Below are 72,089 nucleotides of genomic sequence, written 5' to 3' on the forward strand. Positions count from 1 at the left end.
GCATGGATTACAAAATGAGTTTGAATCCAGCCTGTGAAACTTAGTAAGAACCTGACTCCAAATGAAAAGTGAAAAAGACAGTTCAATGGTAGTGTTTTCTCAGTATGTGTGAAATTCTAGGATCAGTTCCTCAGTGTCAATAAATAACACATGCACAAGCACATACCAATCCATCACATATTCTTAAAATGCTTTCGTTTCTCAAAGATTAGCTAAAATAGGAAAACAGTCTGTTGTCCTTAGCTAAATATGTCACACATTTATTTGCACCAGCATGGGAATAGAAGTTACCAGGGAAGTGATTATTAATTTATATATTAATTACATACTCTTCAAAATATTATTTTTTTAAATCCAGCATAGCGACATCACTTCAGGAACAAAATAGAGCAGGCCGTGTGGTATGAGGCAAGGTTGGCAGATGTGGAGTCATTAACAGTCCTTCCCTGGCTTGCAAAATTCTGCTTCTAAGTAGAATTAAGAGAACACACTTTACACCAAGAATGTAGCCCAGTTAATAGAAAGCTTGCCTAGATGCACGAAGTCTTGGTTTCATCCCCACTGCCACATGAAACAGGCACAGTGACACATATTTGTAATCCTGGCTCTCAGGACATGGAAGCATGAGGAGCAATAGTTCATGGTCATCCTCGGTTACACAGCCAGCTTGAGGCTGGCTGCACTAAATGAGGACGTGCCTAGGAAGAAGGAAGGAAGGAAGGAAGGAAGGAAGGAAGGAAGGGAGGGAGGGAGGGAGGGAGGGAGGGAGGGAGGGAGGGAGGGAGGAAGGAAGGAAGGAAGGAATTTCTTTCTCCCAGTGTAGTCCCTCTACAGTCCTTCACCCCATTCTATGTCTTTAGCCCAAAGAAAGACATCCCAACAATGATAGCATAAAGCCACCTTCTACTGTGCCTTGTGTTGGGCTTATCAATAGGATGTCTAGTAGCTACCAGCTTGAGATATTAGTTGTGAAAAAGCCAACTGTCTCTAGCATTCTTCAGTCATTCATCTTTCCCATAATTCTGTAAACACATGGCTGTGCTACCTAAAAGACTGAAAGACATGCTGCAGGGAGGAAAATGACATAAAACATCAAGTCTTTGGGCATTCTGTATAAATTCTCTATTTTATAGTGAGAAAAACTAAGAGCAGAAAGATGGTGAGACTATTTTCTGGGAACTTTCTGTTGGCAAGTGTCAAAGTGAAGACTAGAACCAGTGTTTTCACTTACCACACTCTGATTTCTCTATAGTATCAAGTGTGTGTGTGTGTGTGTGTGTGTGTGTGTGTGTGTGCATGTGTCTATAACCAGGATTCTCCTAAGCAAGTAGGCTCTGGTTATGGGTCAAATACACAGGGGATTATTGCTGAGGCTAGTATTTTTAAAACTTGAGATATTTAATTTTCAGACGAGAGTGAAGTTCTGGGAATGGAGAACTGAAATATTGGGAAGGACACGAGCATGTCTCTTTGCAAGAAGCTTTGGGAAGGCAAGGTCTAGCCTTAGGAAACAATCTATCCCTAGACACCAGGCCAAATGACACTTGGACTCCTGCATTTAGCTCACTGCAAGGTTTCCAATATATGAAACCAGCTTACAAGAAATGAGTTTGTGACTGTCAGGAAAATTTAATAACAGCCTTTCCTTTCCACTGCTCTCTTACTGGGCTTTCATGAAGATTTGTTCTGGTGAAGGGAGGATGATATTCTGCCCTCCTATTGAGAACCAGACCAGGAAGACAGTGTAGAAATGAGGAGAAGAGTGCCAATTAGTGAAATGGTCTTGAATGTAGACATTGCAATTAATCCCTTTGTTTTGCTTCCTTAGGCCTTGGCAATTGATTCTCGGCGAATATTTCCTTAAATTGACAGAGACAATTCCACTAATCAGAAAAAATACACATTCAACTTACTTCTTCCTCTACACACACACAGAGAGAGAGAGAGAGAGAGAGAGAGAGAGAGAGAGAGAGAGACGAGAGAGAGAGAGAGAGAGAGAGAGAGAGAGAGAGAGAGAGAGAGAGAGAGAGAGAGAGACGGAGAGGGAGAGGGAGAGGGAGAGGGAGAGTTTGAAACTGAAGGTGCAAGTGGACACAGGAGGTTCTCTCAGTGACATACAGGGACTTGTCTACTTCTCCTGCTTTGTACAGGCTCCTCCACATCTACTTAAGGATTCATTTCATCACGAGTTCGAGTTTAACTTTATAGAGAAATCTTCCCTGGAACTTTTCTTTCTGTGTTCTTTTGTTGAACATTGGTTGGCTTTTTCTTTAAGACAGACAAACTATAAAGTGATTGTTAGGGCACAAGTAAAGTCACATATCAAAGATAGTTTCAGTGTGAATGAAGAGCCAACACTGCCCCAGAAGCCCCACTACCTGGACATCTTTGAATTCAGATGTTTGATGGAAACGTCATCCTCCATTTCTCTAATAGAAATGGAGATTCCACTGAGGCTCCTGCCTAGGTTCCCAGGTAGAGGAGAGAGATGCCTAGGACTTTTATACTCCATCCTTTAATCCCCCAAACATGCAGCCAGGTGACTGGTGCAGGGGTGGGGTGGAGGAGGTAGCTCTGCTGCTTAGACTGCTGTGTGCAATTGCAGTATGACTACAGCACCTTTTAGCACTCACTAAGCAGGTGTCAAAGGTTGAGGGAATGCTCTGGGTACACTTACTGAACGCAGGAAGCTTAGCTCTAATCCACAGATCATTTTATTCCCATTAACTCACAGAAGCAGATGAAACTTCCTATTGCTGCTTCCTGCCCAGAGCCCAGTCAGGACCTTCAGCCTTACTCATTCTGTTTTTGTACCATTTTTAGTTCAGCAAGATGTGTTCTTACTGACAGGCCAGACAATCTGTTCAGGTTTTCCTCTTTTTTCCATCATTAAATTGTATTTGTTTTTGCAATCAGAAAGAGCACACCCACGTCTATACCACTTTCCCATAATTCTGAAGCTTGTTTCTGTCTCTCGCTGTGGACTATATCTTGAAGCAATGAGTGTTTCTCTTATTACCTTACTCTCTAACACCAGACATAGAGGAACAGTGTTCACAGATGAGTGTCTGAAAGTGTGGGGAGCCACTGATGAGGAAAAAAATGGGCCAGATCCCAAGTAAGGAGAGCAAGTTCAATCTGGTCCATGTCACTGAGGTGATGAAGCTTCATCTCAATGGACAAGAAGGATTTGTATAGGCTATTGTGGGTATGAACCCAGAGGTGGACTAAGGAGCTAGAAGAGGATGATGTAGGAACCAATGGAATACTAGCCATCTCAGTCAGGGTATCTGTTGCTGTGAAGAGACACCATGGCCATGCCAACTCTTATAAAACAAAACACTTAATTGTGCTGGCTTGAGCACAGGTCAGTGGGTTAGTCCATTGTCATCACGGCAGGAAGGAAGGCAATGTGCAGGCAGACATGGTGCTAAGAAGGACCTGAGAGTTCTTACATCTTGACTTACAGGCAAGAGGAAGTGGTCTGAGACACTGGGTGAGGCTTGATCATATATATGTGAGACCTCAAAGCCCACCTCCACAGTGATACACTTCCTCCCACAAGTACACCCACTCCAACAAAGCCACACCTCTAATACTGCCACTCCCTTTGGGGGCCATCTTCTTTCAAACCACCACATTATCCAGTTTTTAAAGATAAGGAAACCCCAACACCCATTGCCACATCCATGCAACTTTAGGATGCTAGACTGTAACAAGTAGGTTAGTCGCCAAAGGGCAGATACCACATGATTCCTCTTATATGAAGTAGGTGGAATAATCAAATTCACAGGGACCATAAGTAAAACGTGGTTGTCCAGAGTTGGGAGAAGAGAAATGAGGAGTTGCTCTTTGACATATTTGGAATTTCTGTTTGGGATATTGAAACTTTCTGTTTGGGAGGATGCAAGAGTTATGGAAGTGGGTGATGGTGACGGGCACACGGCAATATGGATATTCTAAATGTCACTGAAATGCAGTTTTCAAGATAGTTAAAAATCATGTCAGTGTTTGTTTTATCATAATAAAAAGATAAAAGAAGAAAGGATACAGGAGAGGAAAGGAAGGAGAAAAGAAGGGAAGGGAAGAAAAAGGCCTGACATGTAGTAAAAACTTATACTTCTTTCCCTTCCCCCAGGAAAACTTGCTTCTAACACACCCAGTCTTTTATTTATTTATGTATTTATTTATTTATTCTCACAATTTTACACACATGCACACACACACACACACACACACACACACACACACACACTGGTTTGAAAAAGAGATGTCCCTCCTAGGCTCATGTACTTGATTGCTTGGTCCTTTGTGGGTGTCACTGCTTGAGGAAGTCGTGGGACATCTTGGACATGGAACTGTGTTGAAGGCAGTATGTCACTGAGGAAAGGCTTGGAGGGTTTGTAGCCTAGCCTCACTTAAAGTTCCCTCTCTCTGTTCCATGCATACTAATAGAGATGTGATATCTCAGCTTCTGACTCCAGCTGCCTGATGCCTCCCAGCCACTATGGATGCTCTATCTGCAAACATAAGTCAAAATAAACTTTCTCTTCTATAAGTTGTTTTGGGTCATGATTTTGTCACAGCAATGAAAAGGTTACTAATACACTATGTGTATATATTTCATATGAAAGATACTTGGAGTATATTCACCTTCTAGTATCCTCTCTTGTTTATCTCCTCTTCCTCCCATCAAACCTCTTCTTCTTTCCAACAAGAAGTCCAGTCCCCCTCCTACTTTAATTGTCTGTCTCTGTCTCTGTCTGTCATGTGTGTGTGTGTGTGTGTGTACGTGCATGTGTGTGTGTGTGTGTGTACGCACACGCCTGTTCTCTTTTAATAAAAGCTGCCTACATGAACATGGGTATTGGGTTATTTACTTAAATAAGAGCAAATTAGCAGTGGTTACACCACTCAAGAATTTAGTTCTCTCTCGCTCAATAACCAACAACTGCTCATGACTCCTTAGGGAAGAGCAGGATCTCATCAGCCCTTCCTCCAGTTTTAATCTCTTAAGGAGGGGAGCAATGGAAAAGTAAGAAATGGATATGGCATATTTGATCCTGAAGAAACACTTATTTGTTCTTCCTTTTGAAATTTTATCCTAGTGCCTACACTCCTTTCAAGATATCTTCCAGAAGCTGGAAGTCCATAACATCCTATTCCAAGATGAGCTCCACTACAGAACAAAGTAGCACAAGACTAGAAGTAAATGCGCTGCCATCTGTAAATTGTTCTTTATTGATCTGCACCCCCTACGTTTTATCTGGAGAGAAGCTTAATCAGCCGAGCTGCTTTCCTCTTGGGCACTAGTGATAGATTACACTGGGCAGAAGGCAAATGACTAAAAGCAAGAGGTGGAGAAGCAAATGCTTATTGATCAAAGCATTAAAACTCACAGATGATTCCCTGCTAACAGGAGTGAACATTCCTTATGGTTTAGTGTGTGCCCCCTGATACTCTCTGTACAGTTTCACATTTAACAACCAGGACAGCTCCGCCTAGAGGAACAATTTCCATACCCTTTGCACAGACAAGGGAAGACTGGAAAATAAGAAGCATGCCGAAGTCAGCAGCTAACAGACAAAGATCTGGCTAGAGTGTGGACCTCGCAATCTGCAGGGTGGTCTGACTGCTTCTGAAAAGTTTAGTTTATGCTTTGACCCATGTTCACCATGTAAATGATTTTAAAATGTGTTAAATGGTAATGCACAGGTTAGTAGATTTTCAAAAGGATTTGCAAGTTATGAGCATCATATTATCCTTGGTTTTTAGACTTGGGTATGCAGATACATATAAAGAATTGAGCGTCATGATGAAACCTGAACCAGGGATCTTTATCCCTTGGAGACATATCTAACAGTGCTGTGAAGTTTAACTCACATCTCTAGAGCATGACAATTTCCATTTGGCTCTTTCTTAGCACTTCCTATGAAGGTCGTACTACACAGTTTGTTAGGACCTATGTGAAAAATGGTAGCCATCCTTTAGCTCATGGTTAAGGACTTTTTCTACCAGCATCATGCCCAAGCCTTGGAATTGCATAAGAGTTCTTCCTTTTCTTCTTCTCTATATCCCCATACATTCTGAGTTAAAACACAAAGGGTGTGGCCTGGAAAGATGACTCAGCTCTTCCAGAGGTTCAATTTCCAGCAACTACTGGTGGATCACAACCATCTATAATTCAAATCTCAAGGGATCCAATTTCCCATTTTGGCCTCTGAAGGCAACAGGCACACACATGGTACAGAGACATACATGTAGGTGAACATCCATACACACCAAACTTTAAAAGGTGGGAGTGGGGCAGTAAGCAAGATAACAAGCCCTAATTCTTGTTTTATCTGCCAGTACCTATGCTTTATACAAATCCAGAGGGAAGTCTTGTCTCTCCAGTATCTCATTTCCCACTCTGAGAACTCGAATTTTAGCATAAACTGCATTAATTCAGCATCTAACCAACTGGAAAATTCATTAGCAGAATGTTATTTTTATAACAGGAATGAGGAAGAGCAATTGGTCATAAGAAGACCAATGTTTGGTGTTGAAAAAAATCATGTTTTCCTGTTTCTATACTGTGTAATACTAAACAAAGCAAGCACTGCTTTCTTCATCAGGACCAGTATAGAGCCATGAAGTTTATGTGATATTGAAGGAAAAAAAGAAGGAAGGGAGGAAGAAAGAAATGAAGGGAGAAAGTCTCAAGGAAAATGTAAGTACTAACAGAAGAAAGTCAAAGATACTGGTCTATAGAAGAATATGAAAGAATGTGGAATAGGAATGAAGAAACTACAGATATAAGAATCAATAATGATAATTATAATACAAATGTTCGATAGGCAAACACGGGCTTGATAATATATTATGACAGAAACATCCCATTCTATGAACAATGACAAATAAAGACAGCTTAAATGGGATCATTGATTCTGAATGAACCAAAATAGCTGTGTACATTTGCTAAGGTGGACCTAGGACAACTCTGATGATGCTATATCTCTGATTCCAGGATCAAGACCAGAAGGTTCCTTGCTGGGCTGTCATTTCAATGTGGCCATTGATGATAAAATGTGTTTGATATTACAGAATAGGACTTGAGCCCAATCCCATCTCTTCTCAGCTGTGTGATCTTGGACAAGCCATTTAACTTCAGGTCAGAGACTTTACTTTTTGAATAGACATAACAATGCTTACTTTGTTGGAATTGAGAACACCAAATTAAACAAAATATATGGAAAAATATTACACCAAGGGCCCTCGGAGAATGTCAACTCCATCAGGATAATGACTTCCATGTGCCTAAATTAGGTGCTGCCCTACAGTGTTCAATACACATGGCCTTTAGTTAATGTCCCTGGTCTTTGACATAGCAAAAGATTTGCACTAGCGAGGCCACTGCCTGCTTTTCCATGTGTGCTCTAAGCGGCACCATATTTTATAACTGTAACAAGTGTATTGCATGTAAGATCCATCCCGTGACGAAAATATTTAGACTAGGAACTGCAGAGAAAGCTTGTGAAGTTTTTAGCAATGTAATTGGAAAACATGGCCCAATTCCAAAGCAATTTGAAATGCAGATTAAAAGCAGTATGTTTTGACGATACTGAAATCCAGGCAAAGAATTCTACACGAATGTGATGCTTTCTCTTCATGCTGCAGACTTCATAAACTAAAACTGTCAGGGTGTGAAAGGGTGAGTGCCCTGGAACTCTGCAGTAACCATGAACTTGGTACTTGCAAAAGTCAAGTGAACTGCAAATAGCTACGTGAAAATTTACATGAAGTAGAGTGCTGGGATGATCAGTATTGAATGCTTTTTCCACCCCACTATCTGGTATCAATCTGTATCACTGGTTCTGTCTCTGTACTTAAATATTACTAAAATTATAAGATTTTAGGATTATAGAAAATATAGCAGGGAAGTTGTTTGCCAATATTTTTGCTTCTCCTGGCTTAGCACAGAACAGGTGATTTTAAATATTTTTAAATCAGAAAAGGAAAACAGAAATAATTTTGCATTATTTTGCTCAATGTGCATGCCAGTAAAGAGGCAGAACACTGCTGCCTTTAAGAAAGGATTTATTTCGATCATCAGGTAAACAGGCCGGCTTCCCTGCCTGTGTTCCAGAGACTGCAGATCGCCTGGGAACTGCACAGAGCTCCCAATCCCGGCGGGAGCATCAGGTAAACAGGCCAGCTTCCCGGCCTGTGTTCCAGAGCCTGCAGATCACCTGGGAACTGCACAGAGCTCCCAATCCCGGCTGGAACCAAGCACCCCAGACTCCAGATCTTCTCTCCCACCAACGAGACCAGAAAACGAGAGGAGGCTGGGAATACAGGGAAGCAGCTGTTCCTGCAGCAGCATCAGGTAAACAGGCCAGCTTCCCGGCCTGTGTTCCAGAGCCTGCAGATCAACTGGGAACTGCACAGAGCTCCCAATCCCGGCGGGAGCCAAGCACCCCAGACTCCAGATCTTCTCTCCCACCAAAGAGACCAGGAAACTACAGGAGCCAGGGAGACCAGGGGAGTAGCTGTTCCGGATCAGGTACAACAGGACCCAGCATAGGGTCCAGGGGACCAGGTAGGAGGCTAAGCGCCCCAGATTCCTGTTCTTCTTCTCCACCCACGGACCAGCATTTGGACAAGGTATAGAAGAACCACCAGATTACTGGACTTACTAGCACCCACCAAAAGGGAACTCTGGTCCCCAGACCAGGAAGGGCTCTTTCTGCACCCACTAGAAGAAGAGATGGGAAAGAGACAATACAAAAACACAGTCAGCAACAGAAAAACAAATATGACACCGCCAGATTCTAGAGACTCCACACCAGCAAGACCCCAATATTCTAACGCGAAGGAAGCAGAAGAGAATGACCTTAAAAGCACTTTCATGAAAATGATAGAGGCCCTAAAAGAGGATATTGGAAAATCCCTCAAAGAAATGGAAGAAAAAACAAACCAAAAAATGCAAGAAATGGAAGAAAAAACAAACCAAAAAATGCAAGAATTGGAAGAAAAAACAAACCAAAAAAGGCACGAAATGGAAGAAGAAATGAAGCAAAAAATGCAAGAATTAGAAGAAGAAACATACCAAAAAAGGCAGGAAATGGAAGAAGAAACAAAGCAAAAAATGCAAGAAATGGTAGAAAAAACAAAGCAAAAAATGAAAAAAATGGAGGAAGAAACAAACCAAAAAAGGCAGGAAATGGAAGAAGAAACAAAGCACAAAATCCAAGAAATGGAACAAAAAGCAAACCAAAAAATGCAAGAAATGGAAGAAAGAACAAACCAAAAAATTCATAAAAGGCAACAAACGGATGAACAGATAAACAGAAAATTGCAAGAAGCAATGCAAACGCTGCAAGGGTTGAAAACTGAAATAGAGACACTAAAAAAAACACAATCTGAAGAAAGGCAGAAAATAGAAAAGCTGGACAAACAGTCAGGCACTACCAATACAAGCATTACCAACAGAATAGAAGAGATGGAAGAGAGAATCTCAAGTGTTGAAGATACATTAGGAGAAATGGATTTATCAACCAAAGAAAACCTTAAATCCAACAAATCCTTAACACAAAACATCCAGGAATTATGGGACACCATGAAAAGACCAAACCTAAGAATAATAGGTATAGAAGAAGGAGAAGAAATCCAGCTCAAAGGGGCAGAAGGCATATTCAACAAAATCATAGAAGAAAACTTTCCCAACCTTAAGAAAGACATGCCAATGAAGGTACAAGAAGCCTACAGAACACCAAATAGAGTGGACCACAAAAAAAAATCCCCTTGCCACATAATAATCAAGACCCCAAACATACAGAATAAAGAAAGAATATTAAGAGCAGCTAAGGAGAAAGGTCAAGTAACATATAAAGGCAGACCTATCAGAATTACACCTGATTTCTCCATGGAAACTCTGAAAGCCAGAAGGTCCTGGATAGATATTCTACCTACACTAAGAGACCATGGATGCCAGCCCAGACTACTATACCCGGCAAAGCTCTCAATCACTATAGACGGAGAAAACAAGATATTCCATGACAAAACTAGATTCAACCAATATGTGTCCACTAACCCAGCCCTACAGAAAATTTTGGAAGGAAAACTCCAACCCAAGGAAGATAACTACAACCAGAAAAACATAAGCATTAGAGAATCCCTCTCTACCAACAGCCAAAAGAACAAAGGGGTGAAATTCCACCCATAATTCCACCAACAACAACCATTGCAAATCGAAGAAGGATGAGCAATCAATGGTCATTAATATCCCTCAATATTAACGGCCTTAACTCACCCATAAAAAGACACAGACTAGCAGAATGGATTCGAAGACAGAACCCTTCCTTCTGCTGCATACAAGAAACACACCTCACCCTCAAAGACAGACATTACTTGAGAGTTAAAGGTTGGGAAAAAATTTTTCAATCAAATGGACCCAAGAAACAAGCAGGGGTAGCAATCCTAATATCTAACAAACTAGACTTTAAAATAAAATCAATCAAAAGAGATGAAGGAGGTCATTACATACTCATCACAGGTGAAACCCACCAAGATGAAGTGTCTATCCTGAACATCTATGCCCCCAATACAAAGGCATCCACATTCGTTAAAGAAACATTATTAGAACTTAAATCTCATCTAAAGCCCCACACAGTTATAGTGGGAGATTTCAACACACCACTCTCACCACTAGACAAGAATACCAGACAGAAACTCAACAAAGAAGCAAAGGGTCTAATAGAAGTAATGACCCAACTGGGATTAACAGATATCTATAGAACATTTCATCCACATAAAAAAGAATATACCTTCTTCTCACCACCACATGGAACCTTCTCAAAAATCGACCACATACTTGGCAACATATCAAACCTCAGCAGCTACAAAAACATTGGAATAACTCCATGCATCTTATCAGACCACCATGCCTTAAAATTAGAATTCAACAACAACACAAATTGCAGAAAACCTACAAACTCATGGAAATTGAATAATGCTCAACTGCACCATCCCTGGGTCATAGAGGAAATAAAAAAAGAAATTAAAGACTTCCTCGAATTCAATGAGAATGAAGACACAACATACCCAAACCTATGGGACACTTTGAAAGCAGTGCTACGGGGAAGTTCATAGCACTAAGTGCTCACATGAAGAAACAGGAAAACAGTTATACCAGAGAATTAACATCACAGCTAAAAGCTCTAGAACACAAAGAAGCAAACTCCCCAGGAGGAGTAGACGCCAGGAAATAATCAAATTGAGGCCTGAAATCAACAAAGTAGAAACCAGGAAAACAATACAAAGAATCAATGCAACGAAGAGTTGGTTCTTTGAGAAAATCAACAAGATAGACAAACCTTTGTCCAAACTTACCAAACAGCAGAGAGTGAACACGCAAATTAACAAAATCAGAAATGAAAAGGGGGACATAACAACAGACTCTGAGGAAATCCAGAGAATCATTAGGTCATACTTTGAAAACCTGTACTCCACAAAATTCGAAAATTTAAAGGAAATGGATGACTTCCTGGACAGCTATCATTTGCCAAAACTAAATCAAGAACAGATAAGCAATTTAAATAGACCTATAACCCCTATGGAAATAGAAGCTGTCATCAAAAGTCTCCCAACCAAAAAAAGTCCAGGTCCAGATGGCCTCAGTGCAGAATTCTACCACAAATTCAAAGAACAGCTTATACCAATTCTTCTCAAAGTGTTCCACACAATAGAAGCAGAAGGGTCTTTGCCAAACTCTTTTTATGAGGCTTTAATAACCTTGATCCCCAAGCCACACAAAGATACAACCAAGAAAGAGAACTTCAGACCAATATCCCTCATGAACATTGATGCAAAAATACTCAATAAAATACTGGCAAATCGGATCCAAGAACACATCAAAACAATCATTCACCACGATCAAGTAGGTTTCATCCCAGGGATGCAGGGATGGTTTAACATACGAAAATCCATCAACGTAATCCACCATATAAACAAGCTGAAAAACAAAAATCACATGATCATCTCACTAGATGCTGAAAAAGCCTTTGACAAAATCCAACACCCCTTCATGATAAAGGTCTTGGAGAGATCTGGGATAACAGGGACATACTTAAACATAATAAAAGCCATATACAGTAAACCAACAGCCAGCATCAAACTAAATGGACAGAAACTCAACGCAATTCCTCTAAAATCAGGAACAAAACAAGGCTGTCCACTCTCTCCATACCTTTTCAACATGGTACTTGAAGTTCTAGCTATTGCCATACGACAACAAAGGGGGATCAAGGGGATACAAATTGGGAAGGAAGAAGTCAAACTTTCACTGTTTGCAGACGATATGATAGTTTACATCAATGACCCAAAGAACTCTACCAGGGAACTCTTACAGCTGATTAACACCTTCAGCAAAGTGGCAGGTTACAAGATCAACTCAAGAAAATCAGTAGCCCTACTATATACAGATGATAAAAGGGCTGAAAGAGAAATCAGAGAAACATCACCCTTTACAATTGCCACAAACAACATAAAATACCTTGGGGTAACGCTAACCAAACAAGTGAAAGACCTGTATCGTAAGAACTTTGAATCTTTAAAGAAAGAAATTAAAGAAGCCCTCAGAAAATGGAAAGATCTCCCATGCTCTTGGATAGGTAGGATCAATGTAGTAAAAATGGCAATCCTGCCAAAAGCAATCTACAGATTCAATGCTATCCCCATTAAAATCCCAGCACAATTCTTCACAGACCTTGAAAGAACAATAATCTATTTTGTATGGAAAAACAAAAGACCCAGGATAGCCAAAACAACCCTGTTCAACAAGGCAACGTCCGGAGGCATCACTATCCCTGACCTCAAGCTCTATTATAGAGCTATAGTCCTGAAAACAGCTTGGTATTGGCACAAAAATAGACAGGCAGACCAATGGAATCGAATTGAAAATCCGGGTATTAACCCACACACGTACGAACATCTGATCTTTGACAAAGAAGCTAAAAATATACAATGGAATAAAGAAAGCATCTTCAACAAATGGTGCTGGCATAATTGGAGACTGGCATGTAGAAGAATGCGGATCGATCCATGTTTATTGCCATGCACAAAACTTAAGTCCAAATGGATCAAAGACCTCAACATAAATCCAGCCACACTGAACCTCTTAGAAGAGAAAGTGGGTGGTACCCTTGAACGAATTGGTACAGGAGACAGCTTCCTGAACATAACACCAGTAGCACAGACAGTGAGATCAACAATTAATAAATGGGACCTACTGAAACTGAGAAGCTTCTGTAAGGCAAAGGACACAGTCAGCAAGACAAAAAGGCAGCCCACAGAATGGGAAAAAATATTCACTAATCCCACATCTGACAGAGGGTTGATCTCCAAAATTTACAAAGAACTCAAGAAGCAAGTCTCCAAAACAGCAAAGGACCCAATTAAGAAGTGGGCTGCAGAACTAAATAGAGAGTTTTCAATAGAGGAGTCTAAAATGGCTGAGAGGCACTTGAGAAAGTGCTCAACATCCTTAGCCATCCGGGAAATGCAAATCAAAGCAACTCTGAGATACCATCTCACTCCTGTCAGAATGGCTAAAATCAAAAACGCCAATGACAATTTATGCTGGAGAGGATGTGGTGAAAGGGGGACACTCCTCCATTGCTGGTGGGAGTGCCAACTGGTTCAGCCACTTTGGAAAGCAGTATGGAGATTCCTCAGAAAAATGGGAATAAACCTACCACAAGACCCAGCAACTCCACTCTTAGGCATATATCCAAAAGATGCCCATTCATATAACAAAGATGTCTGTTCCACTATGTTCATAGCAGCTTTATTTGTAATAGCCAGAACTTGGAAGCAACCTAGATGTCCCTCGCCCGAAGAGTGGATAGAGAAAATGTGGTACATCTACACAATGGAGTACTATTCAGCAGAAAAAATAATGGAATCATGAGATTCACAGGCAAATGGATGACACTAGAAGAAACCATCCTGAGTGAGGTAACCCAGTCACAAAAAGAGAAACATGGCATGTACTCTCTCATATATGGATTTTAGACATAGATCTGGGGAGTGCCAGCCTTCAATCCTATGGCCAGAGAGTCTGGGAAACAGAAACTTCATTTAGTGGCTGGTTAAGTAGTGAGCTGAACTCAAGAAAGCCAGTATCAGAGAGGGAGGACTGATAATCAAAGGGATTAAGACTGGGCTGGTTTAACCCCCAGAAACAGCTGACCAGACAAAGGTTAACTCTTGAATCCCAGGCATCAGCCTGGGAATCCAGCATGGGACTGATCAAGACCCCCTGAATCTGGGTGTCAGTGAGGAGGCCTAGGTAATCTATTGAGCCTTGGGCAGCAGATCAGTACCCATCCCAAGTATACACACAGACTCTGGACTCCCATAGAACAATGTGAGGTGCACTCTCACCCTGAACTCTTGGGGAAGGGTCTAGGCCCTGCCCTATATGAAATGACAGACTATGGACACCCCCATGGAGGGCCTCACCCTGGGGGAATGAGGGGATAACGGGGGGGATGGGGGAGGGCACGGGAGGAGGGGAGGGAAAGGGAGAGGGACCTCGAACTGACTTGTGAAGCAACCTTGTTTCTTATCTAAATTTAAAATGGAAAATAAAAAAAATAATAAAAAAAGAAAGGATTTATTTCTACTTTTGATTTGTGTGTGTGTGTGTGTGTGTTGCAGGGGGTGTGCATGCACACTCGTACATGCACTCGCATATGCTTGCTTAAGGGTGCTCACTAGGAACCACTGCAGTGAGTTTTTTAACATGCTTGCTGGCGATCTAAGACAGCCCCTCAGGCACGTATGGCACTTTACAAATCCAGCCATCTCTCCAGCCCCAAGGGATAGGACTTTTAATTGACCGAATTCCAAGAACCTTTGTTTCCTTTTTTCTGAGCAATCAACACAATTACAAGGTAATTTCCTATTGCAACATACCATCTTGAAAATTCATTGCATTCACGCTACACTAAGCAAGGCTAAGGTAGGTGATGCTATGAGCTTTATCCAAGACATGTTTCCTTGGGATGCTCACTTGCCAGCCTAGATGAAACTAACTCTCACAGCCTTCACCAGAATTATGATGCCTAATTCACATGTAGACCATTTTCCATGTGGAAAATATATTGCTTTGAAAATGTAGTGTGATATGGACTTCACTAAATGGTGCCAGGTGGCCCTTGGAGTAGACTAAGAAATATGTTTTTATAATTGAACTTCATGATTCAGAGATAAGCTTATTCTCCTGACTTGGCGATACATTCTCATTAGACATGGGAATTTATAATGAAAACATCAAAAAGGAAATTCCTTTCGTTATTTATCATTTGCGCTTATTAAACAATGGGGAAATAGACACTGAACTTAACAAACCTTTGAGACAATTATGATTTCTAATTATGAGAGCTTTGAGTTTGGAACTTGTAGCATTAGAATGTTTAAGAACTATTCCTGTTTAGAACCAGGATTATTGTATTGGTTGTATTCTTTTCATATTGAATTGATTGTTTTAGATTGGGTTAGCCTATTTTGTTTTTATTTTGTTTTGAGACAGTGTATTATGTAATCCAGGATAGTCTAAAACTCACTATGTCACCCAGACTGGTATCCCAAGTGTGGGGATGATAGGCATAGGCCAAAAGATACCTGACTTTGTATTTGTTTATAAGCTACACTGAGGGATTCCTGGAAAGTTTTTACATGCACATCTCTTTGTTTCCTTGTTAGTACTCCAAGGTGTCTTGTTTGACCCCCTATCACCATTTACTCTCCCCTTGTCTGTATTACTGGTTCTAAAAGACACGGATTCTCTCCTTATATGAAGATTATCTGAATAGAGTGGAAGAAATACTAGCAATGTATCTCATGCAGGCAAAGGTCATGATTAACTTAAGACCGAAAGCTAAGTGAGCAATTGAAGCCAATGGAAGAAAGCACTGTGGCTAAACCAAGCTAAACCAAATTAGTTGCAGAGCCTTAGTGTGAATTAATTCTAGGGACAAACTGTCAATATTCTTACAGAAACTTCTTACACATTCCATGAAGCATCCATCAGACTGAACTGTGCTTTTTAAGGAGACAGGTTAGCACACAGTTCTATCAGGATTCCGGATCTTCTGTGCAGCCAGGTTAATGTGTTCCATCAACAATGAAGAAATAGATTGAGCCTTTGACATTGACCTAGACTCTTATGCTGTAACATACGTTGTTTCATTTCTGGGAGCTTTGGCTTGCTAATCGTAGTTCTGGAAGACGGTACAGCAGAGTAGAGCCAGAACAGGATCTTATTTGTATGCCTCTCATACTGCTCACTATTCAAGCTCTATCTTCTCCATCTAAAAGGACAGTGGCCTCCCTTGGTCCTGCACAGACCTCACACCTCTAGTATGAAAAGGAACTATCCCTTATTGCCTCCAGCCTGGGCCTGGAGACCAGCACAATACAAAGGCAGAGAGGGGCAGAGGGATGCACAGGCCCTGCTGTTTGGCTTCACTTCAGCAAATTCTTCCTAGAATAGCTCATGTTCAAACAAAAGAAGGTGAAGTGGGGACATTTTAAGACATAACTAAAGATATGAAAGCATTATTAGACTTGAAAGCTAGATGTCTGATTTGGTGAGCGGGATTAGGGAAAAATTATAATTAAAAACAGTGGTGTTGGAGCTAAACATGAGAGGAGGAAAGACTATCTAATGCAAAATATTTCTGCCTATGGACTAAAAATCACTAAGGATCAATGACATGCATGACCTGGGAAGTAAGATTTAGAAATCATTTGGGAAAATTAGCATTAGCCTGATCCCTACTGAGGTAGTTTGGAAGTCAGGGTTGGTGAGTCTCACCCTTGGGGTTTTCCTTAATCAGTGCCCTTAGAGTATCTTGACCCCACCCCCTCTACCACCCAGGACTCTGGGACCACAGGAGGTTATTTATGTAGCTGAACAAAGGTGCTGACTCCAGGACCCAGGACCTTAGAACACAGGTTAAGCGGCTGTACTGCTGACAGGTTTATGGACCACAGTAAATGCCAAGGGCCCCCACCTCCTTTCTCTGTGCCGTTTGTATGTTAGGGTCTTACACGATGAGAAGCAGCTGTTCTATGAACTGCCAGATGAGGATTGCTGAAGGAGCTGCCCAAATGAATTAAAATGGCCTGGAAAGCAATTGCTACCATGCATTTGAAAACGTCAGGGTCACTTTCACACCAACAGAAAAGGATCATGTTCAAATAAAGGCTGGAGAATAGAGTAGTGTTTCTGGAACAGTTTTCTTCCCCCTCAAATGTCATTGACCAAAAAAGATAAAGGAAAGAAAGGAAAAAATGAAGTGATCCAATTGTGCAATAATGGGAACATAGATGAAGGTGCTATGTAGAATTTTGGAAAGAAAGAAATAATTCTTGCTTTTGCTCACATTCTAGTTAAAATAAATGCAGGTGTGTATGTATACATGCATTTATAGATACATCTATGACCTGAAAAATCCTATCATCACATGAAAATCACTGATCATGTGGAAATCCATTCTACTGCTTAGGCACACACAAGTCACCTGTGTCATATTGAATTTGCAAAATCTAAGACTGCAGAATCCATCAGTACATACGTGTCTATCTTGAAGCAGTCAGGACTTGATAGGTACGGAGGCCTGCAGGGCACTTTGCTAGGCATGGAGTTGCCAGCACAAGAGAGAAGAGAATCCAATCTGTGCCAGGTGTGGCACTAAGCACCAAGTCAGCACTATCCCCCTGCATCAGCGTGCAGAAGGCCATCCATATGCTTCTGTGCATAGGCACTTTTATTTTCTTTTGCAATGAAGACTGCAAAGACAGTTTTCATCATGCTAATGCTAATAAGCCACAGAAGTCAACTTGACCTCATACTGTGGCACTCAGACGTTATGGGGATCTGTTAGCTACTGCCACAAAAATACCACATGGAGAAATGCCCCAACACACTGGTTTGAATCAAGCATGATTTACTGCCACATATATGTGAGTTGGCTGGGCTCAGATGGTCACAGCTGAACACAGTTGGAAGTGGCTCTGCTCCATGTCGTGCTCTGTGACATCCATCTTTTTCTTAGGACTAGCAAACTGGCAGAGTGAGTTCTCCTGATTATAATGGCAGATGTGCAAATCTGTGTGGGGAAACACATACGGCCTTGCTCTTTCAGTCTCAGAACAGGCACAACGTGGCTACCTCCTCATTCCACTAAGTTATAAAAATAGCAGGCAGAAATGAGAAGTGCCCTTTTGCCCCTTTGATACAAGGAACAACAAAGTCATTAGGGCCATGGCATAGATAGGTAAGGGTGAAGGACTGAGGTGCATACATAATGAACCTCCTTCATACTCAATCCAGGCAGTGTAACCTAGAATTATTCCTGGAAGTTTGAGCACTTCTGCAAGCTTTAGGATTTGTTCTAGTGAGTACAAATCAATGTGAGGAGAAGCATCAGCTAGGAACAGTGTATCAGACAACCACATTCGCAAATCCCACTGCCATCCATATAAGAACAGGATCTTGCAATGGGGCAATGTTGGCAGGGCAATCAGCCCAGCTGACAACCAGGCCCACGACCAGGCCTGTGAGTTTGCCCACCCCAACATTCACCTCATCTACGAACTATTACAGCATGAGAAGGGAACCAGCCTACAGATCCAAAACTGTAGGATATTCATGACACAGGACAACAGCAGGAAGTCAAGAGGGGGCCACGTGAAAGGCCATGGTTGATGGTATGACAGAGGACAGAGGCCTCAAATCAGACCAAAACTAAATCAATCACTCATGGCAATGAACACTTGCAAATGAAGATGACAGGACTGAAGGGTGAAATGTGTATGTGACTCACCCAGGCCACACAACAGCTTCTACAGCCACCTCCTCCTCCTCCTCCTCCTCCTCCTCCTCCTCCTCCTCCTCCTCCTCCTCCTCCTCCTTCTTCTTCTTCTTCTTCTTCTTCTTCTTCTTCTTCTCCTCCTCCTCCTTCTTCTTCTTCTCCTTCTCCTCCTCCTCCTCCTCCTCCTCCTCCTCCTCCTCCTCCTCCTCCTTCTTCTTCTTCTTCTTCTTCTTCTTCTTCTTCTTCTTCTTCTTCTTCTTCTCCTTCTTCTTCTCCTCCTCCTCCTCCTTCTCATCCTTCTTCTCCTTCTTCTTTTTGTCCTGCTTTGTTTGTTTAGTTTGTTTTTTATTTTTCTTTTAAATTTTGTTTTGCTTTGGCAAGGAGGTTGCAAGGGTGGATAGGGGTGGGGGAAAGGGGAGATAGGCGGGATTGGAAAGCATGATGTGAAAACCACAAAGAATCAATAAAGGTTAACAATTTTTTAAAAAATATGTAAATTTCTTTTTTAAAAAAATGGCTGTATGATACCCCAGAGAAGTGGAATGAGGCAAGATCTCCTGAGCACATTGGGAACATCGGGGGAGGGGAGAGGGAACCAAGAAAAAGAGAGGGGGAGAAGAGGAGGAGAGAAGAAGGCATGAGGGAGCAGGAAGGTTGAGTTGAGGTAAAAAAATGGGGTCCTGGCAAATTAATTTCTGAAACCTTGTATTCTATATTCTAAGTACTATGTGTTTAGCATCACAAAGTCATTGTTTGATTTTTGTTGTTGCTTTGTTTTGTTGCCACCATAAGCCTTACAACTCATTAGGAGGCCAATTTCACAGACTCCGTAACAGCTCTCCAGGCTATGTCATGGGGCCTTAGTGTCTGAAAGGCGGAGCTAACCATGAACTGCCTGTTTGGCAGAATACTTGCTTACCCTTATTCCCACTACTATACAGAGGTAATAACCACTTGGTACTACTGCCTCCTCTGATTGCAAAGCATCACAGTGAAGTGTGCTTCCATCCTTGAAGATGTGGGCCTGTTTCTGCATGTCAATATACTAGGTGGATCCCCAAGACACACTGTGTCCATTGTGGACACCTGAGCTGGACCCAGGCCATTTTGCTCCGCAGACATACCATTGTTAGCTGTCTGGGAGAGTCAGATAAAGAAAGAACAGTTGAGCTGACCAATTCTTCATTAGTCTTTTGTTGTTTTTTAAGCTGTATTTATTTATTGTACGTGTGTGCGCATATGTACATCCATGTGTCTACACGTTTGCCACAGCACATGTAAATGATAGAGAACAGCTTCAGGAATCGGTTCATTCCTTGCAGCATGTGGCTTCCAAGGATTAAACTCTGTTAATTCAGCTTGACAAACAGCACCTTTAACCCCTGAACCATGTCATCGACCAATTAGTCTTATTGCAATAAAACTCTAATCTAGAACCTAGAACTGGCAACAGAAGACCTGGGTTCCATCCAAGCTCTACTGTTAATGATGTAACAAAGAAAAAAGTGTGAATAGTATTCATGCTTCAATTTGCTCATCAGTGAAATGCAGAAAGCCCTGGGTAAGTCATCCTCCCTGCTCTTAGGCTCCCCTTTAGAGGAAGTGCCAGTGATAGGGTGTATCAAGTGACTGGGGAGTCCTGGAGGTTGGCTTCCCTCTCCCATGCTGGTGTGCATATTAGTCATTTCTGCTGAATGTCTGAAGTGTTCTCTTATGATAGTATAGCCCATCTGTGAAAATTGGACTGACTGCCACTAGAGGGCCACCTTGTACCTACACTTTTGACTTCTCTGTATTTGGGAGGTATACAATAATTATTAATGGTTCAAATAAAGGGGAAAACACATCTATAAACTAATAATAAGTGGCTGCATTTTGAAAAGCTTATTTATGTGACTCACAGATTGAACCTAGAGCATGTTAGACTCTGCCACTGGTCTACCAGCCATAGCCCTTGACTAAATTTTGGTGATGGTGAATGGCAGAGGGTGGGTGTTCGTTTGTCTGTTTTTCAAGACATGGTTTCTCTGTGTAGACCTGGCTTTCCTGGAACTCACTCTACAGACCAGGCTGGCCTTGAGCCCAGAGATCTGCCTGCCTCTGCGTGCCACCACTGCCCAGCTTCATGACTGCATTTTTAGTAGGAAATGGTGTGATGGCTAATGTTCATTTTCATCATGGTTAGATTTAGACTCGCCTAGGACACTCCTCTGGACATAACTGTGACAGCATTTCCAGAGATATTTAACTAAGAATGGAAGGCCTCCTCTGGATGTGAGGAGCACCAGTCCATGGGACAGGGGCTTGCATAGAATAACAGAAGGAGGAAGTAATGCTAGCACTATCATCCCTCTCTCTGCTTTCAAACTCTAGATGGAATATGGCAAGCTGCCTCACACTCCCTCAGCATTCCTTCCCTGACAGAAAGAATTGTATCCAGTCAGAATGGGAGCCGAAAGAAACCCTCCCTCATTTAGTTGCTTCTTATCGGCTGTTTGGCCACAACAAACAAGTAACCACCACAGACGGTAAGGACAGCATGTGTTCAGTTCTGGGAACTAAAGCACAGAGGCAGCTTGGATGAGCTGGTGGAATGGGATGCACTGTTGTTCGCAGATCTTCATTCTAAACCCAGGCCTTCATCAACAACTCAGAATGCTAGGATTCTTGGGTGAGTCCCATGGTAATTTTGACTTTTAATAAAGGACAGGATCCTAAATTCTGTCATTTGTAATAGCACAGATGAACCTAAAGAACACTCTGCTGAACAAGGCACCAAGGACAAATGCTGCCCGGTCTTACCTGTATGTAAGATCTAAAAGTGTGTGAAGTCACAAAAACATGGAGCGTAGTGGTAAGAGCAAAGACAAGGGAAGGGGACTGTGATGAAGAGATCCTGGTCAGAGGCGGCAAAGCTCAACACAAGAAGGGCAATCTCCTGTGGTACCTCATGGTGATCAGAGTTCATTAAAAAATCTGTAATTTAATATTGCTAAAAGAGCCAATTTTAAATGGTAGCACTCCAAAAGGCAGAGAGATGTGCTAAATCATGCGGTGGATGCGTTGTTATAATTGCATCATACCATAGTCCACAAACATAAACAAGTGTCTGTCAATGGGAAGAGGAAAGAGCACAAAATCCTGGGCAGGCCACTGCTTATAGCAGTTAAGGGCTATCTTATCAAAGTCCTGCCTCTAAGGCCTCCCTGCTCCACTTGGATGGAGCCAGAGATGGGATCAATGAGGTGTCAGAAGTCTTAGTGACAGCCCTCCCCCAAACAGATACCCAGGCTCTCAGGGGCAAGATGTCATTGTTCGCTGTTGTCTGAGAGAGAAAGCAAACCTTTACCAACATCTGAGGATGAGTGATTCCCAACACATAAGCTGTTATCATGAGTTGCCCTTGTATGTCCGGCTGAGATGGAATAATCTAAAACCACCCACTCTGACTGAGTCACACCCAGTGCTGTTCTTCCCTTCTTTTGCTCATTGCTACATCTTTCAAAATCTCAGCTTAGTCTTTGTCCTGCCCAGCCTCATCTCCACAGATTTATGCAGATACGTGACCCTAGTCACCTAGCAATATTCAACCTATAGCAATGATTTGATTCCTTAGTCCCTCCTCAAATGAAACAACCAAAGCCCACACCCCACATAAGGTTCTTGTAGCATCTTCTTATCTCCAAACTCCTCAGAGTCCCCGTGATCTACACACTCTCATTTCACTAACAATAAATTCAATATGCCCTGACTCCAGAGGTGTCCTAGTGACCTTTGGTTACTGGCTAAGTCCTCACTAAGAGCTGAGTACATTCTGGAAGTGTGTTGACTCTGTTTTGCTTGCTGTCTACCACCCGCTGCTGTCTTTATCAGGAAACCTGGCATGTCTCTGTCCATACGCCGCTGAAAAGACTATATTCTTTGCACATCCAATTGATTCTATGTCCTGTCATTCACCAGCAGTAAAAGCAATCTGTATGACACTGGTCAGGAATCCCAAACTATGTAGTATATATTTACTGAATGTGGTGGTTTGAAAGAAAATGCCCCCCATTGGCTTATAGGGAACATACTACTGGAGGGTATGACCTTGTTGGAATAGATGTGGAATTGTTGGAGGAAGTGTGTCTCTGTTCGGACAGGCTTTATGATCTCATATGCTCAAGCTACACCCATGGTGACCCGCAGTCTCCTCCTGCTGCATGTGGATAAAGATGTAGGACTCTCAGCTCATTCTCCAGCACCATGTCTGCCTAAATGCCACCATGAGCCAGCCTCAATTAAATTTTTTCCTTGATAAGAGTTGCCATGGTCATGGTGTCTTTCGTAGCAATGGAAATCATAACTAAGACATTGAGCATCTACAAGGAATACACCGGTCTCAAGCTTATAGGGAAATAATTTCCCTATGTACATATTGATCAACCTTCAAGAATTTTATTTGATATGGACACAGATCGCTCTTCATGAGGCCCCTGAAAGCTCCCATCTGTAAAGGAATAGGAAGCAAGTACATTCTAATAAATCTAAAGTTAAAAAACAACCCTGCCATCTACCAGCTCATTCTTATCTGGACATTGGCAAGAGGCATTAACAAAATGGTAATTTTTTCTTAATGGTTACTCAAAACCTGGGCTTTTTCCACAAGATTTTAAAATGCACAGGGTCATTGTTTTCAAACAATGTGCAGACTTTGATAGATTCACTATCCTTTCATGTTGGCAAAGGCATAAATGCAGGGATGCTAAATAACTATAGAAACTATTCCATTCCACTATTCCACCCTGGTACAGCCTTCAAACATCTCAGAATAATCAACCACCAAGGGAAACATCAAGGGGATAGAAAACCATCTGGTCTCTATGGCTAGAACACTTAAACAGCTTGTAAAGGGGAAAAGCTAAACCTCTCAACAAAACCTGGCAGGTGATAAACACAAGATTTATAAGATGTATCAACCAATTGCTGCAGACCAACAAGATCAAGATCAAGCCACAAGAAGACACTGATGGAACCCAGAGCCCCAGGCTGGAACAAAAAGACAAGCAGGAAAAAATCCTGCAAAGTAATAAAACTAATTACAGCTCTACTACCATAAATGCTACTCAAAAGAAATCTATTTATTCTCTTTACAAAGGATAGGAAATCCGAATAGAATAAAATTACACAGAATGTTGCCCACATAAAGCATTTGTTGAGCATTCCAACTCAGTTGTGAGAAGATTTTAAAGATAGCCCCATGAGAAAGGTCTATTCTATAATTATCTAAGTCAGTTATTTTTGGAGATCAGAAGGTACCGTCCAATCCAAAGAAGACTTCAACCTAAGTCCTGTGAGGCAATAAGCAGTTTCCAAACAACCCAGGTCTTCCAGCATATGTCTCTTTGAAATATTTCTGCTTGCTCTGCCTCTTCCTTTCCTCTTTGGTAGCCTCATGCGTTTCTTAGCTCATGGATTCATTCAACAAAAGTAACTTTCTGAGCCAAACAAGACACAAGTCTCATTTGTGTGTGAGTCACTCCATGCTTGATCACCCAGGCCACTGGAAACCTCTGAGAACTGAGTTTGACTCTTCAGGAAGGACTTGCTCACTGTGCTATCAAAGCATTGCTTCATGTCATTTCCATCTGTCTTTCTAAAGCCACCACCAGGAGGGTACAAAACTTCAAACTGAGAACTGCCCGAGGACAGTTCCCATTGTTCAAACCCTCTAATGTCCTCTTGATTTGGGGTGTGGTTTCCTCACCAAAATGGCATCGTCATATAAACAGAGCTGCTCCCTCCGCTAACATTTGCCTTCTAATCCCAGCATGCAACAGTGATCACTGCTGTCATTTTGTATGAGCCTTTTTGTACTCATCACATGGAAAAATAATTTTTAAAACAAAATTGGATCGTATCATCCACCATTTCCTGAAACTTGCTTTACAGTTATCATTAAATCTTTGTAGTTCGTTTTTGCAGATATACTTTCTTCTTATTGCAGGTCTTCTAGAATTCTACTGACAGGGGTGGGGTCCTTCTGAGGGGAGGAAAGTGTCCTTCTGAGGAGAAAGGCACTCTTCTGTACTGTTTATCCATCATGCCCTTCCCATGGCAATCACAATAAATGTATTTAAGTGTCAGAAAATAAGATATAATGACCTACCAAGCTTGTAACTTTTTTATTTATCCTCAAGACATTGAGAAAGATGTGAATGACTTCTTTTTTCCATATTTTTATTTAACTTTTTACACATGTCACTTTCAGCTCCCTCCCTCCCCTCCTCCCCCAACCCCCAATCCTCCCAACCCCTCACCCCCATTCTATCCTCCATCCACTCCCCAGGGAGGACAAGGGCCTCCATGAGGGATTTCCAGAGTCTGTCACATCATCCCGGGAATGGCCGAGGTTCTTTCCCATGTGTCCAGGCTGAGAGAGCATCCCTCTACGTGGCATGGGCTACCAGAGTCCCTCTGTATGCCAGGAATAAATACTGCTCCACTCTCCAAGGTCCCACAGATTGCCAAGGCCTCCTCTCTGTCACCCAGGTTCGGTCAGAGGATGTCTGGATCAGTCCCATGCTGGCCCCCCAATCATCAGTCTGGGGTCCATGTGATGCCCCTTGTTTAGGTCAGCTGCCCCTGTGGGCCTCGCCAGCCGGATCCCCTGTTGGTCATCACTCCTGTTTGCAAGTGGGTTCCAGGAGTTAAATTCAGTTCACAGCTGTGGGTGTCTGGATGTGGATAACTTCTAAACCTTCTGACTTCTTCCAAATGTAACTTCATGAGCACCCTTCAATTAACAGGCTGACCCTAACTTTTGGAACACACCACCATGATCCTTCAAACTGCAATAAAAAACTGAAAGACATTTAAAATTCCCTTCCTCAACTTACCCTCCACCGTCAGTTAAGTGCCAACTTCTATCATTTCTTGCTGTACTGGTTCCCATTCTTGCTGCTGTGACCCATTACCTGATGAGGAACAACTTTACAAATGAAGACCTTATTTTGGTTTACAGTTCAGAGGAATTCAGTGCACCATGAAGGAAATCATGTGATGGGAGTAGTTTCTGGCAGAGCATCAACCAGGGAGCAGAGAAAAGTGAATGCTAGTAGTCAACTGTCTTTCTCCCTTTGCTACTTTTATTTAACTTGGGACTCAGCCTATGAGATGGCACCACCAACATTCAAGGCAGGCCTTCCCTTCACAGTTCATCATCTTTGGAAAAGCTTGTTGTGCCTTGTGTGCTCACATTGACAAAGGCCAGTCTTGGAAAACATTCTCCATGTCACATTCAGGTCCCAAAGATACACAATTCTTACAGAAGGAATAACAGACTGTATTATCCTCACAGATATAAGCTAACACCTGTCTAGCCTATCTCCTAGGAAACATCTCTGATTACTTGAATAGCACGTTTCATTCTTCTTGGTGTGGTTGTTTGTAATGCTACTGTTCAATGAATGTGGACAAGTTAGAACTGCATAAAGCAGTGAATGACTGTCAAGTTGCAGTTTGTTTGATAAGTGGTAGCAATCTGTACCAGAGAGTCACCCAAGTGGCCCTATTGCAATGACACCATCATCCAGCAATCCAAGCCAGTTCTGAAGTACGGACTAGTTGAACCGAAACTAAGTATGATACATAAAACATGGTACAAGTCTGCATGTGGAGTGGTCAACCTGGTCAGAAGGAAACTATGACAAGATTCATAGGCTGCTGAATGTTTTCAGGCTGAAGTCTGCAACTCAGTGACCTCAGCTAAACATCATACAGTTGTGATGGCCTCAGCAGAAACAAAAATCTATCTATAATTCAACAGTCTCTCTGCCTTGCATGTCATAAGTCTCTATCATCTTGCAAAGTGTACCTATGTCAGGTTATTGGAAATTTATGATGAGATAAAGGAATAATTGAATAAAAATGAGGGACCATGAAAATTGTCCAGGGAACAGTTGCTCCCCTGACCTTTTATCGTACATGACAGAATAGCTGTGCATCATGGTAAAGTTCTTGGAATCCTGTGTAATGTTCCAGAAAGGGGGGAGGGGCAGCGGACAACAGTATGCAATGGAAAGAAACAGAGCAGTGATCGGCAGAAGTGACACTAAGGGTCTCCCCTGGGCTTTGGGAGGTACATGTCACCCTGATTCAATAAAACAGCTATGGGAATGGATATCTCTAAGCTTCATGGTGAGAAAAACAAATGAGGAAAATCACATCCTGCTGGTTGTCATCCAGATGTAAAGACACTCTGTTTTTGGATGACTGGTTAAGATGAGAGAGCTATGTTGTTAGCCAGATGTTCTCATATTTAGTTCAGATCTATATTCCCATTTGCACCCTAAGGCAATAATGCCTCATATTTTAGGAAGCACAGTCATGGCTGCCAGCTCTGTCTCCGGATTTGGGAGACCTTAGCAGACCCAAGTTGCTGTCAAGTGTCCTTTCTTACACTTTCTGGGGAAGCTAGAAAGAGACAACTAAATAGAGTTGGATCTGTGTTTCCTGTGTTATGATTTACAGAGCATCAGTGCCTTGAGGTACTCCAGGAAAATAATGGTCCCTTGATCAGATGACTAAGGAAATGCTGAGCATCCTGCGTCTCTCTTTGGAAAGAAATCATGTGCATTAAAAACTCATTAACCCCTTTACAAGAAAGGAAGTTGTATAACACACAGTACCACATGGGTGAACTTGGGAGAACCGCATGCTAAGTTAACTAAACCAAAGGAAGACAAATACAGTGTGATCTCACTTGCATGAGATCCCCACAATAGCCAAATTCCCAGAGAATGGAAGTAGAACAGTGGTTGTCAGGGGCTGGTGGGGAGGTGTTAAGAGTTACTCTCTAATGGGAACAGACTGTCAACTTAGAATGATGCCAAAGTTTGCAGATGAGCGTACAACCATGTAGCTGTCCTTCATGCTACTGAGCTATATGTACAACTGAAAAAGTTAAGATGGTAAAACTTATGCTGTGCCTTTCTACCACAACTGAAAACTGTATTTATGCCATGTTAAGAGCCATTCTAAATTTTCATTCATGGGACATTTGAAATGGAATTCAGAGCTTATGCTCTGAAGATGAGAAGGATGAACATAGAGACCAATGACCATAACCAGCCTCCTTCAGGCTATTTGGAATCAAGGCAAGACTAAACACTAGTACTGGAGTGCCTTCTACAGCCCACATACAATAGCTTGGGTGGTCTCTCTAAAACTCATGGTAGAATTTAATTCACATTGTGAGTTACGAAGAGGTGAGAGCTTTAAAAAGTGATTAGGTCACAGAAACTCACAGGTGATTGGTATCCCTCAAGAATGGGTCATTTTTGTACACATGCACACAGGACACACACACACACACACACACACACACACACACACACACACACACACACACTTATATCTATATAAAATGGAAGCCCCAAATAGGAAGCACACATATAATCGTCTTGTTAATTCTTTTTTCCTCAATTTATTTTATTTATTATTTATTTCAGATTTTTTAATTTAAATTAGAAACAAGCTTGTCAACCCCAGTTCCTTCTCCCTCCCCTGCTCCCAACTAACCCCGTATCCCTCCCCTTTATCCTGCCCAGAAGATGTGGGCATCTTCAAAGTCTGTCACATCATTTGGAGCAGGGCCTAGGCCCTCTACTATGTGTCTAGGCTAGAGAGTATCCTTTTATGTGGAATGAGTTCCCAAAGTCCAGTCATATACTAGAATAAATACTGATTCACTGCCAGAAGCCCCATAGATTTCTCAGGCCTCCTAATTAACACCCACTATCATGGGGTCTGGGTCAAACCTATGATGATTTCCCAGATATCAATCTGGGGTCCATGAGCTCCTCCTTGTTCAGCTGTTTCTGTGGGTTTCACCAGACTGGTCTTGACTACTTTGCTCATCACTGCTCCCTCTCTGCAACTGGATTCCAGATCAGTTCAGTGTTTAGCTGTGAGTGTCTGTTTCTGCTTCCCACAGCTACTGGATAAAGGTTCTAGGATGGCATATAAGGTAATCATCACTCTCATTATCAGGAAGGGTATTTAAGGTAGCCTCTCTACTATTGCTTAGATTGTTAGTTGGGGTCATCCTTGTAGATCTCTGGACATTTCCCTAGTACCAGATTTCTCTTTAAACCTATAATGGCTCCCTCGATTATGATATCTCTTTTCTTTCTCTCCTCTATTTTTCCCCTGACTCAAACTTCCTGCTCCCTCATGTCCTCCTCTCCCCTCCTATTTTCCCCTTCTCTATCTCCTTAACTCCCTCTCCCCTCCCCCCACACTCAAAATTTGCTCAGGAGTTCTTGTCCCTTTCCCCTTCTCCGGGGGGACCATGTATGTCTATCTATTTTAGGGTCCTCCTTGTTTCCTAACTTCTCTATGGACTGTAGGCTGGTAATCCTTTGCTCTCTATACAAAATTCATATATGAGTGAGTACATACCATGTTTGTCTTTTTGTGACTGAGTTACTTTGCTCAGGATGGTTTCTTCTAGTTCCATCCATTTACCTTCGAATTTCAAGATTCCATTTTTTTTTCTGCTGAGAAGTACTCCTTTGTGTAAATGTACCACATTTTCTCTATCCATTGTTCAGTTGAGTGACACCTAGGCTTCTTTCATGTTCTGACTATTACAAATAATGCTGTTATGAACATAGTGGAACAGATGTCTTTGCAGTATAGATATATGCCTAATAGCACAATTGTTGGATCTTGTGGTAGTCTGATTTTCATTTTCCTGAAGAATCTTCATGCTGATTTCCAAAGCCATTGTACGAGTTGGCACTCCCACCAGTACTGGAGTAGTCTTCTCCTTTCTCCACATGTCCAGCATAAACTGTCATTAGTGTTTTTGATTTTAGCTATTCTGACAGGAGTGAGATGGTATCTCAGAGTTGTTTTGATTTTCATTTCCCTAATGGCTAAGAATGTTGAGCACTTCCTTAACTGTCTCTCAGCCATTTTAGACTCCTCTACTGAGAATTCTCTATTTAGTTCTGTACCCCACTTTTTAATTGGATTACTTGGTGTTTTGGTGACTAGCTTCTTGACATCTTTGTAATTTTGGAGATTAGCCCTCTGTCAGATGAGGAGTTGGTAATATCTTTTCCCAATCTGTGGGCTGCCATTTTGTCATGTTGACTGTGTCCTTTGTCTTACAAAGGCTTCTCAGTTTCAGGAAGTCCCATGTATTAATTGTTGAACTCAGTGCTATGCTACTGGTGTTATGTACAGGAAGTAGTCTCCTGTACCAATTTGTTCAAGGGTACCTCCCACTTTCTCTTCTAAGAGGTTCAGTGTGGTTAGATTTATGTTGAGGCCTTTACTCCATTTGGACTTAAGTTTTGTGCATGGTGATAGATGTGGATCTATCTCCAGTCTTCTACATGACAGCATCCAGTTATACCAGCACCATTTGTTGAAGATGCTTTCTTTTCTCCATTGTATAATTTTGGCTTTGTCAAAAAGCAGGTGTTCGTAGGTGTGTGGGTTAGCATCAGGGTTTTCAATTCGATTACATTGGTCTTCCTGTCTATTATTGTGCCAATACCAAGTTGTTTTCAGGACTGTAGCCCTATAATAGAGCTTGAAGTCAGGGATGGTGATGCCTCCAGAAGTTCATTTATTGTACATGGTTGTTTTGGCCATCCTGGGTCTTTTGTTTTTCCACATAAAATTGATTGTTCTTTCAAGGTCTTCGAAGAATTGTGCCTGTATTTTGATGGGGATTGCATTGAATCTGTAGATTGCTTTTGGCAAGATTGCCATTTTTACTATGTTGATTCTACCTATCCAAGAGCATTGGAGATCTTTCCATTTTCTAGTATCTTCTTTAATTTCTTTCTTTAAAGACTCAAAGTTCTTGCTATACAGTCCTTTCACTTGCTTGTTTAGCATTACCCTGAGATATTTTATGTTGTTTGTGACTATTGTAAAGGGTGATGTTTCTCTGATTTCTTTCTCAGCCCATTTATTTTCTGTATATAAAAGGACTACTGATTTTTTTAGTTAATTTTGCATCCTGCCACTTTTCTGAAAGTGTTTATCAGCTGCAGGAGTTCCCTGGTAATTTTTTAGGTCACTTATGTAAACTATCATATCATCTGCAAATAGTGACCATCCTGAACGGACCTAGTCTCGTCTGATCTTGGAAGCTAAGCAGGGTCAGGCCTGGTTAGTACTTGGATGGAAGAATGGGTCATTTGTGAAAGCTGCCAACTGCAACATTTGGAGGCATCACCATCCCTGAGTTCAAACTCTATTATAGAGCTATAGTCCTGAAAACAGTTTGGTATTGGCACAACAATAGACAGGAAGACCAATGGAATCAAATTGAATACCCTGATATTAACCCATACATGTATGAACATCTGATTTTCGACAAAAAAGCTAAAAATATACAATGGAAAAAAGAAAGCATCTTAAACAAATGGTGCTGGCATGTAGAAGAATGAGCATAGATCCCTGTCTATGTAGAAGAATGAGCATAGATCCCTGTCTATCGCCATGCACAAAACTTATGTCCAAATGGATCAAAGACCTCAACATCAATCCAGCCACACTGAACCTCTTAGAAGAGAAAGTGGGAGTTACCCTGGAATGAATTGGTACAGGAGACAGCTTCCTGAACATAATTCCAGTAGCACAGACACTGAGATCAGCAATTAATAAATGGGACCTCCTGAAACTGAGAAGTTTCTGTAAGGCAAAGGACACAGTCAGCAAGACAAAAAGGGAAAAGATATTCACTAACCCCACATCTGACAGAGGGCTGATCTCCAAAATTTACAAAGACTCAAGAAACAAGTCTCCAAAACACCAAAGGATCCAATCAAAAAATGGGGTACAGAACTAAATAGAGAATTCTCAATAGAGGAGTCTAAAATGACTGAGAGACACTTGAGAAAATGCTCAACATCCCTAGCCATCTGGGAAATGCAAATCAAAACAACTCTGAGATACCATCTTACTCATGTCAGAATGGCTAAAATCAAAAGCACCAATGACAGTTTATGCTGGAGAAGATGTGGAGAAAGGGGAACACTCCTCCACTGCTGGTGGGAGTGCTAACTGGTACAGCCACTTTGGAAATCAGTATGTAGATTACTCAGGAAAATGGGCATCAGTCTACCACAAGATCCAGCAATTCCACTCTCAGGCATATACCCAAATGATGCACATTCATACAACAAAGATGTCTGTTACACTATGTTCATAGCAGGATTATTGGTAACAGCCAGAACCTTGAAGCAAACTAGATGCCCCACAACTGAAGAGTGGATAGAGAAAATGTGGTACATTTACACAATGGAGTACTATTCAGTGGAAAAAAACAATGGAATCTTGAAATTTGCAGGCAAATGGATGGCACTAGAAGAAACCATACTGAGTGAGGTAACCCAGTCACAAAAGAGAAACATGGTATGTACTCACTCATTTATGGATTTTAGACATGAATCAGGGGAGTGCCAGCATACAATCACACTGCCAGAGAGTCTAGGAAACAGAACCTCCACCCAGCGACTGATGAAAGCAGAGGCAGATACCCACAGACAAACACTAAACTGAACTAGAATCCAGTGTCAGAAAGAAAGAACTGATGGGCAAAGGAGATAAGAGTGGGCTGCTTTAACCCACAGAAACAGTTGACCTGAACAAGGGGGGAGCTCTTGGATTCCACATTGATGGCTGTGTGGAAAGCATGGGACTGACCCAGATCCCCTGAATGTGGGTGTCAGTGAGGAGATCTAGGTAATCTATGGGGCCTTGGGTAGTATTTACCCCTGGCGTACAAATAGACTTTGAGTGCCCATGCCACAGTATGGGAGGCTCTCTCAGCTAGGACTCTTGGGGGAGGGCCTAAGCCCTGCCCTGGATGAAATGACAGTTACTGGAGATCCACCATGGAGTGCCTCACCTTCCTTGGTGATCAGAGTGGAGATTGGGTGGGGGACTGGAGGACCTGGTGGGGAGGGCAGGGGAGGAGGGGAGGGAGAGGGAGCTGGGACTGACATGTGAAACAAGATTGTTTCTAACCTAAATAAGAAAAAATAATGGAAAGAAATAGGTAAAAAAGAAAAAAAAAGCTGCCAACTGTGGTTCTTTCTCTTGCGCATGCCCCTCTCACCATGCAATGCCCTTGGCATCCTCCGGACTTGTTTTAGTTACTTTTCTTCTTGCTTTGACAAAGCACTTGAGGAAAGCAACTTGAATAAGGAAGGGCTTACTTGGGCTCCCAGTTTGGAAGTGTAGTCCGGCGTAGCAGAAAAGGTGTGGTGCCAGGAGGCTGAAGCAGCTTGTCACAGTTGATCTGCTGTCAGGAAGCAGAGGCTCATGAGTATTGGTGCTCTCTCAATTCCTTGATCTTAGTCAGCCATGGAATCCTAGCCTAGGGAATGGCACCACCCACACTGGAAGCACGTTATCTTACTTCTAATCATGATGTATAGAAAACCCCTCACAGACACGCCCAGAATTTTGTGTACTAGGTGTTTCTAGATCCAGCTAAATTGACAGTCAATATCATCAGTCATAAGGCTCTTGAGAGTGTCCTGCCAGAAAGAGATCCTGTACCAGATGGGACTCCTCAACCCTGAGTCTCCCAGGCTCCAGAAATCTAAGGGAACCCCTTGATTCTTCATAAATGATTCAGTATAGCAACAACAACAAATGAAATAAGACACTGGACTTGCCCTGGTTTAAGAGGTCCACAGGGTAGCAGCTGCCTGAACACAACAAAAAGGGTCTGTGACTATGCTGAGAGCCCCAGAGGCTCAATACCAGGCAGCTCTGGGGTTTCTGCTTTCCGTTTTATCCTCTCACCTGATTCCCACCTCAGGGAGGAAAAGATTGTTCTGTTTGTTCTTTATTACTGTGTCATTGATCAAGTTGTCTTGCTTAAAGAGCTCATAAAGAATAAGCAAAACAACCCACTACTGCATCCAGACTAATTGCTTTGAACATTATGAATTTGTTAATTTGATCACTGGTCTACAGAAATAGCATTTCAAATAGTTTCACCTAAATGCTTGTTTGATTGAGGAAACTCCACCCTGCAGAACATTGTTTCTTTCAGTTTAGATGTCCTCTCTAGCCTCTTTCCGTATTTCCATACCCTTCACTGCTAGTCCCATCTACTACTCACAGAGATCATTCAGAATTTAAATGAAGTGCAGGACAGTCAAGTGCAGGTTCCCTAATGGCCCTTGTCCAAGTATATCATGCATACTTTCTCATGGGAGCTGAGTCTATAGTGATAACTAGTCTCTGGTCTCAAAGGAATATATATATATGTATATATATATAATGATATTTATATATGTAAGTTAGAAACAATCTTATTTTACATATCAATCCCAGTTCCCTCTCCCTCCATCCTCCCATACCCCCCCAATGATCCTCTCTTCCACTCCCTAGGGAGAGTGAGGCCTTCCATAAGGGATCATACAATCTGTCAAGTCATTTGGGACAGGGCCTACCCCCCCCCCATGTATCTAGGCTAAGAGAGTAGCCCTCCATGGGAAATGTGCTCCTGAAGTCTATTCATGCACTAGTGATTCATCCTGGGGATGACTCAGCCATTAAAGGCTAGGCTCACAACCAAAAATACAAGAACTTTTATTCTTCATTTTCCCTTCCTTTAATACAACTACTATTAAATGTGTTACACTTACTCATCAAATTCTAAATTCTTAATTCACCTGGCAATACTATCCTTTGCCTTTGTTCCTATGCTCTGCTCTCTCCTTTTCCTTCTTGTTTAACTAATTCTACTCTAGAATCACTCCACCTGGATATGTCTGCACAAAGTTTCCCCATCACCTCTAGCACACAATCTATAAGCTCTTTTTATTTGAAACCTCTCCCTCTAATCTGAATCCAGCTTAAAAGGTTGTATTCCAAGCCACCTTGGCCTGAGCTTTTCCCAGAATGCCCTACTGTTGTTTCCTGCATTAGTAACATCTCATTTGTACACATGAATGGAAGTTTGCTATTTATTGTCAAAGCATCCTATATTAAACCTGGATTTTTGTTCTTAGGAAATTCCTTTAGATGTTTTTATTTTATGTGTTTACTCATACATCTAATTTTTCTACTGCACTCTAAAATACTTTAAAGCAACAAGCACAAATGCATACATAAACACATATATAAACCAAATATTAAAATAGCTCAGCAATACGACATGAATCAATAAGGTGGCTGTGCAAGAAATGGTCTGAAAATTGTTAGACTAGAATTCCATTTCACTCCTTGGATAGATGATGAAATATCAATTTAGGTGGATGGGATGATGAAGAACCAATGCAACCATTCAATTTCTAGTCATGATGATGGGCATAACAATTTCAAACCAGCAAAAGTAAATTCAGCAATGTGTATTTGCTTATTGCTTGGGTCCTCATGCCTGCCATGGGCAGGCTGGTTAACAGTGATTCTGGAGTCTCTTTTCCTGCCATCTTTAACCCATGATCTCCTTGGGGACTCATAGTGTGTACCACTTTTGTCCCTGCTCCAGGAACCAGTCTCGACTTAACCAGTAGAAAGTGAACATTTTTCTCTTTTATTTATTTTTCTCTCATGTATTACATCCCAACCATAGTTTCTCTTCTGTCCTCTTTTCCCAGTACTGCCCTCATCTCCCCTCCCCTGCAGATCCACTCCTCATCCTTCCCTTCAGAAAAGGGCAGGCCTTCCAGAGATAGTAACCAAACATAGCATAACAAGTTGTAATCAGACTAGGAACATCCTCGCATATTAAGGGAGGATGAGGAAACCTAGTAAGAGGAAAAGGGTCCCAAAAGCAGACAAAAGAGACAGAGACAGCCCCTGCTCCCTCTGTTAGGAGTGCCACAAGAAGACCAAGCTAAACAACCAGAGCATATTCAGAGGACTTGGGTCAGACTATGTATGCTCCCCGACTGTCAATTCAGCCTCTGCGAGCCACTGTGAATGCGGGAATCATTTTGTTGACTTTTTTCTTCTTTTTTTGCTGGTCATGTTTGGTTCTGTCCTAGGTCTCTGGGCTGTCCAAACTCTGGTTCCTGGCCTTCCAGGCAATGTCAGGCATGGGCTCCCTCTGGTGGCATGGGTGTCAAGTTCCACCAGCCTTTGTTTGGCCACTCCCTTTTTTTTCTTTTTTCTTTTTTCTTATTATTTTAATTTTAAATGGCTTGTTTTACATGTCAATCCCAGTTCCCTCTCCCTCCCCTCCTCCCTCACCCCCCCACCATCCCTCCCATCCTCCCACCCTATTGCCAATTCCTTCCTCATAGGGGATATCTAGAGTCTGTCATTTCACTCAGGGTAGGGTCCTGGCACTCCCGTAAGAGTCCAGGCTGAGAGAGCATCCCTCTTTATGTTATGAACAATGTCTGTTTGTATTCGTGGGATGAACACTGATCCACTGCTCAGCTGCTCAGGGCCCCATAGGTTGCCCAGGCCTCCTCACCGACTCTCACATTCAGGGGGTCTGGATCAGTCCCATGCTGGCCTCCCAGCTGTTGGTCTGGGGTCCAAGAGCTCTCCCCTGTTCGATCAGCTGTCTCTGCTGGTTTTGCCAGCCCATTCTTTGCCAATTTGCTCATTGCTCCTCTCTCTCTGTCACTGGGCTCCTTGGGTTCAGTTCAGTGTTTAACTGTGGGTGTTTGACTCTGCTTCCATCAGTCACTGGATGAAGGCTCCAGAATGGTTATAGACATCAAATTCATTATCAGGAATGGGCATTCAAGGTGGTCTCTCCACTATTGCTTAGCTTGCCAATTGGTGTCATCCCTTTAGATCACTACAGGTCACTCTGGTGCCTGATCTGTCTTCTAACGTATGATTCCCTCTTCCCCCTATTCTACCCCCCCATTCAACCTTCCTGTTCCCCCATGACCTACTCTCTCTTTCTCTTCTCCCCCTATTTCCCAGCTCCCACTCCCCCCCCCAGCCCACCCCTCGCCGTGTTCCCCATCTGTTCAGAGGATCTTGCCTCATTTCTCTTCTCTTGGGTACCATGCATATCTTTTAGGTTCTTTCCTGTTTCCCAGACTCTTTGTCAGTGGGAGTGCAGACTGGCACTATCCTGATCCATGTCTAAAATCCATATATGAGTGAGTACATACAATGTTTGTCTTTTTGTGACTGGGTTACCTCACTCAGGATGGTTTCTTCCAATGCTATCCATTTATCTGGGAATTTCAAGATTCCATTGTTTTTTTCTGCTGAGTAATACTCCATTGTGTAAATGTACCACATTTTCTCTATCCACTCTTCAGTTGAGGGGCATCTAGGTTGCTTCCAGGTTCTGGCTATTACAAATAATGCTGTTATGAACATAGTGGAGCAGATGCCTTTGTTGTATGAATTTGCCTCTTTGGGATATATGCCTAAGAGTGGAATTGCTGGGTCTTGTGGTAGATTGATTCCCACTTTCCTGAGGAATCTCCATACTGATTTCCAAATAGGCTGTACGAGCTGGCACTCCCACCAGCAGTGGAGGAGTGTTCCCCTCTCTCCACATCCTCTCCAGCATAAATTGTCTTCGGTGTTTTTGATTTTAGCCATTCTGACAGGAGTAAGATGGTATCTCAAAGTTATTTTGATTTGCATTTCCCTGATGGCTAAGGATGTTGAGTACTTTTTTAAGTGTCTCTTGGCCATTTTAGCCTCCTCTATTGAGAATTCTCTGTTTAGTTCTGTACCCCACCTTTTAGTTGAATCTTTTGGTGTTTTGGAGACTTGCTTCTTGAATTCTTTGTAAATTTTGGAGATCAGCCCTCTGTCAGATGTGGGGTTAGTGAATATCTTTTCCCATTCTGTGGACTGCCTTTTTGTCTTGTTGACTGTGTCCTTTGCCTTACAGAAGCTTTTTAGTTTCAGGAGGTCCCATTTGTTAATTGTCGATCTCAGTGCCTGTGCCACTGGTGTTATGTTTAGGAAGTGGTCTCCTGTACCAACTCGTTGAAGAGTATCTCCCACTTTCTCTCCTAAACATTTCAGTGTGGCTGGATTTATGTTGAGATCTTTGATCCATTTGGACCTAAGTTTTGTACAAGGCGATAAACATGGATCTATCTGCAGTCTTCTACATACCAGTACCCAGTTATGCCAGCACCATTTGTTGAAGATGCTTTCTTTTTTCCATTGTACAGTTTTAGCTTCTTTGTCAAAAATCAAGTGTTCATAAGTGTGTGGGTTAAAATCAGGGTTTTCAATTCGGTTCCATTGGTCTACCTGCCTATTTTTGTGCCAATACCAAGCTGTTTTCAGGACTATAGCTCTATAATAGAGCTTGAAGTCAGGTATGGTGATGCCTCCTGAAGTTCCTTTATTGTACAGTGCTGTTTTGGCTATCCTGGGCCTTTTGTTTTTCCATAAAAAGTTGATTAATGTTCTTTCCAGGTCTGTGAAGAATTGTGCCAGAATTTTGATAGGGATTGCATTGAATCTGTAGACTGCTTTTGGCAAGATGCCATTTTTATTATGTTGATCCTACCAATCCAAGAGCTCTTGGATTGGCCACTCCCTTTAACCCAGCCCATCTTGCAGACAGGACAACTATAGATCAAGAGTTTCCTGGCTGGGTTGAAACTGAGCATTTGGATTTTCTGGTGACCTGGGCTAAACGGTAGAGTCGATGAGCGTTCAACCGTGTTCAGACTCAATTCAGAAACTCAGAAATCTGGTGTGGACTCAGCCACGTGGAGACTTATTCTCAAAGAACTTAATGTTCAGGACTTACAACAGAGCTGTAAAATGGTTAAACCCAAAAGAGGTTTATGTCCATTTAGGATCTGCACAAAGACAGAAATTAGTTTTCAGATAAATGGATCTTTTCAAACCTTTGCTACTCAGTGCCTTAGTCCTTTGGAGATGCAGTAAAAAAAACCCAAGCTGGATAATACCAGACATTTGTTTTTAATATAGATTTTGTTTATTCGTGGAAAGCTTCATGCGCGTATGCAATGTACTTTGGTAATATCCTCCTCCAACTTCATTTTCTTAAGAAAAAAATACCTTGAGTCCAATTAGTACTGTCCTTGGTCATGGGCATAAGGCCCTCCTCCACTGGAGGGTGGGTAAACCCATTTTGTTTTGTTTTGTTTCTTTTTACCATTATAGAAGTTGTAAAGTTCAAAGTCCAAGTTATTATAGATTTAGTGTCTGTAAGGTTCTGCTTCTTTGGTAGAGATGTCTTCTTACCCTAACTGCTTAGGCAGAAGGCACCCCTCACCTCAATGTTTCCCCCTCTCTTCCTAACCAAGAAGAGAAAAGCCGTTTTTAACAGCTCACATTTGACAGGTTTTCTGAAATTACAAAATCTGAAACGCTTCATTTCCTTAGCTTTTCATTTGTGCCAGTTACTTTCACAAATACTGCACAAAATTTTAGATTGCTAACTCATGTGTATATGAGTATGACAGTTGTATGTGTGAATTTATGCATGTGTGCTTGTGTGTGTGCATGTGTACTTATGCATGTGTGGATGTGGATGTTTGTGTGTTTGTGAATATATTCATATGTGTGTTAGGTCTGTGTGTGTGTGTGTGTATACATGCAAGCACACCTGTGAAGACTAGAGGGCACAACCTCATGTGTCCTTCCTCAGATGTCAGCTACTTTGTTTTTTGAGACAGGGTCTGTCTCTGGCCACCCACCAAATAGATGAGACTGGCTGGCCAGTGAACTCCAGTGCTATCTGCCTCTGCCTCCCCAGTGCTAGGGTGGGATTACAAGCTCACACCATGACACCCAACTTTTAAAATGCTGTTTCTTGGGCACAACTCAAAACTTTGTGGTTGCAAAGCAAGTGCTTTATCAACTGAGCTATTTCTACAGCCAGATTTTTCTTAAGGAGAACCCCATAGATTCTGAATCTCTGGGCCTATTTGCTATATCTTAAGGGGATGCGCTGTTCCCTCTCCTGGGGCTGCTTCTACCTTGTACTTTTCTGAGAGTTCGCTAACTGACTCTGCAGACCAGCAGATAGCCATTCTCCCTGGGCAGATCCCATTTTGTTCCTTCCTTCCTTCCCACACTTCAAACCTCTTGGTCTGTTCATCTCCTCCAGGCCTTGATCCTCTTTCCTTTTGCTAACACTGGCCAACTTAGTATTCCTGGCAGAATTCAGGTGCATCCTGCGGATGCTCTTCCAAGTCCTCGATAAAGACTGCTAATAAACTCAGCCCTCACAGTCACCCCTGGGACACTCTGCTAAACACCTCCCTGCAGCCAGAGCTGTGGCCACTTAGTCATTGGTTCCATTGCCTTCGGTTTATAACTTCGGAGCCAGTTTTCAATATGCATCACAGTTTTCCTATCTCAGCCAATTTGAATGAATTTTGCAAGTAAAATTCCATGGGACAATTTCGTCAAGTGTTTTGCTAAAGTCCAAATGTGTAACATCTGCCATGTTCCTCTTATACACATTCAAGCAGTAGACTGCATACATGTGTGAGTGTGTGTGTGTGTGAGCGCACGCGTGCATGCATACATGCATACATACATACATGCATGGGTATTCACAGTTCTTTTCAAGAAGCAAGCTGATGCTACATTTTTCTGGTGCAATTGGTCCCTAACAAACCTATGCTGCTTTGGTCCTGGATTGAATTATCCTCTGGTTTGGTTCTCATTAATTTTCATGGGTGAGCATTCTTTTTCTCTCCTAATATTTTTCTTGTACTATAAACAATTATGTTAGCTAAACAGCAAAACAGAACTTATAGCACTGTATTTCACAGACTCGCCTTATCCCCTATTGAAGGCTTCAGGGGTTTGCGCTCTTCTCCCAGCTGCTTCTAATCAAGGCTAATTCCTTCTCACGGCGTCCCCCTCCATCCCGTTCTGAGTGTGGACACCAATCTTCCCATTCAACAAGATGACTCAGGGAGCTTGGGAGGCAGAATCTCATTTCCTCTCCTTTTCTATGGCTAGCTGCTGGCCTCCCGGTGGTCAATTTGCCTGCTTTACATGCTTCTCAGACTCCCCCTGGCCCTCCTCCCTTCCAGTGTGAGCATTTTGCAGAGTAGGACTGCTTCCTTACCTGTTCCTTAACCTTTGGATGAAGCAAGAAAAATGGAGTAAACCCAGGGTGTGACCATAAGGTGAATCCATAGCTGAGACAAACTGTAGGGCATTCTCTCTTTCAAAATCAAGAGAGGTCCTAAGGAATTACAGGCAGTTAATGTTTGCCAGAAGGGTGTGCTCCCAAGTTTAATTCTCTCTGAATATCTATATGCAGTTAACAGTGGCTGGAAAAGGATAGACATTTTCTTCAATAGTATAACCACTGCTATGGGGTCAGTGCTCCTGTATATAACCTCTTATCCATGCTCCTGTAAGCAACTGCAATGAAACTCATTATCTTAGCAAACAAACAAAATGTACAAGAATGTATAAAGGGCACTAGTTGGGAAGATGATGGGGATCAGTGAGGGGGAAGGATAAGAAAACCAGTGGGGAGTTGTCCTTGTTAGGGTTTCTACTGCTGTGAGAAGACACCAGGACCACAGCACCTCTTATAAAGGAAAACATTTAGCTGGGTGGCTTACAGTTCAGAGGTTCAGTTCATTATCATTATGATAGGACATGGTGACATACCGGCAGACATGGTGCTAGAGAGGTAGCTGAGAGTTCTATATCTTGCTCAGGCACAAGGAAGTGTCTGTCTCACTGGACATCGCTTGAGCATATCTGAGATCTCAGATCCTCCCCCAGAGTGACACACTTCCTCCAACAAAGCCACACCTACTTCAACAAGGTCACACCTCCTAATGGGGACCATTTTGTTTCAAACCACCACAGGTATTTATGAGCCAAACACATTTTACACAGGTATGAAAATGTCATCATGAAACCCATTGTCATAGATAATTAATATATGCTAATAATTTTAAAGAAAAGTCAGAAAATAAACATCATGATTTTCCAATAACCAGGTCATTTTTGGGTTCTAATATGTTGCCTACAACTGTCATTGCTCAGAGCTCACATTTGACACCTACATTGTGCTTGGTACTTTAAAAACCAAATCCTCCTCCTAATACTGTCAGATGGAGTGCCTGGTTTCTGAGATCAGGATGCCTATGAAAAACAATGCTAAGAATATTCCATAAATCCTTTAGAATTTCATTCCAATTTCCTAGTTAAATGTTAAAGTTAGCATCATGAATTTCTTTGTGAAAATCCAGTAATACTAGAGACATTATAATCACTCTGTGCTTTGTTTGAGATTCTCCACAGTTATTCAAATGCTGCCATCACTTATTTTGTATGTTCTTACCAAGTTGAGAGAACATACCAGACACTAAACTAAGCTGCAAGGAAGCCTCCCCAGTTTACTTCATGCTTTCACTTCAGCTCTCCATTAACCTTGTTCTGCTTTGTCACCATCCAGTCCTGACACACTCACCTTCTTGTTGAAAAAGTAACTCAGACCAAAGAAGGGAAAATGTTGCCCGGACAGTCATCAGACCAGAAAACTGGGCACAGATGAAGCCATCTGCAAAGCTCCCAAGGTAACAAACAGTATTTCACCATGGACATAACATGATTCTAATGTGTCTAGTGATGACCTGAGAGACTGTACTAGGAATAGCTAGTGGCAGCAGTGAATTTCTTCCCCTGCTGAGTGAACATAGAGATATTAGGGGAGCTAAAGTGTTGCAGAAGTTCTCTGAAGGTGGAAAATGTAAAGCCACTTTCTTTCGATTCATTCTGAACTTATTGAGTCTTGGGGTCCAAAGAAGCCTGTGAGCACTCAGAGACAAAGGGCAGATCAAGAACTCAAAGCAGATGTTTCTATATTCATTTCCTGCATTTTCTTCCAGGTCTTGGAGACTAACTAGAAGGAAGGGCTCCCAGAACCTTTTGTATTTGACATCACTGTAGAAGGAATACAACCTCTAACTTTGCCTAGAAGATCTGATCACTTTAACAGAAATAAACTTAATTGTATAACTCAGATGCAGAGTTTGAGGTAAGAGGTTCTCATATCTACATTGGGTGTTCCTATGAAAACAAGACCCTGAGTCCATATTTAGTCCAGATCAAATATTGATCCCTTTATAATACTCTGCTAGGCTTTGAACATTTCAAAGCACTGCTTTATCCAAGTCTCACCTAACTCTGCCCTTCTCCATAATGTTAGGATACCAGTGTATTTTCCTTGCTTTCTGAGATGGACTCTAGGATACCACTTCCATAATTCCCTTGGATCTGTAAACCCAAATGCAGCAGCATATTGATGTGTTCCTGGTGATCTTAGAAGCCTAGATATTCAGCATTTATTTTGCTGAAGGTGAATGTCCTCCAAGATTGACAAAAGAGCAACAAGATTCTTCTCCTGTGCTTGGTTAGACACAGTTTTGTATCTGTTTTCTTCAAAACATTTAAAAGATGGAGCTTTTTACTTTTATTGAGGACACTCAAGCATGAACCAGAATATTTTATGCAGATTTACTTTGTAGTTAAGAAGCCAAGATCAGCCAAAGTTTTCATGTCAACTTGGAAATAAGCTCTCCTAGATCAGGAATAGTCAAAACATCTATTAAGAGGGGTAGATCATGGATATTAGACACCTGGTCACAAGTCACATTTTTTGTAGCACATGGTAGCCATAAATAATGTGGAAATGGTTGAACATAGCTGTGTTCCAACATAGCTTTTCCTTTGTAACCTTTTCCTTAAAAAAATCAATTGGACTAAAGGACTATTATCTAGATCATTGCAGTAAAATAGAATCAGTGTTCATGAGATGGATAATTGTCTTCTCAACATGGATGTATACTTAATACTATTTGAGTACTAGACACACATCATGCTTAATCTTGAATTTCAACTTGAGCAATAGCTAAGTGGTTAGTAAAGCATACCTCTAACCATTTCCAGAGTGGATCAGACTAAGTTCTGACACAATTAAAGTTTTAAATTCATTGATGGATTAAAATTTTGAATAGACTAATAGAAGCTGGTAAGACTATGGAAGGTGGAGCCTAGTTAGAAGAAATTACTTGCAGACTGGTACCTTTGAAACATGTATGTCTGGCCTGTTCTTTTCATGTTGTTTATCTGTTCTTCCTGGCTGTATAGGCTCAGCAGCTTTCTTCTGCCATGCCTATCCATGGCTTAAAAAATGAATGGAGCCAGCTGTTCATGGGTTGAACCCTCTGAAACTGTGAACCAAAAATGTCTTTCCTCTTTGTAAGTTGTTTCTTTCTTGTATTTGTCAGTGAGAAGCTAATTCAAGAAGAAAGACAGAAAATGACTAACTTCAAGTATCCCTAGGCAAGACAAACTACTCATTCATGGTGATGACGAAATACAATGAAAGTTAACCACAGTAGTGTACTATAATGATAAATGGCACATTAAAGAGGGTATAGGTAACTGTTTATTGAGGCAAGTACTTACAAGAGAAAACTGGCAACCAAGATGAATCAGCAGCTTACGCTACAAGACAGGAAGCCTGAAAGAGAACATGCTTCTCTCCTGCACCACCTTTTATTACCACATCCAAATGCTCCTATAGCCATGCCCAAAGTGGGCATGGTTAGCGGCACAGTCCTAATATCTCTTCCTACAATTCCCCTTTTAGTCTAAAGAAGATATTTAAACTTAAAACAAAACTACCTTGAGTCAATGAACAAAATATCTCAAACATCTATCCCATCTAAACCTAAGCTTATCTGAAAGAGATACCGAAGTCTAAACACCTCCTTCCAACCCTAAAATAATCAAAAACTAACACTAACAGTTGTAAACTGTCTTGCAATATCAACAGTAGGGAAAGGGCACATGGAATTCTCAAAACTACTAACTGCTGAAATGGGACGAAGACAATCTCATGGGGACCTGTGGGAAGAAAAATGTTAGTGTAACAAGAATCTTTTTTGTTTGTTTGTTTGGTTTTTCGAGACAGGGTTTCTCTGTATTGTTTTGGAGCCTGTCCTGAAACTCACTCGGCAGACCAGGCTGGTCTCAAACTCACAGTGATCCGCCTGTCTCTGCCTCCCGAGTGCTGGGATTAAAGGCGTGCACCACCAACGCCCGGCGAGAATCTTATAAGTAGGTTAGACAGTCTCTGTTTGGCAGGAGATGTTGATTGAAGTTCTTGACTGGAGTTCTAGTGTCGATTGAAGCTTTTGTCCTAAGTTCTGAATTTTATTTAACAATACACTTGGATTTAGAGTAGGAGAGCCAATCCAACTCCAAAGCCAGCTTCAGTTAAATGAATGGGGACTAAAGCATATAAAGAAACAACGAGAAATGGATATTATAAAAAACAATATAGAAAGATTTGGACTTTGATACCACACAGTGAATTATTGTTTGTTTGATAGTCCTCAGGGTAGCTATCCATCCTTCTTCAGGTATCCATACTTCCAGGATTTTTTTGCTGTTTGGAGCTGAGTTTTCCATTGAGGACAAAAAACAAAACACTTCTCTTTCCTTTTATGAGATCTCCTTACCCATAGTAGAATATGACCTTGTAGATGAGCTGTCATCTTTCCTCCTCCTGAGGTTTCTTCTGTTCGGATCGAATCTTGATTAATTTTGATGGAATCCAAAGTTTTTCTTCTCCTGTGGAAACAAAGGCAAAAACCTCTTCCTGAACATAACACATTCCCGGTTTCCAGACTGAGGTCATAACATCTTTGAAATACACCGGTTGGTTCAGTTCAGAAATTTTCTCTGTGTCTTTCTGCAGCAGTTTGTCCTTTTTCATTAGCACTAAGTTCAATGTAAATAAAGAATTATGTAATATGTGTTTGTGGGTCTTTGTTGCCCTTGGCTGTTTATGAGTCATTTATTTCCAGGTTCACTTAGATCTTTCAACCACTGCTTGTCCTGTGGGATTGTAAGGTATACCAGTTACATGTTTTATATTATAATATTTGAAAAGCTGTTCCAATTTTCAGGAGCATTTTTAGTTTTTATTTGTGCAGGTATACCCATAACAGCCATCACCTCGAAGAGGTGTGTGATAACAAAATCAGCCTTTTCAGATCTGAGGGAAATAGCCCATTGGAAGCCTGGGAACGTGTCTATGATATGGTGTACATATTTCAAACTGCCAAATTCTGGAAAGTGAAAAACGTCCATCTGCCAAATTTCATTTATGTGAATACCTTTGGGATTACTGCCTGCTGGTAACAGAGTTTGATTGTAGAATGAATAGGTGGGGCAATTTCTTACTATTTCCTTGGCTTGTTGCCAAGTGGTAGAAAATCCTTCTTTAAACTTTTGTTGTTAACACAGTGTATCCCATGAAATTCTGAAGCTTCCAACACACTTCATATTAATAAACGATCAATCTTGTCATTGCCATATGCTATAGGACCTGGCAGACCCATATGGTTTCCTGGAATTGTAAAAACAATGAGGATAATTCTGTACCATCATAAACAAATTCTGCAGTCTCAATATGTAAGACAACCGTCTCTGCATACTAAGAATCCATAACTATATTGAGAGGCTCTGTAAAGTCTTTAAGTACCATGAGAATGGCGTAAAACTCTGTCTTTTGTACAGAGTTGTAAGGGCTTTGAACTACTTTACTTATATTTTGTGATTTATAACCTGCCTTACCTGATTTGTTTGCATCAGTGTAGAATGTAAGAACTACAGAAATAGGCGTTTTTCTCACAATATGTGGAAGGATCCAAATTGTTTTCTTTATGAATTTGATTCTCTCTGTTTTGGGATAATTAGTACTAATTGTTCCCAAACAGTTGCTGCAAGCCGTCTGCCAATATTCATTATCCTTCCATAAGGAGGAAATTTTCTCATTAGTTAAAGGTACAATAATTTCTGGTAGGTCTCTTCTAGTCACTTGACAAATCCTTAACTTACCTTTTAATATCAAATCAGAGATCTTTTCTATATACATTTTCAGTTTTTTATTCTGTTTATGTGGCAGAAATACCCATTCTAGTATGATGTCTTCCCTCTGCATTAATTCCTGAGAGGTATTCTCAAGATGGTAAAATAACTAGAATGCAGTCCAGTTTTGGATTCACACAGTCCACATGTGCTTCTAATATTCTCTTTTCTAATTCTTTTTCTGCCTCAGCTGATAATATTTATGGACTATTTAGGTCTTCATGTACTTTTAAGGACATTTTCAGATGTTTTAAATCATGCTTTTCTACTCTGATAATTGCCTGTAGTTGAGTGATTTCTCCTAGTAGTTTTTGAAGATCATTAGGAGTCTGGTAATGATCTCTTCTGATCTGTACTTTCTGCGGTATAATTTTCTGTGAGTCTATTTTATAACCTAGATAATTAATAGAATATCCTCTTAGTATTCTTTCTGGGGCAATTTGTAATCCACAGCAAGGCAAAGTTTCCTTTACTACTTCAAACATCTTTTCCAAAGAACATTTATTTGAATCAGACAGTAATATGTCATCCATATAATCCTATATTAATGATTGTGGAAATTGTTTATGAATTAATTCCAGAGGTTTATGCACAAAATACTGTCACAAAGTTGGGCTATTTAACATTCCTTGTGGCAACACCTACCACTGAAATCACTGTGCTGGTTGAGAACTGTTATAGGTAGATACTGTGAAGGCGAATTTTTCTGTCTTTTTCTTATAATGGTATAGTGAAGAAGCAATCTTTTACATCTATTTCTACAATTGGCCAATCCTTAGGCATTAGAAAAGGTAGTGGCATCCCAGGCTGTAAAGAGCCCATAGGCTGAATTACCTTGTTGATACCTCTCAGATCAATAACCATTCTCCATTTCCCAGACTTCTTTTTGATAACAAATACAGGCAAATTCCATGGACTATTTGATTCTTTAATATGTTCAGCATTTAGCTGTTCCTGAACTAACCCTTCCAAAGCATCTAACTTCTCAAAGGTCATAGGTCATTGACCTACCCAGACAGGTTCATCTGTTAGCCATTCTAAAGGTAGAGCTTTTGATTCCTTTGTAGGTTTGGCATTAGCATCCTGTTTCTGTGTAGTCTGTATGTTTGACATCTTTTTTCTGTAGTGCCTTACAATACTTTTTCTACCACCAAGAGCTTGTCTATTCATATCTAATACAAGAGGAATGTTAATCTGTGTATTCCATTGCTGTAATAGATCATGACCCCAGAGATTTATAGCAGTATCTGTGACATATGGCCTCAATATTCCTTTCTGTGCTTTGTTTTACTTGAGATAGGGTTCCAATCCTTAAGAACTGAATGTTTACATCTCTTAGGGGCCACATTGAGGGCCAAGACTTTTGATTGATGATAGTGTCTAAAATACCAGTAATCACCTTATTAGTTACTTTAACTGACAACTTGGGTCTGTGATCCTGTATAGAAGTTTGCCAAAATACACGTTTTTTATTTCCTCCAGTTACAATTGGTTCATCCTCTGTAGCTAATGCATCATCCTGCAACATATTATTTACAATAGGCAGTGAATCTTCTGGGAGAGGCTATCCTCCACAGTTACTGGGAATGATCAGACCACTTTTTACATGGGGACCTCCAAGAGGCCCCTGAAAATTTCCCAGCTGTAAAGGGTAACTTTGTCTGTTTGTGGTTGACCAGCATTCCTTGGCCCAGTGTCTGCCTTTGCCATACCTCCTGCAGAAACCAGAAGGCTGAGGTCTTCTGTTTGAAGCATTTCTGGTGGAAGCACTATTTCTAGGAATGTTTCATCTACAGTTCCTACTCAGATGTCCTATTCTACCACAATTAAAGCACTTAGCATTCTTATGTCTGTTGAAATTTTTGGAGATTGCCCCCCCTACCCAGGCTTCTTTTTCTTTTCTTCCAATTTTTTATTCCTCAATACAAGTTTTTATTTAAATTAGAACTATAAATGCTTCACATGTTAATCCCAGCTCCCTCTTCCACCCCTCCTCCCTTGTCCCTCTAACAGCTGCCCTCAACCCACCCACCCAATCCCCATATCATTCCCCAGGGAGGGTGAAGCCCTCCTTGGGGGGGTCTCCAGAGTCTGTCATTTCATCCAGGGCAGGACTAGGCCTTCCCCATTTGTCTTTGATCCATTTGGACTTAAGTTTGTGCATGGTGATAGACATGGATTGATCCGCATTCTTCTACATGCCAACATCCAGTTATGCCATCACCATTTGTTGAAGATGCTTTCTTTTTTCCATTGTATATTTTTAGTTTCTTTGTCAAAGATCAGATGTTCATATGTGTGTGTGGGTTAATATCAGGGTTTTCAACTCAATTCCATTGGTCTACCTGTCTATTTTTGTGCCAATACCAAGCTGTTTTCAGGACTATAGCTCTATAATAGAGCTTGAAGTCAGGGATGGTGATGCCTCTGGACATTGCCTTGTTGAACAGGGTTGTTTTGGCTATCCTGGGTCTTTTGTTTTTCCATACAAAATTGATTAATGTTCTTTCAAGGTCTGTGAAGAATTGTGCTGGGATTTTAATGGGGATTGCATTGAATCTGTAGATTGCTTTTGACAGGATTGCCATTTTTACTACATTGATCCTACCTATCCAAGAACATGGGAGAGCTTTCCATTTTTTGAGGACTTCTTTAATTTCTTTCTTTAAAGACTCAAAGTTCTTGCAATATGGGTCTTTCACTTGTTTGGTTAGTGTTACCACAAGGTATTTTATGTTGTTTGTGGCAATTGTAAAGGGCGATGTTTCTCTGATTTCTTTCTCAGCCCTTTTATCATCTGTATATAGTAGGGCTACTGATTTTCTTGAGTTGATCTTGTAGCCTGCCACTTTGCTGAAGGTGTTAATCAGCTATAAGAGTTCCCTGGTAGAGTTCTTTGGGTCATTGATGTAAACTATCATATCATCTGCAAATAGTCAAAGTTTGACTCTTCCTTTCCAATTTGTATCCCCTTGATCTCCTTTTGTGGTTGTACGGCTCTGGCTAGAACTTCAAGTACAATATTGAAAAGCTATGGAGAGAGTGGACAGCCTTGTCTTGTTCCTGATTTTAGCGGAATTGTGTTGAGTTTCTGTCCATTTAGTTTGATGTTGGCTATTGGTTTTCTGTATATAGTTTTTATTATGTTTAGGTATGTTCCTGTTATCCCAGGTCTCTCAAAGACCTTTATCATGAAAGGGTGTTGGATTTTGTCAAAGGCTTTTTCAGCATCTGGTGAGATGATCATGTGATTTTGTTTTTCAGCTTGTTCATATGGTGGATTACATTGATGAATTTTTATATGTTGAACCATCCCTGCATCCCTGGGATGAAACCTACTTGATCGTGGTGAATGATTGTTTTGATGTGCTCTTGGATCCGATTTGCCAGTATTTTATTGAGTATTTTTGCATCAATGTTCATGAGGGATATTGGTCTGAAGTTCTCTTTCTTAGTTGTGTCTTTGTGTGGCTTGGGGATCAAGGTTATTGAAGCCTCGTAGGAAGAGTTTGGCAAAGACCCGTCTGCTTCTACTATGTGGAATACTTTGAGAAGAATTGGTATAAGCTGTTCTTTGAATGTCTGGTAGAATTCTTCACTGAGGCCATCTGGACCTGGGCTTTTTTTGGTTGGGAGACTTTTGATGGCTGCTTCTATTTCTATAGGGTTATAGGTCTATTTAAATTGCTTATCTGTTCTTGATTTAATTTTGGCAAGTGATAGCTATCCAGGAAGTCATCCATTTCCTTTAAATTTTCAAATTTTGTGGAGTACAGGTTTTCAAAGTATGACCTGAGGATTCTCTGAATTTCCTCAGAGTCCGTTGTTATGTCCCCTTTTTCATTTCTGATTTTGTTAATTTGCATGTTCACATTCTGCTGTTTGGTAAGTTTGGACAAAGCTTTGTCTATCTTGTTGATTTTCTCAAAGAACCAACTCTTCGTTGCATTGTCTTCCTAGTTCCTACTTTATTGATTTAAGCCCTCAATTTGATTATTTCTAGCATCCACTCCTCCTGGGGGAGTTTGCTTCTTTGTGTTCTAGAGCTTTCAGCTGTGCTGTTAATTCTCCAGTTTATTCATGTGGGCACTTAGTGCTATGAACTTCCCCTGTAGCACTGCTTTCAAAGTGTCCCATAGGTTTGGGTATGTTGTGTCTTCATTCTCAGTGAATTCTAGGAAGTCTTTAATTTCTTTTTTTTTCTTCTTTGACCCAGGAATGGTGCCGTTGTGCATTATTCAATTTCCATGAGTTTGTAGGATTTCTGCAATTTGTATTGTTGTTGAATTCTAATTTTAACGCATGGTGATCTCTAGAATCTGGCTGTGTAATATTTGTTTTTCTGTTGCTGAGTGTGTTTTTGTATTGTCTCTTTCCCATCTCTTCTTCTAGTGGGTGCAGAAAGAGCCCCTTACTGGTCTGGTGGTTAGAGGACCCGAGTTCCCTTTTGGTGGGTGCTAGAAAGTCCAATACTCTGGTAGTTCTTCTATTCCTCGTCCTAGTCCTGGTCCCGTGGGTGGAGAAGAAGACCAGGAATCTGGGGTGCTTATCCTCCCACCTGGTCCCCTGGTCCCTTTGGTGGAAGAGAAGACTTGGGATCTGAGGTGCGTGTCTCCCGCCAGGATGGGAGGCTCTGTGGCAGTTCCCAGGCAATCCCCAAGCATTGGAATCCTACCCAGGCTTCTATATTGCCATGGTTAAGGCATTTGGCATCTTAGTGCCTCTTCACACCTGTAGAAATCACTTCATCTACCCAAGCTTCTGTATCCTGACTTTTATAGTCAAGGTTAGCTGTATATAGGACCCATTCCTCCAATGGTACCTATCTTATTTTTAATGTCCAAGAACCTGCTTGTATTGTGGATTTAGGTTCTCATATGCCAAAGATTCTATGAGGAGTCACCTAGATTCTGTATCTGTTACCTGTATTTCTACTGCTCTTCACAATCTTTTTAAAATTCAGTGAACCTTTCCCTTGGACCCTGTACCACTTTGCTTTATGGTTGCATTGTGTCTCCTGTTTCATAAACCTTATCCAAAGCATTCAAAGCATCTTTACGGCATCCTGCTCCTGATACCAAACTGTAATGATAAACGGCACACTTAATAAGGGTATAGGTAACTATCTATTTTGGCAAGTACTTACAAGAGAAAACTGGCAACCAAGGTGAATCAGCAGATTTTGCTACAGGACCAGAAGCCTGAAAGGGAGAGAGCGTGCATCTCTCCTGCACCACCTTTTATTACCACCTCTATACGTGCTTCTTGCCATGCCCTAAGTGGGCATGGTTAGCGGCGCAGTCCTAATATCTCTTCCTACAGTGTAGTATATCTTGCTTTAAGTGACAAATGATGATGAGCCTTCCTTTGCATACTAAGTGGACACTATCCATTTTAGGAAATGTTTAAAACCAAACTTATTCAGAGGATAAATTCTCCATCATTACCATATTGTCATGGTATATCTTAATGACATTTTGTTTTCGCTGTAAGGGAGAGAGCAAAGAAGAACACCTAACTCACTTGAACAGTAACTGAATTTCAGCTTGTAGTTGACAGAACTCTGGAAAAAAGTGTCACAATATAATTAAGATAATGAATAGCTAAGATAGTCTAGCCAGTGTTTAAAGGTAGATTGTCCTTGGTCTAATTACTCTAGGAGAATTTCATGTGAGCTGAGTCTTGGTGTGTTCTGGCCAATTCCATAGGCTATTGCTGTACATTAACATCATTATTCTCCAGCACTCAGGATAGACAAGACAGCAATGCTGTATCATAAAGGCAAGGAGAGCAGAAATTGTCATGGAATTCCCAGAAATTGATCATAGTTAAAACTCTAGTATCTTTAGATATTTCTTGATCCCAAATATGTCTGACTATTGTGGCTAAGTTTTGTCAAGAGACCATTTTGTCAAGTGACCACTTTGTTCAAACCAACCACTGAACATCTTTTTCTCCTATGCTAGAAATAAGTGGCCAGACAGACAAAATTATTTCCTCCTAGCTGATCACCAGAGAGCACATTACACAGGAGACTGAGGGATTCAAATAGCCACATTTAACGGTAAATTAACACCAGACCAACGTATTCCTTCAATGGATGTGAGATAGGTACATGAGTTTTCATACCAGTAAATGAATATTATGCCTTAATGCAGATCACGCCATTTTAAGAACAAATGTAATATACAGTTAGACCATGAACCTATATTCACAGCTAAGGTATCATTAGAGCCAGGAGGTCTAAGGCATTTATCATCAGGATACCTCATTGGTAAGTCTTTTTCAAGGTTAGTTCAGAACTTTCTCTAGATGTTCTCCATAGAGTTGGAGGCCTTAAGACCATCCTGTGTCACTAAGCTGATATGTAGCAATGTGTTGGCAAGCATACAGAGCCAAATGCCATAGAACCTTTTGTAAATTATTAATGCCTCTACCTCTGTCTGCCTGATTACAGAGATATAGCTGGTAACACATGCATTGAAGTGTTAGGTGGAAGATGCATGGAAAGGTTTGGTGCATAAAGAACATTTCCTAAACACTCTTCTCTCCTTCATTTGTGTAAGAAAGATAAGGAAGAGGGGACAGCTCTCATAGCTTCTACTATGGAAAAAAGTCACTCTATATGTATAATTTGTGTGTGTGTATGTGTGTGCGTGTGTGTGTGTGTGTGTGTGTGTGTGTGTGTTTGTGTAACCAGACCAGGGAGCCTTCTCCAGATTTAATGTATCAATACTTCCAATACAGTGAGACAAAGCTTCTGTTTGTATTTGCTTTTCTCTATTCATTATCAAAATTATCTGACCTCAGAGGACAACACTAAGCCCATGTTCTGTGGTGTGTCTAAGCTCTAGGATGTAATCCACAGTAGTTTCTCTTACCTTGAAATTTCACCAGAGCCTCAAAAATGTGTGACCCTGTTCATTCACTGGGGAAGCCTTCCTGGGGGCTGTCTAGAGTAAAAAGGAGGAGACTCCGTATATGAAAATAAAAATATGTATGGGCCAACTAGAAAGGATAGACTCTGGAGATGCTTCAAATTTACTTCTCTTTAATGGATACAGTAAGCTTATCCTAAGCCTACAATGATAGTGCTTTCTATATTAGCTGTCTTAGAGGTAGGTATCAAAGAATTGCTGCCAATGAATGAAGAAGTAGTGATTGATTCATAATAAGCATAACACCTTCAGATGGGAAAGGACCTCCATGGAACTTTTAATTAAAAAGCCAGTCTTCATGGGGGGAAACACGGAAGTTATCAGGAGTAAAAAGTGTAGGGAGAAAACAATACATTTCTGGTGTCCAGCTCTGGACTCCATTTGTGGAGAGGGGAATTCGCCTTCAAGAAGAGGCTCTAAAAAATAATCGGATTTCTGGAAGGCTCCTTAAGGTGTAACTTGGAACTCAAAAGAGTCGGTATATTTAACTTTATTCCTTGTCTATCACAAAGGATTAAAATGAAGTTAACGCCTAAACAACAATGCAAAGCTGGACATTGATGATCGTTGTGGCCTCTGCTCCTTCCTACAATTACAGCAGCTAGAGCTATCAGGGGCCAGTGAGCACTGTGGAGCCCTGCAGAAGACAAAACCCAGACTGATGCCCAACTCTTGTAATAAATCTCTTCTTTTCACAGGAGCTGGGATCCATCTTCTGCAGAGCTCAGCATTTGCCTGGGACTCTCTGACTTTTTTTTTTAGTATCACCACTGTCTTTGTTTTTGGTAAGGAAGAGAAACAGCATCTGTGACATAGGAACCTTGTATGGGAGGGCACCAAAGCTTTGAATAAGCAAACATGCTTGTAAAATGCATGTGACCTCCATCAGTCCAAGCATCATTTCTTTCTCCCAAATAACTCAGAAAAGCAACACCAGCCTGTATTCCTTTCTGAAGACAGTACCAATATTTTTATCCATTAATAATGAGATAATTCTTTAGTGAGTTCAATCCTTTCTTTTAAGCTACCGTAAACATGTGAATGTAGACTATCTAGTTATATACGGGGGGGGGGGAAGCAGTATTTTTAACTCTTTTATTCTTCACTGATGCAGTTTCCATGGAAACCATAACATTAAGCCAAGCAGTTACTTTGACATTACATAATACTGTCTAATGGTTAGTTACTCCTGAATAAGTGTGTTTATCCAGTAGCTTTTCGTCCATGTAATCAACCATATCTACCCTGATTAGATTAAATAGGGACCAGAGTCATGAAATCGTTTATTGCAGTGTGATTTGTGCCTGTTACTCATCTGGAAAATGACAGGCTGTGTTTGCCAAAGAAGAGGTGCCTGTGGAGTGTGCCTGTGAACTCAAGGGAAGATTCTAGAGCTGCTGAGACACACTGATTGTAGATTTGATACATTTAGATGAAGGGGATATGACATTGAAGACTAGAGCAGAGATATTCATGAAACAACCACAAGCATTTTGGTCCTCTGCTTCCTTTTAGCAAGAATGAGAGATAGTTGGCCCTGGCTCTCAGAGAACCTGAGCACATGAATAAAGCACTCAGGACAAAGCAGGACAAAGGATACATGCTATGGAAACTCTCCTTACATTTAGGACCAACAGTTTTCTCTACGTGAGCACTGGGGTTTGTTGCATGATTGTTGTCGATTGAAAAACTGGAGAACATGACAGGCCACCAATTCGCAGTGACTCTGCGCCTTTGTTTGGTTTATTTTTGTGCACTTCATGAGACTCTCCTTTGAGGCCTTCCATGACTCCTTTCTCATACACAACTTTCAAAAAACCCTTGTTATCCCCAACTTTACTGAAGTACGACAATTAAAAATTGTGTATGTTTAAAATGGATGACAAATTGATGATTGGATGCATTTTATACTGTGGATTAGCCTGCTTAGCTGACCTTGTTAGCATATCTATCCAAAAGCTTGAATGATTGCTTTATCTAAGGACACCTGAATATTTTATTCATTGTTTTCATTTACTTTCAGAAATTTTAGCTATTTTTCATTGAAGTAAAATAGTGCTCACCATAACTAATTCTTGAAGACAATGTTCTTTACATTATGAATACTTGGTTTCCTCAGGGATGAGAGGCATTAGCTAGAGTCCCTCTTCAGTTCCCTCTCTTTCCTCTTTCCTCTATCTTTTGACAATAATTAGTGAATTAAATAGACATTGAAAGGGTCTATTGGAAAATGAATGGAATCCAAAGACAAGCTTTTTAAAGTCACTTAAATATTTCTATAGATATGTAACCAATTTAATTAAGTTTCTGCTTACTCTTCTGTATGTTCTTATTGAAAATATAGTGATGATGTATATAGTTAATTTAGAATGAATATAGATAAACTAAAATTCCATTAAAGTCTTTCAAAATCCTCCTACTACAAACAATGAATTTCACTTGTTTTGGAGGGGTGGGGTATGAAAGGCTAGGACAATCTGCTGTTACTAAAGGAAGACCCTTTGTTTAGGGCCTGCAGCTCCTTTCTGGTAGCCGTTGATTCTTGCGCTACAAGCTTGGCAGTTTCTTATGGCAGTGTCCCTACCTTGTTTTGTTCTTTCTTGTAGTTCTTGCATAGAGAAAAGTGGGAAATTCACTTTTCCCAGGTTTCCAGTGGTTTCCTTTTCCCTGCCCTCTTTTCTCTTATGCTAGTGTAGGCTGGTTTAGCATACCTTCCTCTATTCTGTCATATTCTTCTTCTCCTTTCCTTCCTTGCCTTCTAGGCATCATGCCTTCCAATCCTATTCTTCTTTAGAAGAGCCAGATCCGCTGAGCTACCAAGTCATAAAATAGTTCCCACTGAATGCACCATTCTCACCTCCACCCAACCCAAGGGAACGTCCCCTATTCCTCACACAGGAAAATCTAGGCTATATGATTCAGTTATGCTACACATAAAAGACGTCATCATTAATTGCTGGCAAGTGTCCCTTCACTTATTGAACCAGTATTTAGAGGGCTGCTATCCTGCCAAGCCAGGCCAAGTCCACAAGAGGTCAATAAGACCCAATCTCAAAACTTTCCCTTCCTCTGGCTTGAATATTCTTACATCCTCACAACGTACCAAAATCTCAGACTCACTGTTCACATTTACTTTGTCAATTTGATTTTCCAAACTTGCGGTTTTATTGCATGAATAACTGAAATCTTTGGAAAATAAAAGCACATAGAATAGCAGAAAGATAATATTAAACAATTCACCTCTGTATTAAGCAGAAATTAACACAGTCCCGTTATAAGTATGTGTACATTAGACAGTAATACAAATCATCTTTAAATAGGATCATGGGTCTGGGAGATGGTCCAGTCAGTGAAGCCATAGCTACAAAGCCTGAGGACTTGAGTTCTGATCCCCAGTACCGACAGTAAAATGTTAGGTTTGATCCCACCAGGGGGAGGCGGAGACTTGTATCGCTTGAACGTGTTGGCTAACCAACCTAGCCAAATCAATGAATTCTAGATTCGGTGAAAGTCCATGTCTCAAATATAAGGTGGAGAGAATCTGAAGAAAAAAACAAAATGTTGACTACTGACTTCCAATATGGACAAAGAGAGAGGGGGATCACAGGACATCTGAGGTTTGTTTTCAGATGGTCTACAAGAATCACCATCAGCATCTGAATGGCTTCATCTCATAACCAAATAAAAGCTTGTCAATGAGGAGACACATAATACACCTGAATGAGGAGACGCACATATCCTTGTGTATGAGCAGACACATGTATGCACCACTGACTGGGAACAATCTTGGCCTTGAATTTACCATTGTGTTTTTCTTAGAATTGTTTCAATAGTGAAGTTTAGCTGATGTCTCTTATCTAGACACAAGAGCATAAATGGATACAAGGAGTTGATTCCCCAATGACCAGGGAACCCGAGGTACCTGGGGTGCTCTTAGCATTGTAGAACCTCCTGATTCACTCTGGGGGACACATCATAGCCACGTCCAAAGGAGGTAAGACCCCCTTTGCTGTGCACACCACTCTTTAAATAGTTTAAATAGCCACTACAGACAGCAGAGGTTCTTGAGTTGTGAGTGGGGAGTCCACGCATTTGAACAATGAAAACTATTTTCAACTTTGCGTGTGTCTCTTTCATAACCATTAACCTCTTTTTACAATGATGATGAATTACTGCCCCTACTACTACTGATGGCCTATCTTGAGCATGATTAATTAATTTCTTATTGGAACATAAAAGATCCTAAGCAAACTATCATTTGATTAAATCTACGGGGATATTAAAAATATGTCATCCTAGGAAGGCAAACAAAACACTGTGCTTTAAGTTCAGAAAGGAGCTTGCTGTGAGCCTTTCTCTTAATCCTGGGAAAGAATTTGATAAAATTCAGGGAAAGGCATTTGCTAAAATTCAGATCTATTCACGGTGAAACATTCAGTGTTCTAGTTACTATCTTCACTGACTGGACAAAATCTTGACAATTGCAACTTAATGAAGAGCAGGTTTATTTTGGCTCATGGTTTGAGTGAACAGTACACAATGATGGGAAAGGTGTGACCGTGGGAACTTAAAGCAGCTGCTCAGGAAGCAAAGAGAGGTCAATGCTGGGGCTCAGTTCCCTTTCTGCTTTCTATTCTGCCCAGGACTCCAACCTATGGGATGGCGCTGTCCATATTCAGGGTGCAACTTCTCTCTTCAGGTCACCCTATCTGGAAATATTCTTAGAGATTTTTCCCATGGGGAATCTAAGTTCCATCAAGTTAACTGTCAAAATTATCCACCATATTCAGTAATGTAGGAATAGAAGGAAACATTGACATGTTACTGAAAAGTGAAATACTAGGGCTGGAGAAACGATCAGGCAGTTAACAGCATTGTCTTCTCTTCCAGGTGATTCAGGTTCAATTCCCAGCACTCACATGGTGGCTTTCAACCACCTGTAACTCTTGCCCCAGTTGGATCCAATGCTCTCTTCTGGCATTTGTGGCCAGCAGACACCCCACATTGTGCACAGACTTTCTTTATCATGTTTTTTATTTAAATTAGAAACAACCTTGTTTCACATGTCAATCCCAGCTCCCTCTCCCTTCCTCCTCCCCCCACTTCCAACCCCCCAACCCCTGGCCCAATCTCCACTTCACTTCCCAGGGAGGTAAGGCCCTCCATGGGAGATTTCCAGAGTCTGTCATTTCATCTAGGACAAGGCTTAGCCTCCCCCCATGGGTCCAGGATGAGAGAGCATCTCTCCATGTGTAATGGGCTCCCAAAGTATGCCAGTGATAAAGACTGATCTAATACCCGAAGCCCCATAGTTTGCCAAGGCCTCCTCACTGACACCCAAATTTAGGGAGTCTGAATAAGTTCCATGCTGTCCTCTAAGCCATCAATCTAGGGTCCATGATCTCCGCCTTGTTCAGGTCAGATGTTTCTGTGGGTTTCTCCAGCCTGGTCTTGAACGCTTTCTCATCACTTCTCCCTCTCTGCAACTGGGTTCCAGGAATTCAGTTCAGTGTTTAGCTGTGGGTGTCTGCCTCTGCCCCCATCAGCCACGGGATGAAGGTTCCAGGATAGCATATAAGGTAGTCATCAATCTTTTCATGAGGGAGGGGCTATTAAGGTAGTCTCTCCACTACTGCTTAGTTAGCCAGTTGGTGTCATCCTTGCAGATCTTTGGAAATCTCACTAGTGCCAGATCTCTTCTCAAACCTGTAATGACTACCTCTATTATGGTATCTCTCATCCTGTTCTCCTCTGTTCTTGCCCTGACTCAACTTTCCTGCTCCCCATGTCTTCGTCTCCCTTCTTCTTCTTCCCCTCTCTTTTTCCCAGATCCCTCTCCCTTCCCCCCATGTTCCCAATCTGCTCAGGAGATCCTGTCCCATTCACCTTCTCTGGGGTACCATGCATCTCTCTCTTAGGGTCCTTCCTGTTTCCCACACTCTCTGGCAGTGGGTTTGTAGGCCGGAACTCCCCTCATCCATGCCTAAAATCCATATATGAATGAGTACATACCCTGCTTGTCTTTTGTGACTGGGTTACCTCACTCAGGATTGTTTCTTCTAGTGCAAACCATTTGCCTGCCAATTTCAAGATTCCATTGTTTTTTATAGCTGAGTAGTAATCCATTGTGTAAATGTATCACATTTTCTTTATCAACTCTTCAGTTGTGGGGCATCTAGGTTGCTTCCAGGTTCTGGCTATTACAAATAATGCTGCTATGAACATAGTGGAACAGATGTCCTTGTTGTATGAATGGGCATCTTTTGGGTATATGCCTAAGAGTGGAGTTGCTGGATCTTGTGGTAGACTGATTCCCATTTCCTGAGGAATCTCTATACTGATTTCCAAAGTGGCTGTACGAGTTAGCACTCCCACCAGCAGTGGAGGAGTGTTCTCCTTTCTCTACATCTCCAGCATAAGCTGTCATTGGTGTTTTTGATTTTAGCCATTTTGACAGGAGTAAGACGGTGTCTCAGAGTTGTTTTGATTTGCGTTTCCCTGATGGCTAAGGATGTTGAACACTTCCTTAAGTGTCTCACACTCCCCATCTGATAACTCCTATATATAGGTTCAAAATTAAAACTAAAGATGACTGATAATGATCCTAACTATGAAAGTAGGCTGGCAAGCTTCCTAGCCATTTAGTCTTAAATGTTGAAAAACAAGCAAACAACAAGACTGAGAGGCTTGCTTAAACATCACAGCTTTCCCCCGATATAACAAAAATAAAAACAGAAACATCCTTCATTAAAATAGGAAAACTTCTGAGAGTCACAAAAAATGTGAGCTCTCTCCAATGGCTCCTAATTATAAAATTCAGACAAGAGACATGCCTGTATCATTTTCTCATTACATGAGACTTTGTGGGTCAGTCAAAACCTTGCTTTTCTTGTGAAAACTACAGTTCATTTGTGTGCCTTGGGAGCTCATATACCTAAAGTGTCCTGTGCTTTTCCTTCAGCCTCACAAAATTCAAACTGGTCAGCAGGATTATAAATATAGGAGAAAAGGAACCCTTTCCACATGAAGACAAAATCATTAGAACACTTTATTAACCACAAAAGGACTCAGACCAGTAAACATAACAAATATGGGAGTCCTGTGACAAGCTAGCACAATTTGCATTATAGAGAAAATTTTGTATCAAATGTTTAATGTCACTAAATATCAATAATGTCATGCCCGAAAGAGAAATGCCTTGAATTTCTTGAATGTGAGACAACCCTCGGTAGCAAATTTATATCTTAGAATGCATCAGAGGGGGCCAGAGAGATGACTCAATTGTTAAGAGCACTGGCTGTTCTTCTAGAGGACCCAGGTTCAATTCCCAGCACCCACATGGCAGCTCGCAACTGTCTATAACTCCAGTTCCAGGGATCTGACACCTTCACACCAATGTACATAAAATAAGCAAGTTAAATAATTTTTTAAAAAGAATGCATCAGAGAACATATACAGGGCAAAAATCCTATGCATGTAAACAATGTGAGATGACATTATGCTCTAAGACAGAATTGCTACTCAGCAGTAATGACACTTGAGAGAAACTCTATGAATGGAATGATGGAGGAAATTCTTATTCCTGAAAGACACAACTCATCAGCTACCAAGCTACTCACACAAGTGGCAAACTATATGAATATAAAGTGTGTGGAGAAACTTTCCACCATAAATCATCCTTTACTATACTTGAAATCATGTAGAGCCAGGCGCATACACACACACACACACGCGCGCGTGCGCACACACGCGAATAGAAGTTTGTTGGACTGAGACTAGAGCTTAGTTAGTGTCTGCTCTGAAATTATAAGGCAGAATTATAAGTTTGAATCCCCATCGCCCATGTAAAGAGTCAAACATGACTCTGTTGGTATGTCTACCAGTCCAGCATTAGGAAGCAGAGAACTCAGGGGCTTGCCAGATAGCTGACATAAACAAAGAGTTTTCAGTTTGATGAGAGACCATATGTCAAGGCAACGAGTCAGACAGCCATAGAGGAAGGCACCTGATGTCCTGTTTTGGACTCTGAATGGGCATGCATGGATATATATACCACATATTAATGAGCATGCACAACACACACACACACACACACACAAATATCCCCTCACAAAGAATAGGAGTTTCCATAGAAATGAAATCAAGGTAGAAAACCAAGTCACAGCCTGATGGTCATAGAATCTGGCATAGAAACAAATTCACCCCACATATGTTTCTGCTTTTCTTTTTTCTTTTATTTTATTATAAATATGTTTTCTAATACAAAATATTTTGATTATAGTTTCCACTACCCCCTCGACTTCCCAAATCCTCCCCACCTTCCCTCTCATCCAGATCAACACCCTTTGTGTCTCTTCTTAGGGGAAAACAGGCATCTAAGGAATAATAATATAATAAAATAGAATACAATAAGATAGAACAAAAACAAAACAAATTGGAAAACAAACAAAAGAGACAAAGAAAAACCACAAGAAACACAAATAGATGCAGAGACATACACATTTACACAGGAATCCTGTAAAAACACAAAACCAGAAGCCATCATATATATACAAAGGACTTGGAAGATTAAAAACAAACAACAACAACAAAAAAAACCTGACACAACATTATGAGACAGAAAGCCTCCAAAGAAGGCTGTTGAGTTATTGTGTTGGCCATCTACTGCTAGGCATAGGGCTGTTGGAATAATCTTTTGTACACTGTGAAGATGTGTCACTCTGATTGTTCAATCCAAAGTTGAACAACCAATGTCAGAAGACTCAGAGCAAGCATGATGGGAAACAAGAAGAAGAAGTAATAAAGTCACAAGGCAAAAAGTAAATTAATAGAAATGGGTTAATTTAAGTTGTAAGAGCTAGTTAGAAACAAGCCTAAGCTATCAGCTAAGCTTTCATAATTAATAGTAAGTGTCCATGTCTTTATTTGGGAGCTGGCTGGTGGGACAGTGAAGGACTGGTTACATGTGACCTACCCTAAAGTGTAGTTTGTTTCCCCAGAGAGAATACCTTGGAGAAAACTAAGTTTTTATTTGCAAATGATTATCAGTTGGTGATAGCATCTGCATTAGGGATGGGTATGTACCCACTTATTTCAGTTCTTGGACCCCATCTAGTACATAACCATACAGTCCCTATACTCCAATGTCATACAAATCTTTCACGGGTTAGAATTATCCTGGGATATTTTATATTATTTGAGGATATTGTGAAATATACTGTTTCCTTAATTTCTTTCTCAGTCCATTTCTCATTCATGTATAGAAGGTCTACTGATTTCTGTGAGTTAATTTTGTATCCTGCTAATTTGCTGAGAAAGTGATCATTTGCTGTAGGATTTCCCTGGTGGAATTTTTAGGGTCACTTCTGTATACGATCAGTCCATCTGCAAATAAAGATACTTTGACTTCTTCCTTTCCAATGTGTATCACCTTGGTCTCCTTCTGGCATCTTATTGTTCTAAGTTAAAACTCCAAGGACTATATTGACTTGGTATAGAAAGAGTGGGCAATCTTGTCTTATTACTGGTGTTGGTGGAATTGCTTTGACTTTCTTTCCATTTAAGCTGACCTTGGATGTGGACCTTTATTATATTTATGTGTGCACTTTGTATCCCTAGTCTCTCCAGGACTTTTTATCATGAAATGGTGTTGGATTTTGTCAAAGGTCTTTTCTAGATCTAGTGAAGCAGTCATGTGGGTTTTGTCTCTCAGTCTGTTTAAAGGATGGGTTGCATTTATCAATTAACATATGTTGAAACATTCCTGCACATCTGGAATGAAGACTACTTGATCATGGTGGATGATTTTTAAAAATATGTTTTTGAACTTGGTTTGCAAGCTTTTTACTGAAAATTTTGCACTTATGTTCATAAGGGAAATTGGTCTGTGATTCTCTTTCTTTGCTGGGTTGCTAACGTGGTTTAGGTATCAGAGTAACTATGACTTCATAGAAAGAATTGGGCAATATTCCTTATGTTTATATGTTGTGAAATAATTTGAGGAGAAGTGAAGTTCTTTGAAAGTCTGGAAGAATTCTGTGCTAATATCATCTGGCCCTGGTATATTTTGATTGGTTGACTTTTAATTATTGTTTCTTTTACACTAGAATTTACAGGTCTGTATAAATTGCTTTTCTTAACTTTAGTAGGTGACATATATTGAGAAATATCCATTTCTTTTATATTTTCCAGTTTGGTGGGGTATAGGTTTTTAAAGAATGCTCTTATGATTCTTTGGATTTCTTTGGTGTATTGTTACATCTCCTTTCATCTACAATTTTGTTAATTTGGATTGTCTATCTCTGAGCTTTAGTTAAGTGTTTATCAATCATATTAATTTTCTCAAAGAACCAACTCTTGGTTTCATTGATTCTTTGTGCTTTTTCGTTGTTGTCTCTATTCTATTGATTTCAGACCTGGGTTTGATTATTTCTTAACATCTACTCTCTTTGCATGTGATTTCTTCTTTCTGGTCTAGAGCTTTCAGATATGCTGTTAAATTACTAATATGATACACTTCCATTTTTAAATGTAGACAATTAGTGATATGAACTTGCCTTCATTGTGTCCCATAAGTTTGAGTATGTTGTGTTTTCATTTTCATTCAATTCTAGAAAGTATTTAATTTTTTTCTTAATATCTGTCTTGACCTATTTTCACTCAGTAGAGAGTTTGTAAACTTTCTTCAGATTCTCTTGTTTTTGATTTACAACTTTAATATGTGGTGGTCTGATAGGATGCAGGATGTCATATCAGTTTTCCTGTGTCTATTGAGACTTGCTTTGTTCCATGAAGTGCTGAGAAGAAGGTGTATTCTTTTGTGTTTATGTGAAATGTTCTGTAAATAACAGTTAGGTCCATTTATTTTATGATGTCGGTTAGCTCTTCATTTCTTTGTTTTGACCTGTCTGAATGACCTGTCTATTACCAAGAGTGAGGTATTGCAGTCACCCACTATCACTGTGTGATGGTCAATACATTATTTAAGCTGTAGCATTCTTTCTTTTATGAACTTGGGTGCCCTTGTGTTTGGTGCATAGATGTCAACAATTACAGTATCCTCCTGGTAGATTTTTGGCTTAATGAATATGTAGCTTCCTTCCCTATCTCTTCTGATTAGTTTTGGTTTGAAGTCAATTTTGTCAGATATTAACACAGCTACACTGACTTGTGTCTAAGTCCATTTGCTTGGAATATATTTTTCTATTCCTTTACCCTGTATCCATAACCCACATAAAAATCCTGGTGTCATGGCACATGTCTGTAATCCTAACTTTAAGGGAGGCAGAGGCAGGAGAACCCATGGGCCTTGCTGGCCAGCCTATCTAGCCCACTTTGTGAGCTCCAGGTTCAGTGAGATATCTTATTTCAAAAAGATAAACATAAAATCAAATAAATAAAATAGAGGTGAGACACACACCCAAAGTCAACCTTTGACTTCCGTATGTATGTACAAATGCACCTGTACACACACCATGCATATACACATACATACATGTGTATATGCATGGACATGTACACAGGCATTTAACTTGTTACTTTCTCAAATTATACAGGCAAGGATATAATTTACATGTTTGTTTTTCTCATGGAGAAATTGCCAGTTTCTCTTTGTTTTACCATATCAAATGTTATTCTAGATCTGGTCCTGCAATTCAAGAAATGCCTAGTCATCCAGGGTATGGTGGCACCCTCTTATAGTCTCAAACCTTGGGAGGTTAAGAGACGACGTTCATACGTCTGAGATCAAGCCTGAACTACATAGCAAGACGATGTCTCAAGCAGAGCCAAGCATGGTGGCTCATGCATGTAACCCCAGCATTTGGGACCCTGGATCTGGAGGAGTAGCATGAGTTTGAGGACAAGCTTGGCTACATATGAGTTCTAGACTAGCCTAAACTACAGAGTGAGAGCATATCCCCAAAAAGAAATAAAAGTATATAGCAACCAAGCATCCATATCCTTGGGCTAGATCTACAGTCTCACCTGTAGTGAACAGGACTTCACTAATTTGAAGTCAATGACAGCTAAAATGGGAAGTTACTAAAGTTTTCTCAGGTGTCACTCAAGGTTAAAATGGCTTACCTATTAAGTTAACTGCACCAATGAGATTGTAAGGACCAACTGCTGACATGTACCTTAGAACCTACAGCCATAAATGAAATTAGATGCTGTTTAACGGATCTTGTGACAGTCCTGGGCAGACGTGGGGATGGACAAGTCCAGCAGCTCTGCTTCGTAGCCGAACGACCTTGCGCCATGTACTTGTCTTTGGCCAGCCCCAGTTTTCTCAAAAGTTAAAATGAAAATGTGTCAACAGAGCTACACTGAAGCTGGATGGATGTGAGTATCCAAGAGAGCTCACTGTCTTTCTTCTGCAAATTCCACTTATCCCAAAAGATCCAAGGAACTCTTCCACCCAGCAGAGAGACATTTGCTTAGTCCAAAATAGGGGCCTCTGCTTGAAAATAATGAAAACTGTTTCCCTATTTTGCAGAGTGGCTGTGAAGTTCAACTGGTGAAGTATGGTTGTATTTCGAAACTAAGTGCTAATATCTAAAAACATGACATTATATTTGGGTTAAGAAATGGACCCATGAGTAAAGTGCTGTCTATGTAAACCTGAGTACTTGAGTTCTGATCTCCAGCACCCAATAAAAGCCGGACATATGACAGCCACATCTCTGTGGTTTCCTGGCCAGTCAGACTAGCCAAAATGGTAAGCCCCATGTTCAACCTCTAGATTTTACACACACACACACACACACACACACACACACACACACACACGAGAGAGAGAGAGAGAGAGAGAGAGAGAGAGAGAGAGAGAGAGAGGATGAAAGTTATATGTCATCCTTCTAATGTGAGCTTCCCACAAGCATTTTTTTAAGTTGGTCCAAATTAGTTTTTTTGTTTGTTTGTTTTGTTTTTTGGTTTTGGTTTTGGTTTTTACGAAACAGGGTTTCTCTGTATTGTTTAGGAGGCTATCGGTCCAGCCCGGCCTCGAACTCACAGAGATCCGCCTGCCTCTGCCACCACCGCCCGGCTCAAATTTGTTTTTAAAAAGAAAAAATACCTGGTTTTTATTAGAAATATTTTTCAGAATATACAACCTGAGGAAAGGAATATACAACCTGAGGAATATAACTATTGTTATTTTCACACACACACAAATATGGTCTCTGCAGAGAGCTAACTCAAAATCAAATACATAAACCATAAGAGATGTGTGCTTAGCTGTGGATACTAGCTAGTGAGCTGTGAAGAGCAGAGCCAACTGTGCCCTGGGGGCCTGCCTCAGACACCACATTAATGATTCCTGCATACACAAATTCATTACTTGTTTAATTAAGTTAAATCAAGAATTGAATTTGTTTAATCATTAATTAAGAAACAAGTTGAGCTGTGCTGAAATTTAGCACCTCGGGAAAAAAAAACAAGGAAAGGAATAATTATAACGTTTTTTGTACTCTATACCTATTCAGTAGTATACAACTCTGCCCTCACACACTATACACACACACACACACACACACACACACACACACACACACATACACTCATGGGTAGGTGGAGGATAGAGAGATGACAGAAAGATGGATAGATGAACGATAAATAGATCATATGGATTCAAACATGTTATTTTCCAAATAAAAATGAAAGTCATTTGATTACACAACAGGCATTTGAGTTTTGTTCATTCTAAAGACATTTTCCTTAAAAAAAGGAAGGAAGGAAAAAAGAAAGAAAGATAGAACCAAGGAGGTTAGTCTTCAGTACAGTGCCTCCTGTACAATCAGGAGAACCTATATTTGGATCTCCAGAACATACATAAAAAGCCAGGGGAAAAGATGCACTACTGTAACCCAGAGTTGTGGAGGTCAGAGAATCTCAAGAGCTTGCTGGACAGCTAATCTGTGAGCTCCAGGTTCAGTGAGAGATCCTGTCTCAAAATATAAAGCTGAAGAGCAATGGAGTTGACTCTGGCTTTTCACAAGCTTGCCAGCAGGAATGAAATGCACACACCCATACTAATAGGAATACACACCATTCAACTCCAGGGCTCATAAGGAGATAAGAATACAGTCATTTCCTCTGAGAGTATAAGTAGCTCCCCCAAATATAATACTGGCTTGAGCCCTTCAATGGGTTCATGGTTTGACTAGTGTACCTGGACATTTGATTCTATTGCTAGTATTCAGCAGCTATATCCTTCATGAAATCTTTTACAGGTTTTTCCCTCACACTGGATGGAAATTTCAGCCTCCTTGATTTAGGATTTTGTGGCATAAAGAGGGGAGGGGGAATTGCATCTGATGACATGATTCAAAAATGTGCAGCTGAGAATCCCTGCTTTGGCATAATTGTCCATGTCCTGGACTGGTTGTCATAGCAACAAGCATCCAAATTATTGACCTGATTTTTTCCTTCTGGCTCTTCAGGGTACAGAAATGCGAAGTGAGTGAAACACTTGCTCCAAGTTGCTCCCAACTAGCATGTGTGAGTTTCCCTGAAAGTTGATTTTCAAAACTCCTGTCTTCCAAGTGATAGCCTGGTAGGTTAATCAGAACACATATACACTCAAACTACATGTAACCCTATGAAACAGTATATTGCATGTTGAGCAATACATGGAGCTCCCTGTATTTGTCGTAGAAAGTGGAATTCTTTGTGAATTGAAGTAATTACAAAAATTTAGTGTAAAGAGAAGTTTCAGATAGAAAAAGGACAAAATTTACTGAATGAGAATGGAGTACAGGCAGAGTAGATTCCTTGGAATTATCTAGAAAAAATATGAACATTTTTAGTGCCATCCACAATATATAATTTGTACAACTAATAATATAAACCCCTAAAGTTCTACTTTTAAGAAATATGGTTTGGGTTTATTGCTATTTTTTCTGTTCAGTACAATCCACAGATCTGTGTGCATTTGCACATTTGGTACAGTTATAGAAGAGATAACCAACAGACAGCTTCCCTACAGAGAGTCAAAGGGTGCTGGTGACTAGAACTCAAAGCCCAACAGCAAGCCCATCAAAGAGAAGCACACAATGTGAGAAAAAAGCTTACACCTGCAAGCTCGACACTCCAGAGGATGAGGCAGCCTGGTCCACATAGTGAATTCCAGGCTAGCCTGGACTATAGAGTGAACCCTGGGCTACCAACCCCTACAAAAAAATCCACAAAATGCTACCGAAGGGTCAACCTCACCAGGGAGAGTAGCTTAGGAGGAAGGTGAGAGGAAGGGGAAATGGAAGTGGAGGCAAGAGGATCTTGAGTCCAGGGTCATCCTCAGCTACGTAGTGAGTTTGAGGCCAGCCTGGGCTATAAGAGACCATATATATATTTGACAACAAAGGTGATGGTGTTGATGGAAAACTCATAGGAAAATATCATTTAACCATTTCAAATGCTGGCCTATGCCATGGGATACATTTTCAAATAATCTGACATTAGAGAATCTCCAATTTATATAGCATATATTGTAGAAGTCTATAGATTACATATAAAAACTAACAAGTACTTAATTGTAACAGTAAGTACCACTGTACATCTTTTTCTGATATCTTCTAGGAAGAGTGTAGAAATGCATATTTGGTTTTATCAATACCAAATTTCATGTTAAATAATCCTTTTCTGTGGCCTCCCTTAGCTTTAATTGTCAATTTTCTGAGTTATCTGAGAAGGGAGTCTCAGTTGAGTGGCTGCCTAGATCATGCTAGCCTGTGAGCATGTCTATGGGAAATACTGTTACTTGGTTATTGATGCAAGAGGACCAAGCCCACTGGGAGCAGTACCACACTAGCCAGGTATTCCCGGGCTGACCAAGCATGAGCCTGAGCCTTCCAGTGAGGCAACAAGCAGTATTCCTCCATGGTTTCTGTTTTGAACTCCTGCTTGAGTTCCTGCCCTGACTTCCCTCAGTGATGGACTGGAACATGTAAACTAAAATAAACCTTTCCCTCCCCTAAGTTGTTTTTAGTCATAGTAACAACAGGAAGTAACTAGATCAGCCATAGTATGAATCATGTTGGCCTTGATTACATGTAAATCTCATGGTGAAACATATTTTAAAGTGCATCTGAGTATGTATATGTACATATTACAGCTTTTGTTTTACTTAAGCCATTTGGAGAACATCAGTCAATGAACTTGCTTTGCTTATGAAGCAACACTGCATCTCCACCCTTTATTATATATGCCTCTACTTTAGAAGGGAAAAGAATGTGGAATTTGTGTGTTACATTTGAAAGCTCCTTTCCCGATGTCACAAGTCACTTCACACATTTAATTGAACAAAGCAAATCACACAGCCTCATCTAAGCTCAAAGGGAGCAGTCATGAGAAACCTTATACAAAGGAAATGTTTATAAATAGCCCTTTACACCTTTACATACTGAATCATGTCCCTCCCAAGTTATCTATGAAACCCTGAATTCTAATGTGACTGTGGCTGCATTTGGATGCTCCTCTGTCTCTCTCTCTTTCTCTCTCTCTGTCTCTGTCTCTGTGTGTGTGTATACATGTATGTGTGTGTGTGTGTACATGTGTGTGTGTTCCTCTTTTTCCCTGTGAAGACATAGTAGTGAAAATGTAGGTAATTACAAGTCAAGAAGAAAAGGTCTTACCAGAAACTCACCTTGCTGGCATTTGATTTGACTTTTAGCCTCCAGGACTGGGATAAATAAAATTCTGTGATTAAAAGCCACCCTGTCTGCATGTTTCTCAGCAGTCCAAAACAGACAAGACAAGTTCTATTGACCATCTCAACCACGATGCCTATATTGCAATAAAAGCAACTCGCACAGCATTGCATGTCTTTATTAGATTTCCGTGATGTTATAGAGAGGTTTAGATGATCTATCAAATTGAATGAACCTGGTAAAAGCAAACAGAAATCAGATGCAAATAAATGCGTCATTAAAAGCTTTTCCCATCCCCAGCAAACAGTATTTGCTCAGCGTTATTTTCATACACTTCACTTCAGGATAAATATTCTAGTCTGAAGCTTCCAGACCAACAAATGCTGCCATGTAAACTCTATTACTTCTTCCCACTTAGCATGGAAATGACTCAGTGCAGAGACAGAATCCTACCTGCGGGTGATTAGTGCATACGTGGATGACAATTCAAGGTGCTCATGTTACATTTTCATCCATTGAGCTCAATGTTTAGCAAACAGAATCTGATCATCATAAAAGGTACAAGATGAAGAGACAGCTCTTTTAGACCACCAGCCCGCGCACAGGAAACCTGAGGTATGGATGTGGGTGCTGGATGCCTTTCCTCAGTTGTAATACCCCATCCACCTGCCACAGGTTGTGACGCTACCACAGTCTACCACCTACAACCCTGTCCTTCATGCTACCTGGCACTGCCACAGCTTCCCCCAGTCACTCAGATGTTTAGTCCTCTGGGTATCCAGGCTAGGGTAAGTTCTACCCAACTCATTTCCTTTGTAGTGCTCAGAACAGTGATGGGCTGAGGACATGGCTCAGTCAGCAAAGTGTTTGCCTGGTAAGCATGAAGACTTTTGTTTAACCCCCATAATGAATACTTTTGAAAAACATCTAAGCATGGTGATTATACACTCGTAATCCCAGTGCCGAGGATGCAGAGGCAGGGAGAGCTCTCTGGCTCACCATCATCCAATCTAGTCTACTTGAAAATCTCCAGACTAGTGAGAGACCCTGTCTCAAAAAAATAAAAATAAATAAAAATTAAAGGTGGTCAATATCTGGGGTATAACACTGGAAGTTATCATTACACACACACACACACACACACACACACACACACACGAGAATAATGGTGAAAGGGCTGTGGATTGGCCTCCAGAAGATCTACAACTCAAAGAAGTGGGTCTTCACCAATTTTAATGCAGATGAACTTGAAGACATGGAAGCTGAGAAGCAATTCATTCATGATGGCAATGGATTCAACTATATCCCCAGTCATGGCCCCCTGGAAAAGTGGTGGGCCAAGATCTCACCGGACTCTTCTATACCCAACCAAGTTATGTTCAGTAATAAATCTCACACCCAGTCAAGAAGAAAGTTAGGCATGCAGTATCCTTAGGCTGAGACAGAGTAGGCAAGGGCAGAGACATGGGGCAGCCAGGAAAATGTCAGCTGTGTCTCCTTTGTTCTGTATGTCCCTTTGTGATGAAGCATCTTTGAAACTGCAATGAGCGTTTCTCATTGCATCAGAAACTAAGGAACCAGAGCACTTTCCCAATTGCTACACATGTGCACTAACTGGAGGTCTGCAGGCACAAAAGATTCTAACTTTGCTATAATCTTATTTGCAATGTGGTTTTGACCCCACCTTCCAATCATAGGCTTCCTAGAGGATCGTGGGAAGAAAAAATTCAGGTATATATGGTCTACCATAATTTGGGAACAAAACT

General features: G+C 40.9%; 1 long non-coding RNA gene and 1 other non-coding gene across 2 annotated transcripts; one reads left to right on the top strand and one right to left on the bottom strand.

Annotated features, from left to right (window-relative positions):
- The first annotated feature begins 21,236 nt into the window (after positions 1 to 21,236).
- LOC121143527 lies at positions 21,237 to 42,812 on the top strand. The gene is made up of 3 exons (XR_005880760.1): positions 21,237 to 21,394; positions 42,253 to 42,373; positions 42,686 to 42,812. It is a non-coding gene; the product is annotated as an uncharacterized LOC121143527 (long non-coding RNA).
- Positions 42,813 to 57,614: 14,802 nt separating this feature from the next.
- LOC121143800 lies at positions 57,615 to 57,759 on the bottom strand. The gene has a single exon (XR_005881124.1). It is a non-coding gene; the product is annotated as a small nucleolar RNA SNORA68 (small nucleolar RNA).
- Between the last annotated feature and the right edge of the window lie 14,330 nt (positions 57,760 to 72,089).

Source organism: Mesocricetus auratus, unplaced genomic scaffold, assembly GCF_017639785.1.
Source record: "Mesocricetus auratus isolate SY011 unplaced genomic scaffold, BCM_Maur_2.0 Super-Scaffold_100013, whole genome shotgun sequence".
Lineage (NCBI taxonomy): Eukaryota > Metazoa > Chordata > Mammalia > Rodentia > Cricetidae > Mesocricetus > Mesocricetus auratus.